General features: G+C 31.3%; 6 protein-coding genes and 1 pseudogene across 8 annotated transcripts in view; 3 read left to right on the forward strand and 4 right to left on the reverse strand.

The window, feature by feature from the left end:
* The first annotated feature begins 5520 nt into the window (after positions 1–5520).
* LOC124926777 lies at positions 5521–6362 on the forward strand (annotated as a pseudogene).
* Positions 6363–11467: 5105 nt separating this feature from the next.
* Positions 11468–12532, reverse strand: LOC124920548 (acyl-coenzyme A thioesterase 13-like). Its single transcript, XM_047461088.1, has 3 exons — positions 12350–12532; positions 12131–12274; positions 11468–11611 (listed from the first exon to the last, which is right to left on the reverse strand). Exons 1-3 carry the CDS (start codon positions 12530–12532, stop codon positions 11468–11470), a joined length of 471 nt encoding a protein of 156 aa, XP_047317044.1.
* Positions 12533–20024: 7492 nt separating this feature from the next.
* On the forward strand, positions 20025–22529 carry LOC124926375. The gene is made up of 3 exons (XM_047466589.1): positions 20025–20166; positions 20338–21717; positions 21833–22529. The coding sequence occupies exons 1-3, from the start codon at positions 20094–20096 to the stop codon at positions 22414–22416; spliced, it is 2037 nt and encodes a 678-aa protein (XP_047322545.1). The 5' UTR covers positions 20025–20093; the 3' UTR covers positions 22417–22529.
* Positions 22530–22545: 16 nt separating this feature from the next.
* LOC124926386 (cysteine proteinase inhibitor B-like) lies at positions 22546–23114 on the reverse strand. Its single transcript, XM_047466602.1, has one exon. It carries the CDS (start codon positions 23080–23082, stop codon positions 22666–22668), a length of 417 nt encoding a protein of 138 aa, XP_047322558.1. The 5' UTR covers positions 23083–23114; the 3' UTR covers positions 22546–22665.
* Positions 23115–46871: 23757 nt separating this feature from the next.
* LOC124921754 (dCTP pyrophosphatase 1-like) lies at positions 46872–47704 on the reverse strand. Its single transcript, XM_047462454.1, has 2 exons — positions 47562–47704; positions 46872–47356 (listed from the first exon to the last, which is right to left on the reverse strand). Exons 1-2 carry the CDS (start codon positions 47688–47690, stop codon positions 47000–47002), a joined length of 486 nt encoding a protein of 161 aa, XP_047318410.1. The 5' UTR covers positions 47691–47704; the 3' UTR covers positions 46872–46999.
* A 14683-nt stretch (positions 47705–62387) lies between these two features.
* Positions 62388–66216, forward strand: LOC124944076 (MACPF domain-containing protein At1g14780-like). Its single transcript, XM_047484737.1, has 7 exons — positions 62388–63142; positions 63367–63605; positions 63680–63881; positions 63971–64048; positions 64353–64536; positions 64613–64779; positions 65271–66216. Exons 1-7 carry the CDS (start codon positions 62894–62896, stop codon positions 65994–65996), a joined length of 1845 nt encoding a protein of 614 aa, XP_047340693.1. The 5' UTR covers positions 62388–62893; the 3' UTR covers positions 65997–66216.
* Positions 66217–67530: 1314 nt separating this feature from the next.
* LOC124945082 (vacuolar protein sorting-associated protein 54, chloroplastic-like) overlaps positions 67531–72089 on the reverse strand; it is a 14610-nt gene continuing 10051 nt past the window's right edge. Inside the window, exons 13-20 of one of the 3 annotated variants that reach the window (XM_047486579.1) lie at positions 71885–71966; positions 71535–71614; positions 69523–69684; positions 69278–69345; positions 68571–68651; positions 68229–68476; positions 67920–68044; positions 67531–67826 (exon numbers count right to left, since the gene is read on the reverse strand). In XM_047486579.1, the coding sequence (XP_047342535.1) occupies positions 68341–68476; positions 68571–68651; positions 69278–69345; positions 69523–69684; positions 71535–71614; positions 71885–71966 (609 nt within the window). In that variant the 3' untranslated portion in view covers positions 67531–67826; positions 67920–68044; positions 68229–68340. Of the gene's footprint in view, positions 68045–68228; positions 68477–68570; positions 68652–69277; positions 69346–69522; positions 69685–71534; positions 71615–71884; positions 71967–72089 lie in introns of those variants that run through there. The other 2 variants (XM_047485826.1, XM_047450407.1) reach the window with 2 other exon arrangements.

The following is a 72089-nucleotide window of genomic DNA, read 5'->3' on the forward strand; positions in this document are numbered from 1 at the left end:
TTGAAGATTGAAAGGTATAAACAACATATAATCCATCAAAAACTGAGAATATTATTCAAATCATATAAATATGACAAATTTTTAAGAAATAAGACATTCTCTGATGCTTATTTTTATGACGAAGAGAATGACTTTTCCAAAAAAAAAAGTTAAAGAAAAATAGAATGATGTAAACTTTGTCCCTCGTTAATATGAAATTTATATATATATATATATATATATATATATATATATATATATATATATATATATATATATATATATATATTCTCTAAAAACAAATTTAAGAGGATCAAAAGTTATTCATATCCTCTAATAATTTTTTTTTTAGATCGTTTTAATTGAATTAGATTAAGAAAATGTATAAACAACATTTATTCATATTCCATAGAATTGTAAAAAAAAACTTAAATTTCAATAAATTGAATACAGAGAAAAGCTTTGAATCACTTATTATCATATTTAATCTAGATATTTATTTTATCATATTTAATCTAGATATTTATTTTTTAAATCTCTACTTTTAATAATTTATGTCAATAAATTAAGATAAATTAAAGTTACAGAAACATATTTGAATCTATGGCGAAGAAGAAATTATTAAATCGTTTTTCGTTTCTTCTCTTGGATCTATGAGTGATCACTTTCAATCATTTTATTAATAATTCGTGTTTTTAAAATTGAACAAATTTTTACCCTTAGTATGATAAATTTAACATAATAGGTAGGTTATTTATATAAGTTAGAGACATGATTCTAATATAGTCATTTATTATTTAACTCATTAACGAAATAATAATTGATATTTATTTTTCTAAACAAATATATCTCCATATTTATTATACATATCTAAATAAACACATTACTTTTATATTTTAATAAATCATTTTAATTGCAATCTTTTAACAGTAATATGTTTATCTATATCTTTGTTCCATCAAATCCATCAAAATATATAATATGATCTCTACCGCAGCTAATACATGTATACCAAATAAAAATATATGTAAAGAAATTGACAGATTAGTGGGACTTAGCAATAAACAACAAACTTATTAGAAACATTGTTTAGAAATAGACTCAATACAAGTAGAAGAACTATCACTATTAGGCTTATTACTACTAATGGATACAACAACAACAACATCTAATGATCTTGGTTAAGAAAGACTCAAGTTCAAATTGTTTAATAAAATAGGGTTAGAATCTTAGCTCTGATTGGAACTTCTTGAGAACATATCTGAAATAGAATCACCATCAATGGTTAAGGATTCTGCAAATATACTTGCTTTATGTTGTTGAGGAATCATTTCTTCACCATTAATTACACCAAAGCCAAAAGATTCATTACCATCTTTCTCATCATCTGATAAATATCTGCAGGAGTTTGGTTCCTCCACAATTTCATTAATTCCATCCTTCAATGATAAACTCAACATAGATCCAAATAACTCTTTCATAGAAGAACAATCAATGCTGCATTGATTACCAATGGAATCTTCAGGAGATAAGTTTACCCTCAAAGGAACCTCAAATGATTGAATTTCTGGATAATGATAATCTCCTTTACAATAATAATGATTAAAGATTGAATCTGAATCCGGAGTTTTAATCACATTATCACTACACAACGAGTCAATTGAAAATGGGGACCAATTATTTCCCTTATCAAGATCATCATATGGGTTCTTCATTTTCTCTTGAAGAGTAATTACTTCACAAGAAGAAGGTGAAGAGATAGAAAACATACTAGGGATATGATTTTGGTCACCATTGTTACATAGCCATCGCATTGAAGCTTCAAGAGGCCGCATAAACAAAGAAGAAGTGGAGAATTCACGAAGATCTGCGTTGTTTTCGCCATTGATGCAACCTGACTTACTTCCAACAGCAAGAATTCCTCTAGGTCTACATTTTCTCCTGTCAGTAACACCAGAAAGTAAATGGCCAGCACCATAGCAAGAAGGCGTAGCTGCTGCATCAACTGAAATTGATAAACCGCATTGGATCTCCGGCGAAACCGATATTTGAATAGGAGGTGTATTTTTAGTTTTTGAGGTCGAATCATCTTCTTCATCGATCCTTACTACTTTATTATTACCTGCAGGAGTGCAAGTATGTTCTACAGTTGTCTTTACCTCTCTCAAAGTCTTCTTCTGCTTTGAGGCGATTCTTGGATTGAGCTTGTTCTTGAGAGGATTCGTGTTTAGTCGATTCACCTTCACGGATTTATTAGATCTAAAACAGGAAGGAGCAGCTCTCGCAGTCTTCGAGTTATGAACTGATTTTGAGGCTATTGTGAAGAGCATTTGGGGCTTTCGAACAGTTCCGGAAGAAGAAGAAGATGAACTGGAAATGAAGCCATCTTTGGAGCTACTTGTACTTCCGCTGATGCTTCCAGCGGCTCCATTAAGATGTTGCAAGGGACTGCGAGGACTCAGAATCGTCTTCTTCTTATTCACCGCATTCTTCTTCTGATCCTTGAAAAGCTTAGGCTTTCGATTCATTAGCTTCTTCTTTGTCTTAAGAAATGAATCGAGTGGCTTAGTAAGGTAACAGTCGCAGAAAGGATTTCAATTTGAACTTTATCATGGGGAAATTGGACTAAATGACCCTAAAGATAAGGGTTTTTGCGTCCGTGGTCACTGATAATTAAATTTGATCTGGTGACCACTTTATTTTTTTTTGGACGAAATTACCCTTTTCGCGTAACGCGAAGTGGCTTCGCGAAACGCGAAGTGAATTAGGTTAATATAAATACTTAAAATTTTCATTTCCTTCATTTCTCTTCTCTCTCTTTCTCTCTCTTCTCTCTCTCTGTTCTTGTTCGTCGGCCGACGACGGCGAAAACTTTGGCGACGAGGACTACGATTATGCCCCATGAATCTACAAAGATAAGAAAACTTTAACCTGAATCAATGTTTATAATACAGATTTATGTTCTTATTTCAATACCTTCATTTCAAACCTTAACTCTAACCCAAATCGATTTATGTTCATGTTTCCAGCATCTCCATCTGAAAACCTTAAATCAATTAAATCTGTTCATATTGGTTCATACTGGTTCATATTGATTCATATTGATTCATTTTTTTGTTCATCTTATTGTTCTTATGTCGATGATGATATTTGCAGATCATATGGGTTCTGTTTCGCGAAGTGCTTCTCGTTACGCGAAGTACTTCTCGTTACGCGAAGGGCTTCTCGTTACGCGAAGGGCTTCTCGTTACGCGAAGGGCTTCTCGTTACGCGAAGGGCTTCTCGTTTCGCGAAGGGCTTTATGTTTCGTAATATGGGTCTGGATTCAGTGAAAAGTACTTACAGCAAGACGGAAACCGGCTAAGTGTCGACGTTATAGATGAAGGATTTTCTCAATAGTCAATACAATTGAGTTGTTTTCATTTAGGTGTTCTATAATTATATGTTAAAGGGTTTATTTATAGAATTGCATTTTGAAAATGGGGAGACATAGAGAAATTGAGATTGAACTTGGATAAACTTCCCTTTCATATTAAGAGACTTTAATCCAATTTGCATTATTAAACTTAATCCTAATGGACATTAAAATAAGCTTCATTTACTCAAATTCTCTAATTAAAATGAGGCTTCATTTCTTTTGTCTGTTTTATTTTTTTAATCAGATATATATAAAGTTTTTCTAATTATTAATGTAATATTGTACTTTCATCCTGTCACTTAAAAAAATCAAATGATAAACATATTTTTGTTATTTACATTTGGGATAGAAATTTAAGACAAAACTCACCAAAATGTAAATTTTTTATCATTCATACTCACCAAGAAGTTTCAAACTAGACTAGAGAGTTATCATATATAAAGCTATAAAAAACAAAAAATGGAGGACCAGTCTAGTTATTATTTGAACAAATAAGATATATCTTTTCTTTGGATATTGGTGGTAGTCTATTATGGAAATGAAAAATTGTTCTCATTCACCTAATCATTCACCTAATATTTTCTTTGTCCTCGTCAATTTGTTCTAGTTGTTAATATTGCGCACCACCACGCCCATTATTATGATTGTTTGATTTTCTTTGTCCTCGTCGACGACATTCATGTTCATACAATCCTTCCACTTCATCCTCCGGTTCCTCACGATCCTTTGGCTTCTCATAAGATTGCTCACGAGATTTCTCCCTATCACCCTCTCTATTTCTTCCCTTTTCACGGGATTTTTCCCTACACATGATGGGGGTGAACATTAGAAGCATTCATATCAAAATGCACAAACTGAAATTCAGATTAAAAAACACTAACTGTGTTTGGGAGAGGTACAATTCCAATTCTTTTGTTTGTTTAACAATTTAAAACTAAGAATTCAAATGAAAGATCCAAGGGTGTATGTAGTATTACCGGTTTGCATGACGATCAGCCCTTTAGTATTCGTAGTGCTTATGTAGTATGCCCTTCGCGAAACGAGAAGCCCTTCGCGTAACGAGAAGCCCTTCGCGTAACGAGAAGCCCTTCGCGTAACGAGAAGCCCTTCGCGTAACGAGAAGCCCTTCGCGTAACGAGAAGCACTTCGCGAAACAGAACCCATATGATCTGCAAATATCATCATCGACATAAGAACAATAAGATTAACAAAAAAATGAATCAATATGAATCAATATGAACCAGTATGAACCAATATGAACAGATTTAATTGATTTAAGGTTTTCAGATGGAGATGCTGGAAACATGAACATAAATCGATTTGGGTTAGAGTTAGGGTTTGAAATGAAGGTATTGAAATAAGAACATAAATTTGTATTATAAACATCGATTCAGGTTAAGGTTTTCTTATCTTTGTAGATTCATGGGGCATAATCGTAGTCCTCGTCGCCAAAGTTTTCGCCGTCGCCGGCCGACGAACAAGAACAGAGAGAGAGAGAAGAGAGAGAAGAGAGAGAAAGAGAGAGAAGAGAAATGAAGGAAATGAAAATTTTAAGTATTTATATTAACCTAATTTACTTCGCGTTTCGCGAAGCTACTTCGCGTTACGCGAAAAGGGTAATTTCGTCCAAAAAAAATAAAGTGGTCACCAGATCAAATTTAATTATCAGTGACCACGGACGCAAATACCCTTATCTTTAGGGTCATTTAGTCCAATTTCCCTTATCATGTGGGAGAAGTTTTTTTTTTTTTTTTTTTTTTCAGAATATTGTTTTTTTTTTTTAATTTGACAAAAATAACGGGAAATTTGAGGAAATGACCTCAAAGATGCCCTTATTTGAGCTGGTGGTAAATTATAATTTTAATTGCTTTCGTGGTCGTTTATTTTTTTTTGACAAAATTGCCCTTTTCGCGAAACGTTAAGGGACTTAGCGTTTCGCGAAGTGGATTAGGTTTAATATAAGTACCGTAATTTTTTCGTTTCCTTCATTTTCTTTCTCTTTCTTCTCTTCTCTTCTCTTCTCTTCTCTTCTCTTCTCTTCTATTTGGTTCATATTGGTTCATATTTGTTATTTGATTCATATTTGTTCATATTTGTGGGTTCATATTTGTTATTTGGTTCATATTGGTTCATATTTGAGCATTTCGTTAGGTTCATTAATGGCTTTTGCAGAAAATCTCGGATCATATGGGTTTTCGTTTCAGGGAAGATTCGCTAAGTGCTTAGCGTTTTGCTAAGTGTTTAGCGTTTCGCTAAGTGCTTAGCGTTTCGCTAAGTGCGTTTCGCTAAGTGCATTTCGCTAAGTGTATTTCGTTAAGTGCATTTCGCTAAGTGCATCTCACTAAGTGCATTTCGCTAAGTGCATTTCGCTAAGTACATTTCGCTAAGTACATTTCGCTAAGTGTTTATTTATTTTGATTAATAAATAAGTAATGTAATGCTTATTTATTTTGCTAATGATGTTTGAAGGATGAATATTGTGCTAATTTAAAATATATTTTAAATAATTTGGTGCAAAAATTTAGAAGAGATAAATCTAGGAAGTTATCGTCAAATATTCAAAGAAATTAGTGTAAATGGGGAATACTTATAAAGCATGTCAATGTTCACGATAGAACAAATACTTAAGTTTATAAGACGATGTCACATGAAATGGGGTGACTTTATAACCCTTTGCAAGGAATTGAGGCGAATTAAAGGTTGGTCGATTTCTTGTCCTTCCTTTACTCTCTTCCAAAACTATAATCTTATTAGCTTTAGTTTGTTGATAATAAAAAAATGAACTTTTTTTCAGTGGCTTGTTTGAAAGGAGAACAAAGAGTACGAAGGCCATGGTGGGAACCTCCTTGTTTGGCGGTTGTTTTCGTCAAGTCTGCGAAGAGTAATCGGCAAGCCAGAGTTGTGTCGCTGAAGCTTGAACCTTAATAGATTTTGTTCTTTTCTATGTATGTAATAATATGTATGTATGTGTGTAATTCTCACTTATTTCATGGCTTTAATCATCTAAAATTCATCTTTTGATTCTTCAATGGAGAACTTATGTGAATTTCTTTCTTATTTTTATTAACTTTTTTTGTTTTATGTTTGATTTTATCAGTGTTTTTCTGTTTTAAATGCATGTATACAACTTTGTAATGAAAGGAGTGCATTATAATCAGGATATATATGATATATCTAACCAATAATAGTCTACTTTCTTTATATGAATCTTTATTGGACTCTTTTTTATGGATTATTATTTTCATCTTGATTATAATAAATGGGTAAATTTTTAAAAGAAAATTATGTTTGTCAAAAATTAAAGTATAAATTAAATTACACTTTAAAGTAATTTTTGCACCAAATTATTTAAAATATATTTTAAATTAGCACAATATTCATCCTTCAAACATCATTAGCAAAATAAATAAGCATTACATTACTTATTTATTAATCAAAATAAATAAGCACTTAGCGAAATACACTTAGCGAAATGCACTTAGCGAAATGCACTTAGCGAAATACACTTAGGGTGTGTTTGATGATGGGGAATTGGAATTGAAATTGGCATTGGAATTCTAATTCCAATTCCATGAGAATTGGCATTGAATTACAATTCAATTCCTATGTTTGGAAAATGATAGAATTGTAATTCAATTCCAATTCCTATGTTTGGGAAAATGATAGAATTGTAATTCAATTCTAATTCCAATATTTGTAAAATAAATTATCGGTTCAAAATGTTAACTTTTAAAATATGTTTTGACGTTTTGGCACGTTTAATACGTTTTTGACATTTTTTCACATTTCCACACGTTTTTCACACGTTTTAACACGTTTTTCACGTTTTTCAAACGTTTTTCACGTTTTCACATGTTTTTCACGTTTTTCACACGTTTTTCACGTTTTCACGTTTTTCACGTTTTCACGTTTTTCACACGTTTTAACACGTTTTTCACGTTTTTCACGTTTTTCACGTTTTCACACGTTTTTACACGTTTTCACGTTTTTTACACGTTTTAATACGTTTTCACGTTTTTCACATTTTTCACACGTTTTTAACGTTTTTCACGTTTTCACGTTTTTCACGTTTTTCACACGTTTTTCACGTTTTCACGTTTTTACACGTTTTAATACGTTTTCACGTTTTTCACACATTACAACACGTTTTTCACGTTTTTCACACGTTTTTCATGTTTTCACGTTTTTCACACGTTTTAACACGTTTTACACGTTTTCACGTTTTTCACACGTTTTAACACGTTTTTCACGTTTTCAAACGTTTTCACGTTTTTTACATGTTTTAACACGTTTTTCACACATTTTCACACGTTTTTCACGTTTTCACGTTTTTCACACATTTTAACACGTTTTTCATGTTTTTCACGTTTTTCACATTTTTCACGTTATTCACGTGTTAAACGTGTTAAAACATGTTAAACGTGTTAAAACGTGTGAAAAACGTGAAAACGTGAAAAAACATGTAAAACGTGTCAACAACGTGTTAAAAACATGAAAACGTGTCAAAAACGTGTTAAACGTTCCAAACATGTGAAAAATGTGTTAAACATGTCAAAACGTGAAAAACGTGTTAAACGTGTCAAAAATGTGGTAAATGTGTCAAAAACGTAAAAAAAAGTGTTAAATGTGTTAAAAACGTGAAAACATGTTAAACATGTCAATAACGTAAAAAAAATGTGTTTAATGTGTCAAAAACGTGAAAACGTGTTAAACGTGTCAAAAATGTGTTAAACATGTGAAAATCTTGTTAAACGTGTCAAAACGTGTTAAACGTGTCAAAAATGTGGTAAACGTGTCAAAAACGTAAAAAAATGTGTTAAATGTGTCAAAAACGTGAAAACGTGTTAAACGTGTCAAAAACGTGTTAAATATGTGAAAAACTTGTTAAACGTGCCAAAACGTGAAAAACGTGTAAAATGTGTCAAAAATGTGGTAAACGTGTCAAAAACGTAAAAAAAAACGTGTTAAATGTGTCAAAAACGTGAAAACGCGTTAAACATGTCAAAAACGTAAAAAAATGTGTTACATGTGTCAAAAACGTGAAAACGTGTTAAACGCGTCAAAAACGTGTTAAATATGTGAAAAACTTGTTAAACGTGCCAAAACGTGCAAAATGTGCCAAGACGTAAAAAACGTGTCAAACGTGTCAAAAACGTGTTAAACGTGTTAAAAACGTGTTAAACGTGTTAAAAACGTGAAAATCATGTTAAACGTGTCAAAAACGTGTTAAACGTGTCAAAGACGTGAAAAACGTGTTAAATATGTCAAAAACGTGTTAAACATGTCAATGACGTGAAAAACGTGTTAAATGTGTCAAAACGTGTTAAATGTGACAAAAACGTGTTAAACGTGCCAAAAACGTGTTAAACGTGTTAAAAACGTGAAAATCATGTTAAACATGTCAAAAACGTGTTAGACGTGTCAAGAACGTGAAAAACGTGTTAAATGTGCCAAAAACGTGTTAAACGTACCAAAAACGTATTAAACATGCCAAAAACGTGTTAAACGTGCCAAAATATGAAAATATGTTAAACATGTAAAAAACGTGTTAAAAATGTGTAAAACGTGTTTAATGTGTGAAAAACGTGTTAAATATGTCAAAAACATGAAAAACGTGTTAATTTGGAATTACAATTCCGACCTAAAGAGATAGGAATTGAGAACTATCAAATTACACTACATTGAATTCCATTGGAATTCTAATTCCAATTCCAATTCTTAATATTAAAGTGTCTAACAAACATAAGAATTGGAATTGGACCCTCCAATTCCAATTCCAATGCCAATTCCAGGGCTATCAAACACACCCTTAGCGAAATGTACTTAGCGAAATGCACTTAGCGAAATGCACTTAGCGAAATGCACTTAGCGAAATGCACTTAGCGAAATACACTTAACGAAATGCACTTAGCGAAACGCTAAACACTTAGCGAATCTTCCCTGAAACGAAAACCCATATGATCCGAGATTTTCTGTAAAATTCATTAATGAATCTAACGAAATGCTCAAATATGAACCAATATAAACCCACAAATATGAACAAATATGAACCAAATAACAAATATGAACCAATATGAACCAATATGAATCAAATAAGAACAGGTTAAATCGAAGGGTTTGAAATGAAGAAAATAGAAACATTAACATAACTCAAATTAGGTTTAGGTTTGAAATGAACATCTTATTCGACCTTCAAATCCTTAGAATCGGAGACCTGCATGCAAAATAGGTTTAGGGTTAGGATTAGGGTTAGGGTTTATGAAAATCGTGTAAATAAAAATATAAATCGATTTAGGTTAGGGTTAGAAATAAAGATTTTGTAAATCTGTATGAATTGAACCGCCGCCCCGCAGCCTCCGTCGCCATAGCCGCCGTCGTCGCCGCAGCCGTGAAAGAGAGAACAAGAGAAGAGAAGAGAAGAGAAGAAAGAGAAAGAAAATGAAGGAAATGAAAAATTACAGTATTTATACTAAACCTAATCCACTTCGCGAAACGCTAAGCCCCTTAGCGTTTCGCGAAAAGGGCAATTTCGTCAAAAAAAATAAATAAACGACCACGAAAGCAATTAAAATTATAATTTACCATCAGCTAAAATAAGGGCATCTTTGAGGTCATTTCCTCAAATTTCCCAAAATAACTATGATAACATGATAACAGGGTTATTTAAAAAATAATAGGAGAAAGTAATCTTTGTAAAATTAACTTTTTACTCCTGAACGAAGACCAATATATCCCTGGCAAAAATTTCTTCTTTTCCTCTGATTTCTCTCCCACCCGATTATTTCATTTCTCTTCTTTCTCTCTCGACTGTTGGTATCCTTATTTCTCTTTTCTTCTCTCACAACGAACCAAGCCGATCAACGAAGCAACTCCTAGAGACCAGTCGCTAATATCAAGGTAATAACGATTGGAATTATAACTAATCGATGTTACATTAATAATAGTGATTAGTTTTTACACCAATCACTATTATTGTTAGTTATTACCCATATTTTTACTAATAATAGTTTAAAGACATCGAGTCTACTAATTAGTTAGTAAATTTGTATATTTTCATAAGGGAAGGTTAAAATAGTTACCCTTACCTATCATACGTAGAATTCAATTGTTAAACATTTCACCGGATTAATCTATCAATTTTCATTAATATGGGGATTGTTTGAATTTTTAAACTAATTTTATAAATTCCATAATAAATGGAAATTATAACGTGGTTAATCAAATCAAATTCACATTAAATTCAAACTTGAATTAAATGGTGAAATTTGATTCAAATGTATAATTTTAATTAATTAATTTAAACAGGAGACGATAAAAGTATTTTAAGGGAAATGTGTTTAACACATGTCTCGAATCAAAATTTCAATTTAGGAATTTCGTTTTTCGTATATATTTTTTTTAATTATACATATTTCTATATATATATATATATATATATATATATATATATATATATATATATTCATTTAGTGTTATTTTAGTGGTTAAAAAATATATAAGAAACAAATGAACTAAGAAATTTTGATAACTTTATTATAATAAAACAAGCAAATACATAATATAGTGTTTTCATTTATTTATTAAGATGTTTCCATCAATCAAGCTTTGTTTACAGTCATGGTTATTTGGATTCATATATGTTTTCTAAGGTTATAGACTTATAGCGGAGAGCCTGTCTGAAGAAGAAATTGGTCATGATCAAATACATTGATCAAAATAACGTGAGTTTTCTTAGGATGGGATTGTTTTTGTTTAAGCAATGTGTAATGTTTGGTTGGCGATTACAGGATAGGTAAATTTTCTATGGAGTGTTTGCAGCAATGAAGAGGAAAGGCAATAGAGGAGGTGGAGTTGGTAGAAGAACTATGAGAGGAAACATCAACATGGGAGAAGCTCTCGAAGTAGTAAAAATTGGAATGAAAGAAAGTGATGAGTCTATTTTAAAATGAACAATAAAAATATGCATTTAGTATAAGGCGACAAACAAATCATAACGAGGACAAACGAAATTAAATCGTTGAGACAATAAGAGATATTATTAAAAGAATTCATATAACATTGTTGTAATTTTCAAATTTTACTAGTCACGGCAAGGAAGTTATTTAGACGGCCCTGAGCAATAATCTTTCCACTTTGTTTTTTTCTGAACTCAACAGTAACGACAGCAATGGCCTTTCCAACCCGTAATGCCTTCGCTTCTATCTCAATCTCTTCCTGAATAAAATGTGAAGGAAAGTGGTGAAAGAAAATCTTGTAATTTTATCAACAAAACCAATTGAACAAACAAATAGGTTCACATTATATAATAAAAGCTTAACAGTCTAGATAGTAGGATATTGCTATTATCATCCTAATGACTATAACCTTTCTTAGAATCAATGAAATGAAAGCAAATGACATTTTTAAGTTCTTCTAAGAGTCGGTTTAAGATACCAAAATGTCACGGTTCGATTTCATCGTTTAAACGGGGTCTTGGATGTAGGAATCATGTTAGATCTCTTTTAATTTTTTTTTTTAAATTTGATACGAAATAAAGATTAGGGTTTTGATGGGTCGATCATGAGTAGTAGTAGTTAGGATAATTATGTTAGTTTTATTAGCTTATTTTCCTTTCAAAATGCAATTCTACAAACTCTTTAACATTAAAGAACACCTAAATGAAAATAAACAGAAACCCTATGATCACAGTTATCTGCAAAATAAAATGAAAGATGAGAAAAAGCAACTACTCACACCAACATAAGCAGAATCCAAGTATGAAACGCTGAGCTCAACAGAAACTCCGGTGTAAGATTTACCAACGGTGTATATAACAGCCGAACCAACCAGATCAACCAGAGTAGCCGTAGCTCCTCCGTGCAAGAAATTCTCGGTGTTCTTCATTAATAATAAATGATCAATCAATCGAAACGGAGATAAAAAACACCTAATTAGATAATTAAGAAGGCGTACCAACAAACGAGAGGGTACTTTCATGGAGCAGACGATTCGTCCGACCTCTACAAGATCGAGATGAAGACCTTGCATAATCAATGGCTGAATGAATTTTGGTGGCATACCATCTATTACGTCGGTGCTTAGTCGGTTTCCTTCTTCTTCTTGCTGTAAGTAATTCTTCACTGAATCCAGACCCATTTCTTTCTCTATCGAATCAATGGCGAATTGGCATTGTCTGTGATTGGTCAAACTTGGGGAGATCTGATGTATTGAAACAGTGAGACAGACATAAGCTATACACCACTTTACAAATAGAAAAAAAAAAAAAAAAAAAAAAAAAAAAAAAAAAAAAACTAACACAAAATATGAAATATAAATGTGGACCCTACACAAAATTTTAAAATGAACACATTTTGAGAAGTTATATTTTTTAAGAAAGAAACAGAACAATTATATGAACAATAAAATTAAATAATAGTTACAAAATTTACTATCTACAATAAAAGCAAAATTCAAATCTTATCAGGTATAAATTTTAAAAAATTATAAAATTAAAAATTTATATGATGTATATATGTGAAAAAATAACTGAGGATGTGAATATTTCTCTTCAATAATTTGTTATAGATCATTTTTTATTTAACTTTATAATTATAGTATGTATAATATTAATATAACTTCAATTTCTACTTAATTATGACATGCATAAAACACAAAAGAAAATGACTTCCAAATTCAATGGTAAATTTAACTTTTTAAAAGGATGTTGTCTCCAACAAACAATTTATCAATACACCCATTTCTATTGTCTCAAATTATGGTATTTTGATCCAAAGTTTATTTAAACAAGTATATTATCCGTATCATAATAAATATATTACGTCAAAATAAAATAAAAGAGAATTCATTTAATATAAATAACAACTAATTAGTTATTTAAATGTTTAATTTTAAATTACTTTTAATCTTTACTATTACTTTTCTCAAAACTCTAAAACAAACAAGACTTTTAGTTGCTCATTGCTTAGAAGTTGGTGAAAAGGTCATTGATTTGGTTAGGTTAGGTACAAAGATTTTCATTGGATACCGCACTAGTGTTAGTGGGGTTAATTCGATTGACTAGACTTAAGAGTATTTTCTAAGCTATTTATTTTTCATAATATATTTAGGATACTTTTTTACTAAATTTAAAAACTTATTAGGAGGCTTTTTGGGTTCAGGTTATTTAAATAACACGTAGAAAAAAGAAAAAAAATAATTATTGATAATGATTTTAAAGAGATAATAATATTTTTTTTAATAAAAATACTAAAAAAGTATTAGTATATATATAAAAAAATAATAATAATAATTTAAAACAAAAAATATTCTAGTAGTATTTTGATTAATGAATAGATTAATTTGATGAATAAGAAGGAGAGTGAAGTAAAATTTGATTTGGTTGAGTTATTTAGAAAATTTAAATTCAAACAAGGCCTAAGTATTTAAATATATTTAGAATTATTTTAAAAAGTTTTAAGCCTGCATGGATTTGAATTATTAAAATAATCCTAACCAAATCAAATATCATTTCATTTAATATTATATTAAAAATAATAATTTATTTTAACATTATATATTAATAATTTTATGTCTTAAAAAAAACTTTGTCAAAATTACTCCACTCAATATTTTTTATATACATTTCTAGCTAAAACAAAATAAAAAAACTTAATAATTAGTATTTTATTTGTTTTAAGATAAAGGATATATTTTACCAATAAGATCTATCCTATAAGTTTTTTTATTTTATTTTATCTTACATTAAATTCAAATTTATTCTAAACTTTTTTTTACATCATATTTAAGTGTTATGATTTCATCCCTAAATGAATGTAAGTACTTTTTTTTTCTTTTAAAGATTATATCAGTTGCCTCATTTTGTATAATCAATGATGTTACTAGTAAAGACGTTTTAGCAATGATATTGAATTGATAATAAATAGTAACTTATAATTATCCATGTTTTCAATAGGTACTATGAGTATGATTAATAATGTAATAAGATAATTGGAAATTGTCATTTTTTATAATTTTTAAGAAGATTGAATTGAACACATCACATTCAAAGTTTCAAAATATTTAGCACAAATATTTAATTTATTATTTTATTAAATTGATTTTTGTGTTAAATATTTTAAAGCTAAATTCATTTTAAGTTAAAATTTGTATTAATAAAATGGTTGTGTAAATTGTGATACATATTGTAATACCAACAAGCATTCAAATAATAAAAATAAAAATAAAGAAATTGTAAAGCCTTGATAGTATGCTAAATGGGCTTGATCAGTGAGGGTAATTGTCATACCAATAATGTCATACCCTAATTAACCTACAAAACAATAACAATTATAAAGGCAGACCAAAATAAAAAAAAAAAAATGTGTAAATGTAAAAAATGAGTTGATAGAAATAAAAAAAAAAATGTGTAAATGTAAAAAAACGAGTTGATATAAATTAAAAAAAAAAAAAAATGTGTAAATGTCAACCATGAGTTAATAGAAATAAAAAAAAGTTTCTAGAAGTTTGAAGAATATTAATAAAAATAATTAAAAATATGTAACACCAATTGACAAGAAGTTATCATAAAAATATTAGTTTAATCAAATTTCATTTATAAATATAAGAACAAAAGGCTAAATATTTGTTTTCTAACTATCATTCCACAACATTAGAATCATCAATGTTTTCAATGGTTAATTATTAGTGATTAATAATGTAATAAGATTATGTGATTTTAAATGTTGTGAACTTTGTATAGATAATCGGAAATTGTCAACTTAATGTTTTTAATGGTTAATTATGAGTGATTAATAATATAACAAGATTATGTGATTTTAAATGTTGTGAACTTTGTATAGATAATCGAAAATTGTCAACTTTTATTATTTTTTTAAAACATTGCATAGAACTCGTCACATCCAAAGTTTCAAAATATTTAACATAAAAAAATAATTTGTATTAATAAAATGGACCATGAGTTGATAGAAATAAAAAATAAAAACAAAAAGTTGTAAATGTCAATATTGAAGTTGATAGAAATGAAAAAACAAAAACAAAATAAAATGTGTAAATGTCAACAATGAGTTGATAGAAATGAAAAAATTTCTAGAAATTTGAAGAACATTAATAAAAATAACTAAAAACATGTAGACACCAAGTATGACAAGAAGTTGCCATCAAAATACTAATTTAATCAAATCTCATTTATAAATATGAGAACAAAAGGATAATATCTGTTTTCTAAATATTACTTTTAAAGACATTTTTTTTTAAGACATTTTTTTTTAGGTGAATGCATATATTTTCTTAAAAACATTTTTTCTTTTATTAAATATATTATTATAATGTTGATTTAAATTAGATATTATTGTGAAATATATAAATTAATTAAATTTATATATATATATATATTGATCTTTGATATTTTGAGAATTTGAACTACTTTATTTAGTAAATTATAATTTAATTAAATATATATTCTTAAATTTTGATGTATTTTTTAAAATGAGGTAAAAATCCAAACACAATCCATACATGCTCAAGTAGGGATGGCAATGGGGCGGTTCGGGGCGGGGAATGCAATTATCATCCCCGCCCCGTTTTAATTTCGGGGATTTTTTTAATACCATCCCCGCCCCGTTCGGGTTTTTTCGGTTTCGGGGAATCCCACGGGGCACCGTTAATAATTTTTATTTTAAAAAATAAATAAATATTATACAATAAAATTATATAAACTAATTTTTTAATATAATATATATTGTAATATATTAAAATTTTATATTATTATAAAGAAAAAATTTTAATACTCTTATAAAATATAGTAAATAAATAAATAAATAAATATATTAATGATTTAATATATTTAATTATATTTATGGTATTCGGGGCAGAATCGGGGTGAAAACGGGTTGAAATCGGGGCGGGTCGGGGCGAGGGACACAAATACCATCCCCGCCCCATCCTCGTTCGGTTTCGGGGAAAAACCGTCCCAAACGGGGCAATTCGATTCGGTTTTCGCGGGACGGTTTCAAATTGTCATCCTTATGCTCAAGTCATAATTGTATTCAAACCCTAAACCAATTTTCAAATTCAAAATCTAATAAATATCATGTTAATTTATCTACAACTCAAAAACTCATTCTTAAACTCAAAAAAATATTCTCATAATATTTATTTTTTACACCAACTTTTTAACTTTTTCAATAATATTTATATATTTATCTAACATTACAAATTAAACCCGTAATTTAACAATAACTTATTAACTTTTTAAATTCTCATTTCATTATAGAAAATTTTGATAAAATTAATTATAAATCAATAATTTATACACATAAAAAAAATATATTATTAAATAAACACAAATTACACTACACTATAAACAAAATTATATCAAAACAAAATTAATAAAAAAGTACTTTGACAAATAATTTATCAATTTTAAGAATTAGTGTACTCCTCCCACTCATAATCAATTAATCATTACGAAGTTTAATGCGAGCTTCTTTATTTCTTATATTTTCTCACCGAGATATGAAATCGTAAATTTATCAGATTATTATTTATAATTTTTATTATTTATCTTGTATTTTAAATTATTGTGAAAAATGCCATATATATTTTTGTGTATTGATTTAGTAATCGTAATTTCTTTTTAATTTCTTAGTCAGAATATTTTTTTTTGTTTTTTCTATTTATATGTTTTTTCTATCAATGTTGTTTATTATTATAAATTTATGATACGTAAAAAAATATTAATATAAAATATAGAATAAAAACAAAAATTAAAATATAATATAATTTAAAATATAAATAAATTAAAATATAAATAAATTATATAAATAAAATAAAATAATAAATTATATAAATAAATTTAATATATAAAATATAACTGACTTAAATATATAGACTAATTTACCTAATTAAAAAACTTTTAAGTATCATGAACAGTATCAACTCAAATTTGAGTTATGGAATACGGTTAAAAATAGAGATATAAAGGCTTGTTTTATTTATTTTGAAATTATTTTTTTAATTTTTTCTTATCAATGTTTATTATTATTATAAATTTATGATAGGTAAAAAATATTAATATAAAATATAGAATAAAAACAAAATTTAAAATATATTATAAATTAAAATATAAATAGATTATATAAATAAAATAAAATAATAAATTATATAAATAAATTTAATATATAAAATATAACTAACTTAAATATAGAGACTAATTTACCTAATTAAAAAACTTTTAAGTATTATGAGCAGTATCAACTCAAATTTGAGTTATGGAATACTCAAAATAGGTTAAAAATATAGATATAAAGGCTTGTTTGATTTTAGTTATTGAGATAAAATAAATTTTTATTTTAAAATTCAACCCATCATATCAATTATTTAATTAATCATTTTATTTATTTAAATATTAAAATGATTCTTTATTTTTTATATAAATTAATTATTAAAAAATGTTAAAGACTAGTTTGCATGTCCTAAATAAGTTTATTTGATTTGCTTTTGTTTAAATTGAAAAAAAAAACTTATATAAAATATAAATAAGTTTATTTGGATAGAATGAGTTTTGATACATTTAAGTCTTTGCTGTTTAAAAATCATGGATATGTTATTGGGTAATATAGTTTAATAATTTAAAATTCAGAAAAATTAGTAGAGTACAATGGTATTTTAAATAAAATAATGAAATAATTAAAAAGATTGAAGTGATGGAAAAGAAGAGAGAGAAAAAACAATTGAATAAAAATTTGTTTTAATCAAACAAGAATTGAGAAAAAAAAATCCAAACAAAAACTCACTCTCTTATAAAAAAGGTTCAAAGGGATATAAAAGTTCTTTACTTTTTAATATTTTAATTCTTAACAATTATTTATTATTTGTATATGATATCTACTTAGATCTTGTTGATCTTTATTTAAATAATATCAATTTTTTTTATTAAATATATTTTTTTAAATGTAATACTAATAAATTAATTAATTTATCGGAGGACGAGTTGAGTACGGATTGGGTTCTGGTTATTCAATATTCAGATATTAGTTATTTGTATCTACTTAGAACCAGTCCTCTAGTCATTATTTAAACAAAAATAAAAAACCATATTAAAAAAAAGTCAAACCAACCAAATCTGCACCTGATTCTATTAATAATAGATTAAATATTATAAATAGAAATAAATTTAAACAAATTTGGTAATAACATTATAAGCAATAAATTAATTTCTTAACTCATCAAAATAGAATCAAAATAAATATTACTAATATTTAAATATAATTAACTTACTAAAAATACTTGGGCCGTGTTAGGATTGAGTTTTTTTTTTAAAATCTAGAAAAATAAAAAAAGAATGATTAATAATGATTTAAAAAAAATAATGAATATTTTTTTTAAAAAAATTAAAGAATATTGATATATAAAAATAAAATAATAAATAATAATTTAAAATAAATAATATTTTAGTATTTTATTAATGATTTAAGTGATAAAATTGTTGAGAGATGATTAATTAGAAAATTAATTTTGATTGAGTTTTTTTAAAACCCAAAGAGAACAACACCTTATGTTCTTGTTTTTTTTTAGGTTTTAAAAAAAATTAACCAAGATCAAATTTTTCAATTAATCATTTTTAATAATTATATCACTTATTTCATTAACCAAAATACTAAAATACTCTGTATTTTAATTTATTATTTATTATTTTATTTTTATATATCAACACTGATTTTTTTATAAAAAATAATAATTAACTATTCAAAATCAATCGCAATCATTAATTTTTTCACCTTTTAAATTTAAAATAAAAACAAATCAAAGGAAAGCCTGACAACATTTTTAATCCCTTAATCATGGAAAAGAAGTAAATCATTCATACAAATAATTTCAACAGCACTAAATCTTAGCTTAGAAAAGAAGTCCTTAACAAATAATGAGAGGTACCAAACAAGGCCTTAACACATGGGTTGAAAGAAAGAAGAGAGAGAGAGAAAACTGTTATGAAGGTTACGACTCAACCTTTGTCTTTTCTATCGTTCATACTCTCACTCTCTCTCTCTCCTCGCAGCAGCAGAAGCTGTACGTCTGGTGCGTAAAGACTTGTTCCATTTTCCTTGCTCCATTGAGACTCTCTTCTTACTGTATAACCTAATACACGTTCGGATCTTTTCCTACCAATCGGCATTGTTCTCCTCTGTTGGCGACCTGCTTGATTTTCTTTGATTCGGACTCCTAACACTAATGGATAATCACAAGAAGTCTAATCCTTCTTTGGGTTTGTTACTCTTTTTGTTTTTGTTTTAGGGTTTCGATTTCTTACATACGGAGAATCATTTTAAGATATTCTTCTTCTTCTTCTTCTTGTTATGGCCTCTCTGTTTTATTTCTTACGTGTTTTTGTGCAGGTGTTGAGAACCATGGGAATCAATATTTGTGTCATAAATGTGGTTGGAACTTTCATAATCCACACCCAAGTGCGAAACACAGACGTGCTCATAAGAGGGTTTGTGGAATGATTGATGGACCTTCCCAGTTGATTGTTGTTTCAGATGATGACCGTGTTTTATACGAAGATCTATTGACTCCAAGTGAGAAATACTTTACTTTTATTCTTCTTTGTTTTACTATTGTTTGTTTGTTTGTTGACTGTTTAATTTAAGGTCCAAAACTTGAGAATGGATCAGAAGACAATGTGATTGTTGATACTGTGATGATGGAGATTTCTGAGAGTGGAATGAACCCATCAGGCAAATCTGAGCAGTTGAAGGTGGATACAGATGAGGGTAAAAACATTTGTAGACTTTATATGATTATAGATTTTCTTCATGGACCTTACATTTAGATTTGCTATATTATCACTCTATTTGGGATTTTCCAGATAACGATAATATAATTGAATCTTTTTCCTTCTATCCATCAGTGGGTGTAAGTATTGTGCTTCTATCCTGTTGCAGATTGTATTGAAAACCTAAACATTGAAAAAGAAGGCAGCCTAAAACATAATCTTGATGTTCTTGAAGCTTTAGAAAACCATCTCGGAAGAACTACACCTGCAGCCTCCGAAGAAATTGCATCAGTTGCAACTCCATCTCTTGAGAAAACTAGTATGGAAATAACTGCCTTGAATGTTGCACCTTCCAATTTCGGGGAGGGAGACACAATAGTTGATGAAGATCGTAATCTGGGATCCATTGAAGTGCAAGTTTTCTCCACTGAAGTTGAGTCTCGCCAGGAAGAAGACAACAGTCCTGATGAATCGGTTCAAGTTTTTCACACAAAGGAAGCAAATGAGGTTAATCTTGAAGAAGATGCAAAGGACCGTGAAACAATTGAGTTAGATAAATCACCTCAAAATTTGTCTTCTTTCGAAGATACCCTTAATGGGAAAGATGAAAATAATGGGGGGCTTATAATGGCTGTTGACAAAATAAAGATCCTCCCTCCCCATGGCAGCAATGGTGATGCAGAGTTCAGTTCCACAGCTGATGATGATGTTGCCATTGCCATCTTGACTGTCTCCGACATTGAAAAAGAAGGCAGACATAATCTTGATGAAACTCCAATTCCCGAGCTCGGGAATACTACAGTCTCTGAAGAAATTGCATTTGCTGATAGTACAAGTGCTAATGAACATAGGAATCGGGAGTTTGACATCGAAAGAGACATAAAAGGAGTTGAATATGGTACAACAATTACTCATAATCTGGGGTTTGTGGCAGAACAAAGTACTAAACCAGTTGTGGAAGTGCCATTGCAAGATCATCTCTCAACTGAAATCGGTATGTCTCACCAGGAAGAACACAACAGTCCTGCTGATTATTCTGTTCAAGTTGTGCACACAAAGGGTAATGACAGCGGACTTACAATGGCTAAGGTTCGTCCTAATGAGAACAACACTGCAGACAACTTGAAGATGATTCCTCAATCTGATTCTATGAACCAGATTGAGAAAGTTGTTTATAAGAAGCAGGATGATATATTACTTGGTGGAAAGCATGATGAAATGGAGATGATATCACAAATCCCTGTAGAAATTGTGGTGGATAAGCATTTGTCTGAAGAACCAAAGCTACCCAGAGATGATGATGATGAAGAAACAGAGATGATTTCACAGATTCATTCAGAAGTGGTGGTGGATAAGCGAATGTCTGAAGATTCAATATCGAATAATAATGGAAATAGTGTTGTTAATGGTGCTTCTAGCGCCATCAACGAGTTCTTGAGCAACGTGGAAAGCCAAAACAACCACCTTCTTCTTGCTAAACAACAACAATTTGATGGGTCAAGTAGCCAAGGAGAAGACAGCGTGGAAGGAATTTGGGGTTCCATTTCAGGTATAGAAATCTTAACACACAGAATAAATAAATTAATCTTTGCTTAATAATATTAATATTGATTATTGTTTATTGTTTATGATTCACTTTCTTTCATGGAATGGTGGGAAATCAGTGCTTTCAACTCAGTCAGACCCACATCAGTGTCTCAATACAACAGTGCCATTACAACCAGATACAACAGCCAAGTCGGTTAATCCATTCGACGAACCCCCTTCGTTTATGACACTAGTTGAAGACCACCCTCTGAAGGACAAACAACAACAGATAGTGCAGAAAACTGAAGAGCCAAAGTCCCAATTAGTTTTACAAGCTGCTGCATTTCCTTCTATAACCAATACTAACATCACCAAAGAATCGGCTGGAAGAAAGAAGAACGAAGAGATCATCACAAAAATAGCAAACTGGGGTATGGACAAACAACACACTCCACTCAAAAGCCTTCTTCTTTCAGAAACCAATCTGAACTCTTCACCAAACTGGATGAAACAACAACAACAAACTGAAGAGGAAAACTCTTCCTCCTTGAAGAAGAAGAGTGACAATCCTCCTCCTCCTCCTCCGGCTGGAAAAGGGTGGAATTCTCCAGCAAGATATCCCAACACAGATGCTGATGAAGAAACTAAGAAAGAGAAGAGAAAAAAAGGAAAAGGAAGACCAAACTGGATACAGTGTGTTTGCTGTTCATCTGTTCATTAGCCTTTATTAGTAGTAGTACTGGAAGAACACCTCTCACTCATCTGCATATTACTTGTGTGTAATTAGAGTTATGATCTTTGATTGAATTGAACTGAACAAGTTGCAGGTCTTTAGAATTCATTAGTAAACAACTCATTCATATCTCTCTTTATTATTATGATTATTATTATTACTACTACTACTACTACATCAGAGGGAGGGCAAAATCTTGATTAGACAGACAGACAGACATAATTTGAGTTTCTAGTTCTACTTTGTAACAGCAGGGGAATGAGAAGGAGTGAATCGGAGAAGCTGTTTGGAGTTTTTCCATGGTGTCACCATCAACACGGCATTGAAGGTGTTTGTGGTTCCGGACTTGGTTACTGCAGTGATCTTGAGGTAGTATTTGATACCGGAAACAACTTGCTTCTCAGCTTCCACCACCTCCTGGAACTTTAGATGATCCTCGGTGGACGTGGATCCGTTCTTTATGTAGATACCCTTCTGGGTGTTGTAACGTTCGACGGCGTATCGTCCTAGATCCTGGATTTCCTTGTCGGTCTTCAAGTTTTTGAGCTTTGTCCGACCTCCGAGAAGGCCACCAAATGCTTCTGAGTAGTGTGAGAGGAGGCAGATGGCGAGGAGGAAGGCTAATGTAATCTTAACTGAGGAAAGAGTCGCCATTAGAGATGAAACTGATGGAGGAATGAAGAAGAAGAAGAGGTAGGATGGAGTGTTGAGTTTTGCTTATGGTATAAATAGAGAGATAGGGATGGCATTATAAGGACAAAACACGTAAACCAATGTGGATGGGTGGGGTGTTGCTACGTGATCGGTGCGCCGCGTCTTGAAGAATGGAATTGGCTAAACGACGGGAGTTGAGACGAAATTTTGCAGAATTCTGAATTCATCTTATCTTTTTTTGACTCTCTTTTACATTTTTCATCCATGTCTACAAACAAGCAAATTACATTTTATAAATAAGCTAATAATAATAATAATGGTTAGTTAGGATTACTAATTAGAAGAATAAAACCTCAAGTTTAGGCGGGAACAAGTATATAAACCAAGTAAAAATCTAAATAACCATGTTTTTATCAACTAATATTTTTTTTGAAAAACAAACAAACAAAAACCAAAGTCAAACATGCTCTCTAAGCATGACCTTCTATCTTATCATCTAGAGAGTTGGGTTATGTAAAATTCCTTTATTTTATTGTTTTTAAAGATAAGTTACTAAAATATTATTTAAAATATATATTTTATAAATAATTTGAAGACTCAAACATTCTACTCTTTGCTATTCTTTGCAATGAGTCTTCACTTAAAATATAAATTTAATAAAAGTAAATTAAAATTATTAATATTTTAATTAATTAATTAAGTGATTTGATAGTTAAAATAAGTTATAAAATGATAAAAATTAAAATTATAATTATTCTCAATCAAACAAGTTCATAATTTCGTTGAGATTTAAAATAAAATAATTGAACCCACAAAAAAAAAAGGCTAGGTTTAAAACTCATCCCAATTTTACTTCTTTTTTATTCTTTCTAATTATCAAAATCTATTAACCATGTTAATTTTCACTTATATCATATACCCTATAACTTATAGATATACCATATACACTATGTCGTATACCTTAAACCTTATACTTTACACCTTATACACTATATTTAGGACATAATGTGACTATGTGATTGTTTAGCTAATGAACCTTCACATTTTTTTTTTATGGTGAATGACAATTTCTTTAAAACAATTAATATTGTTGGTTTCTTTGCCTAGAATATTCTTTTTGGGGGATTGTTTCACATAGGAAGTGAGTAAGAAAAATGTCTTGACCTGACCCTATAAATAAAGGGCTTGGTGTTAGTTTTCTCTTGAACTATTTTGAGTATCTGTAATCCGTGTTAACGATTATAGTGGAATATTTTTCAGTGGCTCTGCCAGTGGATTAGTCAGCAGATTAGTCAGCACTTTTGCTGGATACCACGTTAAATCGGGTGTCGCTTTCATTCTGTCTTTTATTATTATTATTATTATTATCATTGTTCTCGCATCCGTTATAACAAATTGGTATCAAAGCAGGGTTGTTCAGACCTGCTCAGGCAAGAACGATGGTTGGAGGTAAAAGTTTGAAAGCCGACAAGTTTACTGGGAGGAATAGTTTCAGTCTGTGGCAGATCAAGGTTCGGGCATTGTTGAAACAACACGACCTATGGGCTCCCTTGATGAAGCCTGCACATGTCCCACCACCTGCTGATATGGAGTCTTTGGAAGAAAAGACACACTCAACATTGCTCTTGGCTCTGGCAGGCGATATCATTACTGAGGTGGCTGAGGAGGAAACCGCTGCTGGTTTGTGGTCTAAGCTGGAGACTTTATACATGAAGAAGAGCTTAACCAACAAGTTACTTTTGAAGCAACGTCTGTTCAGTCTGCGTATGCAGGAAGGTACACCTCTTAGAGACCATCTAGATCAACTAAATGCAATATTATTAGATCTGCGTAATATTGATATTAAGATAGATGATGAGGATGCTGCCTTGATTTTGTTAGTTCTTTACCAATATCATATGAAAACTTTAGGGAGTCTTTCATTAGTGGTAAAGATTCATTGGCTCTAGAAGAAGTTAGATCTGCCCTTCACAGTAGAGAATTGCGACATAGCTGTAGTGACACTGTTTCGGATAGTTAGGCTGTTGGGCTAGTTGCAAACAACCATCAGGGATATGGTAAACAAGGGAAAAAGAAGTTCCCCAAGAAACAGTCAGTAGGGGTTCGAAACCAACAAATGTGTGCAATTATTGTAAGGAAAATTGACATTGGAAAAATGAATATCCAAAGAAGAGACAAAGTCAACATGAGAAGGCACCAGATACTGTTGCAGTTGCTGAAGATGGTACAAACTCTGAAGAAGATATTGCCTTAGTTGCTGATGGTCACACACATTACACTGATGTGTGGGTTCTGGATTCTGGAGCATCTTACCATATTTGATTAGGAGGGAATGGTTTTCAACCTATGAGCAGGTGAATGGTGGAAATATTTCTATGGCCAATAGCTCTACCTGCAAGGTGGTTGGGATGGGCTCGATCAATATTAGGACTTATGATGGAAAATTTCGTACACTGAACGAAGTTAGACATGTTCCACACATGACGAAGAATCTGATATCTATAAGTCTTTTGGACAAGAAGGGGTTTAGTTTCAAAGGTGAAAGTGGAGCCTTACATGTTTACAAGGGTTCAGGTGTGATTCTGAAAGGTGTAAAGTGAGGGACTTTGTATTTTCTACAAGGTACTACGATATCTGATTCTGCTGCTGCTGCTTCCTCCGAGATTGACCAAGGAGACATGACGAAGTTGTGGCACATGAGACCTATGCATATGAGTGAGAGGAGGATGCAAATTCTGTCTAAAGATGATCTTCTGTGTGGGCATAAGATAAAGGATCTTGAGTTTTGTGAACATTGTGTTTTTGGGAAACTACATCGCAACAAGTTCCCAAAAGCGATTCATAGAACAAAAGGCACACTTGATTATATCCCTCTGATTGTTGGGGGCCGTCACGTGTAGAGTCTTTGGGGGGTCACATGTATTTTCTGTCGTTGATTGATGATTATTCAAGGATGACCTGGATATTCATAATGAAGCATAAGAGTGGTGATTTCAAGAACTTCAAGTAGTGGAAGGCATTAGTGGAGAATCAAACTAGGAAGAAGGTCAAGAGGTTACGAACTGATAATGGTTTAGAATTCTGTTGGTCTGAGTTTAATGAGTTTTGCAAGACTGAGGGGATTGTCAGACATCATACGGTTAGGAATACACCTCAGCAGAATGGTGTAGCAGAACGTATGAATCAGACACTACTGGATAGAACTCAGTGTATGCTCTCAAATGCTGGGTTAACAAGAATGTTTTGGGCTGAAGCAGTTAACACAGCATGCTATTTGATTAATCGTGGACCTCACACAAGTATAAATCTGAAAACTCCTTATGAACTGTGGTTTGGGAAGCTTGCTGATTACTCTATTTTGAGAACTTTTGGTTGCACGGTCTACTATCATGTCAATGAGGGGAAGTTTGAGCCAAGAGCAAAGAAGGGAGTATTTGTAGGCTATGGGAATGGTGTGAAAGGATATAGGATCTGGTCCCCTTCTGAGAGGAGGGTTATTCTGAGTAGGAATGTTGTCTTTGATGAAAATTCCATGCTTAACCCAACTGTGAAGTTCACCATTCCGGTAGATTGTGGTGTCGAGAAACAGGTGGAGCAGGAAAAGACTAAGGCTAGTTGTGAAGTAGAGGAGAGTGTTTCTCAACCACTTTCAGCGGCAGATTTTTCAGTTGCTCCGTCATCATTTGTAGAACATCAAAATCTAGCTCTTAATCGCCCTAGAAGAGCTAATTTTGGTGTACCTCCTATAATGTATGGCTATGAGGACATGGTTTCCTATGCTTTAAAGGTTGCAGAGGAAGTGGATCCTCATGAGCCATCCACCTACAAGGAAGCTGTTACGGGTACTAAGTCTGTCCAATGGCTTGCTGCCATGGGAGATGAGATGACGTCACTTCAAAAGAATCAGACTTGGGAATTAGCTAGAAGACCACCAGGGAGAAAGGTTGTCACTTGTAAATGACTGTTCAAGAAGAAGGAAGGGTTGTCACTAGTTGAGGGGGTCAAGTATAAAGCCAGGTTAGTTGCTAGAAGGTTCAGTCAGAAAGAGGGAGTGAACTATAATGAGATATTCTCACCAGTAGTCAGACATACTTCCATCAGGGTGTTACTTGCTATAGTTGCACATTAGGACCTGGAACTCGAACAGCTAGACGTGAAGACAACTTTCTTATATGGAGAGTTGGAAGAAGAGATATACATGACTCAGCCAGATGGTTTTCAGGAACCTGAAAAAGAGGAATATGTTTGCAAGTTGAAGAAGTCCTTATATGGACTGAAACAGTCTCCGAGGCAGTGGTATAAGCAGTTCGATAGCTACATGTTTAAGATTGACTATTCAAGGAGTCCGTATGACAATTGTGTCTACTACAACAAGCTCAAAGATGGTTCCTTCATCTATTTGGTATTGTATGTAGATGATATGTTGCTAGCTGCTGAGAAGAAGTTTGACATTCAAAAGTTGAAGGGACTACTCAGTATAGAATTCGAAATTAAGGATTTAGGTGCTGCTAAGAAAATTCTGGGAATGGAGATCTACAGAGATAGAAGTCATAAGAAGCTATTCTTGTCACAGAAGGGATATATTCAGAAAGTTCTATCGAGGTTTGGAATGGCTACTGCTAAGCCCATTGATACTCCTAGTGCTTCAAATGCACATTTGTCTGTAGTATTTGCACCTAAATTATCTCAGGAGAAGGAATAGATGTCACATGTTCCTTATGCTAGTGCAGTGGGAAGCTTGATGTATGCTATGGTCTGCACTAGACTGGATCTTACACATGCTGTTAGTGTTGTCAGTAGGTTCATGGGAGACCCTGGTAAGGAACACTGGCAAGCAGTGAAGAGGATTTTCCACTACCTCAGGGGTACATCTGATATTGGTCTCAGTTATGGTGGTGATAGTCAATGTCTAGTATCTGGTTACTCAGATTCTGTACATCAGTAGAAGATCGATGACCGGTTATGTATTCACGCTTGGTGGTTCTGTTGTGAGTTGGAAGGCTACTCTGCAGCCAACAATAACTTTGTCTACTACAGAGGAAGAATATATGGCTTTGACAGAAGCTGCTAAGGAGGGAATCTGGTTGAAATGATTGGTTAGTGATTTGGGTCTACACCACGATCAGGCTTCAGTGTACTGCGATAGTTTGAGTGCAATATGCTTAACCAAGGATCAAGTTCACCATGAAAGAATAAAACACATTGATGTGAGGTACCATTTTCTGAGAAGTGAGAAGATGATCAAGGTAAACAAAGTGGGGACTGCAGACAATCCAGCTGATATGTTTACTAAGCTGGTTCCGCAGAGCAAGTTTCAACACTGTTTGAACTTGATTAATGTTAGAAGTTGTTGATTGCCCTTGAAGGGGCAAGGCCTGAGGCAGAGCAGGTCACATCTGGGCATTCAGTGTAATGCATCTGTTTTGTTAATCTGGGCATTCAGTATAATGCATTTGGCACATCTGGTATTTAAAGTACATCTGGTGCATCTGGTGCATCTGGCTATCTGGGAAAATATTCAAGTCAAGGTGGAGATTTGCTGGTTTCTTTGCCTAGAATATTCTTTTTGGGTGATTGTCCCACATAGGAAGTGAGCAAGAAAAATGTCTTGACCTGGCCCTATAAATAAAAGGGCTTGGGTATTAGTTTTCTCTTGAACTATTTTGAGTATCTGTAATCCGTGTTAACGATTATAGTGAAATATTTTTCAGTGGCTCTGCCCGTGGATTAGTCAGCACTTTTGCTGGATACCACGTTAAATCGAGTGTCGCTTTCATTATGTCTTTTACTATTATTATTATCATTGTTCTCGCATCCGTTATAACAAATATATTCACTACGAAAAAGGACAATATTGACATGTTGTTCAATCTTTCTTTTAAATTGGAAGAAATTTCATGATTAACCTATTCATCCCCTCCAAATATTTTGTTAATGGCATTGAATTTTTGTTTTGATAGATTACAATGGTATGGTGTTTTGAATGTATTTTGAATTTTGTAAGATTCAATATGCGAAAATTTAAATAAAGAATAAGAGTGATTTGAGATTGATTTAGGAGAGTGGAAAAATGAGAGAATAATAACAGAGATGATATAAATTGGGATATCAATATTCTTGATCAAGTTAGGGAATTAACTGCCCTTATTATTATTTATGTATACATTTTTCCGCAATTAAATAAATCTATAATATTATTCTTATATTTTATATAACTATTTAAATAGGTAATTAAATTTCAACTATCTTTACTAATTAAATTAAACTTGCTTTAGACACTACAAAATGATATAACATTATTAGTTTAAATAAGTTATTTAATTAAAAATATAAATACTTATCTCAATATCCTCCAGATGAATATCTGCAATTTAATTCTTAGTAGATAAATGAGTTAGTTTTATAAGACTAGTTAGATATAAGTTTCTAACTACATGATAGTTAATATTAATATGATATTATCACATTATAATATTATTGAGTGGAAGTCTTTGAATATGTATGAAATTCATTGGATTTCACAAACAGTGTGGTAGATCTCGAAATGAACTGTTTTATTTTTTTTGTTTTCCATGAAATAATAGAGTTACCTAAGCTCACACAATAGTAAGTGAGTGATTTTCTAGTGGTTGGACAAAATCCTCAATCCTAGTCAATATATGCTTCTAACTTGATTTCATTGTCAAATGGAAAAATAATCCAGTAGAAATAGTACTTTGTAAGTACTTACTATTTGAAGTGTGGTTTCCCAATGACACGTACATGGTTCATTAATTAATTGAGATAGTTGTTGCACAACATATACAATATCAAGTCTAGTGTAAATGAGACTTCTGAACTTGGTTGACTATAAAGTCATTAATCCAAGTTTGAGTATATTTAATTTGAGAATTTTTTTTAAAATTTTGTTCAGAATTATTTTATTCTTTGTAATTTCATATTGTAAAAAATCATAATTTGATTATTTGTCTCAAGAATGTTTTCAAATATAGATGGACTAGATGTATCATTGATCGATGTTTACTCCTCCTCGGATGAAGTTGACATATGATCTTCATCTATGTGGGAGGAATCTAAATTTTTATTCTATTTTTAAAAGGGAGTATATCATCATAAAAAATCACATCTCAAAAAGTAGTGATTTCTTCTAAGTCTAGTTCATAAATTAAATACCTTTTTGGTTTAAAGGATATCCAACAAAGATACATTTTATACCTCTATCTTAAAATTTTGGTTTTATTGGGAATGTATTTACTATGTAATAAAAAATCTCAAATACTTTAAAGTTATTATAATCAAAACCAATTTGGTACAACATACAAAAAAATGGAGTTTTTCACTCTAAAACGAAAGTCAACATTCTATTTATTAAGTATGTAGCAACTAATAATGTTAACAACCAAAATATTATAGGAATTCCAAACTAGTTCATTAACGATCTCACCACTTCTTCTAGATATTTATGTTTGCGTTTGACAATATCATTTTGTTGTGGTGTGTAAGCACAAATTCTTCGGTGAATGATTATCATATTGTCAGAAAGTTGAAAACATTTTTAGTTGACAAATTATGTGTCATTGTCCGTTCTAATCATTTTAGCATTCTTTTGAAATTAGATTTGGATTAGAATGAGAAATTTTATTTTATTTTATAAAAAACGAGTGATTTATCTTTTAGGATAAATGTCAAAGAACATTTTGAAAAATTATTTACAATTGTTAGCATGTATACATGTGTATTTGTTAAAGACATTTCTTTGTAAGGGTCCTACAAATTAACTCATATGAAATCATTTTTTTCTTTGGAAATAAAGAGACTATTTCGGAAAGGCATTCTATAAAATTTTGCTATTGGACAAGTAGAGCAATGAGATACTTTATTTACGATAATAAAAATTATTTCTAAGTACCTTGTTAGAAGAATGCCCACATCTATATGGTGCATCCTTCCAATATCAGAAACATTATAAGAGTTTTCATCAATTATATTCAATCGCTCTCTACAAAAATCATTTGATATTAAGAAAAAAATAGGTTTACGAATCTCTTCCCGATTTCAAAAAAGTCCTTTTTTAAAATTTGGTGCAATAAGAACATCCTTTAGATTGAGTTTTTCATTTAATTTTATATTTACAACTTCACTAATGGACTTTGAAGATCCATCTTTAAAGTATAAGTCTTAATTTATGTATCTCTATACATAACACTCTATTTTTATATATGTGCCTACTATAACCTAAATCTATTAGCCACATATATTTTCCTTCTTCTAGAGATTTAAACTCATACTTAATTCAGATGCGGTAAAAGTATAAAGTTAGCAAATGTACCTGATTCGAAGTCGATGTTCTTGCCTTTAGAATTTTCTGTTCTAAATGAGTTTCCTCTTGATGTCCCGACTCCATTTGAATTTCCAAAAGCTTTGTCAGTTTGTTCCATCATTCCTTTGAGTAGTTTTTGCATCATCTTGTATTTTTCTCTGGTTACCTTCATTGTTGCATCTTCATCTTCCATAAAAGGAGTATTTACTACATAAGTTGATGCATTTCTCTTCTTTAGGTTCTTCCATCATTTTGGGTAACCCACAATTTTGAAACATTATTCTTTATTGTGCCCTTTCCACTAGTAAAATTAACATAATTACCGAGGATAATAACTGAGAGCTATCAAAAGCTTTCGGAAATAAAAAAATCGCTGAGGGCTTAACATGGTTCTCCCTAAAATTTGAATAAACACCGAGGACTTTACATAGTCCTCGCTAATAAAAGATATTTCCGAGAACTTTTAAATTCAGCTCTCGCTGATAAGAATATTTCCGAGGGATCCCGTAAGACCCTCGTTAATAAATTTAATTTAGCCCTAAATCATCTCTTTCTTTCTTCTTTCTTGTTTCTTCTTTCTTCTTTCTAACGAATCTCCAGTACGTTCCATTGCCCTTTGACGGTTAGATTTTGTGTAAAGAATTCTAAGAAAGGAGAAAGAAAGAGAAGCCTTGTGCTATTTTGTTGCTTCACAGAAGAAATCGATACCTCGAGATCTCTAATCTTTCTAGATTTAATTATCAGTTTGAACTCTAGCCAGTCGATCTCCCAAATTCCAATTCGTATCAGATGATTCCGGCTCTGCTTCCATCTTCAAAACCGATTTCTCATCAATGTAAGTTCCTGATTTTGTTGAAATATTGAAGGAAGCGAAAAACTGAGATGTGTAAAGACAGTTGTTGTTAGTCATTGTATGCTCTGTTTCAATTTTGATTTTGTAATTTGATATGAATGTTAATTGATTTTGAGCATGTTTAGAAACTTTGTGATTGATTTGCTATTTCTTTTGAGATAGTGGTAGTATCTTCTATTTTATTTTCGATGAAAATGTATATTTTGATTGTGAAATGTGATTGGAAATTAACTTGTATTTCAATTTTGAAAAATCAGAATCATGAACCGTTTATCTTAGCAAGTCAAGCGAAACAAGTGTTCTACGTTCCAGATATGGCATTAAGGCCTGGTTGGAAAATTGTGACAACAATAAACCCACGTTATTCGAACATCTAATTAAGGTTTCATTGTATTTTATTTGAATTTAATTAGTTAAAATTATGTAACATCTTTTTTTAACAGATCGAGATGGCACTAAAGCAGAAACATAAAGGGGGCATGTCTGGGCATCTCGACGATCTCTAGAGGAGAGTCGATCTTTATAGGAGCACCGATCTCCTCGAGGCGGGTGGTTCTAATGAGCTAGATGACACACCCAACCATGTAGATCCGACGTTACCGGAGGTTGAGATGATGACGACATCATCCTCCCAGCCTGAAAGTATAAGTTATAATCTTTGAATACATAAAAATTCATTTTACTAATGTTGTATAATTTTTTGTAGGTTCTACATCAAAGATAAAGGGTCGGGGCAAAAATAGGAACACGACTCTCTCGAAGTTGAGCGCGGGTGAGAAAATAACAATAGAACTCTCGCCAAATGGGAGAGTGTGTTGCGACAACGACACTACATGGTCCAGACATATTGGGATCGTGGTTCGGGATCCGACTGTGATATCACATCGTCTCCTACATTGGTCAGACTTGAGCTCCACCGACATAGAGCATCTTTGGAAGTCGGTAACGGTAAGTGTTAATATTTTATTGTATTAATTTCATTCTCTAATACATAATAATAATAATTAATCTCTTGTCTTTGTAGAATCGATTTAAGGCAGTTCCAAAACATATTGAGTATTATCGGAAATATATAATGGAATATGTTAAGGTGGTTTGGGATAGGTATCGATGTGATATCAATCGGAATCACGTTAAAGCTCATAATGGGGATATAACAGCTATCAAAGCACACAAACCAAATGAATATACGGAAGATGATTGAAATTACATCTTGGATCGTCACTTTCTCCGAGACGATTTTTGGGTGAATTTTTAAATTTTAAACTTTATACATCATTTTTTATAACTTAATTAATTAAGTATTAATTGATATTTTCAAAAATAGGTAAGAAGTGAGCGGAATTCCCAATATCGGAAGAATCTTCGAATGGCACATCATGCGGGGAGTGTGTCATTCTCTCAGGTGGCAACAAAAATGGTAAATATATTTATTCAAGAGTCATTATAATATGTTATAGTATTTTGATAATTAACAATACTAACATTTAATCTTAATAGGAGAGGAGTACGGGTATTGCGCCATCACACATTGAACTTTTTTACGAGACACACAGTGAAAAGGGAATATGTGACAACCCTACTCGTGTGGTGGATCCCCATATACAAGAGAAAATTTTAAGTGTATACTTTATATTTCACTTATTTATTTATTTATAATTAATTAATCAACTACTGTTTCTTTTTGTAGGATGTGATGCGTCAGACGCTCGAAAGAAATCCCGAAATGTCTGATTATGAGCTGACCGAGAATGTCTTTGGACGATAAGGGCACGGGAGAGTCATTGGAATGGGAACCGGTGTGAGGCCCACCTAGTTTAGAGGAGATTTGCGTGGTAGAAGCAAATCTCAGCGGAGTGATCAAGAGGTTGAGAAGCTGCGTACCGAATTACAAGAGGAGGCTTTGAAAAGAGAACAACTGGAGACTTTAGTTCTTGAGTCACAAAAAGAAGCACATGAAGCTAAAAGAGAAGCACAAGAGGCACAAAGAGAAGCACAAGAGGCACAAAGACAAATGCAAATTGAAATTGAAAGACAAGCTCTTGAGTCACAAAGACAAAGAGAAGAATTTCAGAACTAGTTGGCGGCGTTTATGGCGAGATATTCTCCACTTCCACCACCGGATCAATCGGGTATATGATGTTTTTTATATTTTTAAATACTCTGACTATGGGTTAAATGGTATTTTGGTTTATTAGATATTGTAATGTTGAATGAATTGAAGATTGAAGTTTATTGGATAATTGTATTTTTGGATTATTGGGATTTTGGTATATCAAATTCGATATTTCTAATTGTGTATGTAGGTCTGAAATTGTTTGGTTTAAAATAGGTAGAATTCAGTTTATAAACGTTTTATTTTAAAAAAAAAGTATAGCCGATGGCATTAGAACTGCCCTCACAAATGCTTTTTTATTATTTCCGAGGGCATTAAAACTACCCTCACAAATGCTCTTTTATTATTTCCGAGGGCATTAAAACTGCCCTCACAAATGCTCTTTTATTATTTCCGAGGGCATTTAAACTCCCCTCACAAATACTTTGTTATTATTTCCGAGGACTTTCACTGCCCTCGCAAATGTACTTTTATTCTCTCTGACAGTGGTTTCACTGAGACGCGCCGATGGCGATAATCACCCTCGGTGAGTGTTTTCACCGAAGGCAAAGAGCTTTTCTCCGAGAGATTTTGCCTTCCATAATAATTATTTTTTACTAGTGTTCATCTTGTAGTGACTACATATAATATGCTTGTTGTTGTTATTCAGTCTTCCATCATCTGAGTTCCTAACCCTTTTAAAATTTTCTCTAGTTGAGTTTTCCACAAACATAGTTGAGTGTTATTCTTGATTTTGAATGTTGATTTGTCTTTTTTTAACATTCAAAAATATTGTAAATTCTTTATACACTCTTAGTAAGGGATCCATCACTAATATTGAGTCATTTATATTCTCAAAAGAATCATCGAGCCCTAACAAAAAGAGGTACACATTTTTTTCTCATAGTCTATCACCACTCCCTTTTCAAGTCTACATCCTGCACAATTATTTGTATTGCTTCTATCACAATCACACCTTCTATGTGGTTGTAGATTGATTAATTCATCCCAATAAAATTTAATCCTAGAATAGTACTCTTCTAAATCAAGATTTCCTTGTTGCATTGTATATATGTTCTTTCTTAGTTGATTTTGTGCTGACCCGTTATTCTCTTCATAACGAGTATTAATTTCATCCCATAATTCTTGTGGAGTGACGGTGCTATGAAAGTGTACCTTATTTTTCACGTCGATTGTATTCATTATTTAGGTTCTCACAGTAACATCAATCATTTTCTAGAGTGTTGCCTCTTTTGGATCTTTTAACATCATACAAGAACCGTCAATAAAGGCAGTTTTCATCTTAGACATATGTCCAAGCCGTATGCTCGTGCTCTGCTTGAAATAGTTGATTCTTGTAAGGGTTGTCGATGTGATAATGATCGACTCTCCTCCATGTAGGTAGAGATGATAGTTGCGATCACGTTTTTTTCTGCCATCTTAAAGTTGAAAGTTGATCGCCAAAAAGTCGGTTGTAATTTCTCTCGAACTAAATTAGGATTCTATTCTTGTTGTCTGATAGATCCTTTAATTTGGAAATGAATGATGAATCTTGAACCTAGTTGAAAATTTTAGAGAATAATAGCACAGAGATAGAAATTATATCCACTATCATCTTCTTGACCTTGACCCTAACTATATATATATATATATATATATATATATTATTTTGGTAATTAAATAAAACTATAATATTATTCTTATATTTTATATAACTGTTTAAAAATAATCAAATTTCAACTCTTTTGCTAATTAAATTAAACATGCTTTAAACCCTACAAAATAGTGCATGACCCTTACCATATATATACTTATTTTGGTAATTAAATAAAACTATAATATTATCCTTATATTTTATATAATTGTTTAAATAGATAATCAAACTTCAACTATCTTTGCTAATTAGATTAAACATATTTAAACACTACAATGATAGTATATTGTCAGTGCAGATAAGATATTTAATTAGAAATATAAATACTTATCTCAATAAATTGGATACTACTATGTATTTTGTGATCCGAAATTGGAAAAATATTAGGTTAAATATTTATTCAAAATACCATAAAATACTTTTGGTGTCAAAATGTATAAAAATTATATAGAATTGTCATATTTATTTTATATGAATTTGATATTTATTACATTTATATTCTCAAATATATATTTATAATTATATATAATTTCAACTTATCAACCAAAATATAATATTGATAAAACCAAATATATCTAGCAAAAACCAAATATCAATATTGATAATTATATATAATTTCAACTTATCAACCAAACTATAATATTTGAATGAATAACTCATTCTCAAATTAGTCAATTATTAAACTAATTCTAATTCTAATATCCAAAATCGAGAGTGCGTATAATCGTTAGTCAGTTATAAAGTTGTAAACTCGTAAAACCTAGAATTTACGTAAAATCGTAAAAGTTTAATTTGAAAAAATAATAGTTATATATTATTATTATTATTATTATTTATATATATAATTAAGTAGTTTATACTTGGCCAATTTTAATAAAATTAATTAAAAAAATAATAATAAGTAAATAACACTAATATTTACAAAATTAATTATATTAATTAATTAATTTAAATAAATAATAACTTAAAATTTTAATTTAATTAATATAAATTTGTTTTTTTTTAAAGTAAATCGTATAGAATCGTAGAATCAAAATTATATATAATCTCGTAAAATCGTAAAATATTATTATCGTAAATTTAAAATCGTAAAAGTTTACCTGTTTAAGAGTTTACTTAAAATCAGACTCGTTAACCACATGTGAAATCATAAAATCTTAAGATTTTAAGAGTTAACTCGAGATTTTAACTGTCTTTATCCAAACCAATCAACCTTGATCTCACATATATTATTTTAGTTCAATGCTAATAAAAATACATAACTTTGTATATTTAATAATGTAACTTCTTAATTTACAAATGATTTGTTAAGTAGATAATTTAATTTCAAATAAAATTTAGTGACTAAATGTATTTTTTTTCAATAGACTTAAATCTTTTATTTATTTTAATCGGATTCAATGTTTTTAAACATGACTTTGTCAAGAGTCATGTGAGTCAGACCATTATATGTATTATTTTTATTTAATTTAGATGATATCTTGTTTTATAACTTTTTAAAGTTATATAGTATTGAATGGGAGGTAACCAGTTTTGTTGGATTGATTTGTATACATGAAATTACAATTAAATCATTAAAGTCTATTTGAGAAAATCTTAGACTATGCATTTCGGTTTATTGGTGAGCTCCATTTGATTCGATTTGATTCGTTCACCAAAAACTATGATTAAATAATACTATTATACTTTAAATTTGTTTTGAAAACAAACTGTTTTAAAAACAAATATGAATTATGTATATTTGTTTTAAAAACAAATATCAATTATGTAGATTATAATTAAATAGTTGAAAATATAATTATCAATAAAAATATTAAGGTATCAAGATCTTTATATAGTTAAATACAAAATTATCTATCTTTGAAACAATAAAAAAAATAATAAATCTTTTAGCTTGATATCACTGCTAGTGAAAAAAAAATAAATTATTTAATATATATATATATATATTTAAAATTTAACCATTTTGGTTTAGTGATTTTATAAATAGCTAGATTCAATTTGATCAGTTTAGTTTAAATTTATTTGATTCTTATCTAACAAAAACACATATTTTACCATGATTCACTAAAATAAAATTTGGTTACGTTTACATAGAAGAGAAATTATTATTGAAAAGATTGTTATAGAGATGATAACATAATAAACTAGGATTACAACAAAAGTTTATATAACATTCGGTACCCTGCAATCATAATACAAAAATTCTAACAAATAGAGAATTTGAGTCGGCCCATTAAGAAAGCCCAATTATTCAAGTCTATTCAACAAATCTCCAACTTGACTTGAATTCTCATATGCATTTGTCAATGTCAGATGACTCAGATGCATTCGTCGATGTCGGATGACCCAGATGCACTCATCGGTGTCAGATGATCCATATTCACTCGTTAGTGTCGGATGACCCAGATGCACACACCAATGCCGGATGACTCAGGTGCACTTGTTAGTGTTGATGGCACAGATGCACTCGCCGGTGTCGAAGATGCACATGCTAGTGACGAATGGCCCAAATGCGCATGCCGGTGTCAGATGGCTCAGATGCACTTGTCGGTGTCTGATTGCCTAAATATACTCACTGGTGCCAGATGGCCCATATGTCGTCGGTGTCGGATGGACTAGATGCATTCGTAAATGTTAGATGGCCTAGATGCATTAATCAATACTTAGATGGCCCAATGTTCCATATTTTTTCTCTCTTCTAAAGTTGCCCATATGGCAACTTAACCGTTTATGATGTTAAGCAAGTCCAAACAATGTTAGAACTTGCTATGATGAACCAACTTGGTGAACATATCAGTAGGATTGTCATCAATTCCTACATTTTTCATATTTATCCTTTTCTTAGCAGCCTGTAGTTCATAATCAATCATATCATCATAACCATATCTCTGATGTGGTCTAACTCTAATCCTCCTTAACTGACTTATAGTTACACTCTCATTAAAAACTTTAGACAATTGAGAATCTAATTGTTCAGGCTTTGATAGCTAACCCTCAACGTGAGGTTCTATCTCCTTTTGTAGAGTAATTTGTAACTCCACCTGTTTGTCAATACTGCTACTTTCTACTACATACTTCTCAATAGAGTTAAGTATATATAGAATTCTCATAAAAGATGATGTTACTGTCGGGAAAAACCCTTGACAGAAACACAAAAGAAGAAAACAAACTGAAAGAACACAAACAAAATTTGATAACGGAGTTCGGCCAAAATGTTGCCTACGTCTCCGAGCACTAAGACCATCAATTAATAAGGAAGAAGAGATACAAATTTGGGTGCAATAAACCAAAGAGGGGAGAGTTTTTTTATACACTAAGAAACTTCCCCAACTCCCATCATCTTCTGATGTAGGATTTATGCTAATTGTGAATATAGTTTCTTTTATATACTAAGAAATTTCTTTCACTCCCATTATCTTCCGATGTGGGATTCTAATTGTGCCAAAAAACAACAAATCTCCACCTTGACACAATATCCAAATACTAATCTTCAATATTAAAAAATAAACCTTCAGTGCTACCAATTTGCGCTCTTCAGCGCCGACTCAAACGCGGAAGATGTTTACCAAATCTAAACAATTAGATTTGGTTTTCCCCATGTCTTTCATCTCGAACTCTTTACCCAATTGAGCCTTCAATTTGTCAACTTCATATTGGCTCTTTGATGCTATCAACATATTATCAACGTACAAGAGTAGATAGATGTAAGACTCATCTTGCAATTTGCGCAAATACACACATAAACTGAATTTGCTTCTTGTGTATTTGTGCTCCATCATAAACTTGTCAAGTCGCTTGTACCATTGTCTTGACGATTGCTTCAACCTATACAGTGATCTGTTCAACTTGCAAACCCAATTTTCTTTATCAGCAACTTTGAATCCATCTGGTTTATAAATGTAGATTTCCTCGTTCAAATGACCGTGTATGTCTGCGGTCTTCACATCTGGTTGAGCTAGCTCCAAATTCATCTACGCTACCAAGGCCAATAAAATTCTAATGGAAGAGTGTTTAACACAGGAGAAAGTACCTCATTATAATCACCTCCTTCCTTCTGAGCGTAGTCTTTAACTACTAATTTTTCCTTGTAGCGAACATCAAATTTTTCAGGAAATCCTTCTTTCTTAGCAAAAATCCATTTACAACCAATAACCTTCTTCTCTTTTCGTAGATGCCTCAATTTGCATGTCTCATTCTTCTGAATAGATTGCATCTCCTCTTCCATAACACCTCTCCTTTTTCCATTTTCAGTACTTCGACTGACATCTGAAAAAGTGGATGGAACATTATCTACGACTAGAAGTGCATAGGCCGCCATGTCAACAAACCGACCTGGTTTTTAAATAACTCGTCTTGGCCTATTCACAGCAATTGATTCACTTTGTTCTGAAGGTTCTTGGGTCAGAACCTCTTCCACATTTAACTATTCGTCTGTCGTCGGAGAGTCACTTCTAGTTGGGCTTATCTTTATCTGCTCAAACTCCACCTTTTGCAGAGTACAATCAATCTTGTCTGGTGTTACCTTATTCAACATTGAATAATCATCAAAAGTAACATCTTTTCTAATAATGGTTTTCTTTGCATCCAAACACCAGAGGCGATATTCATTAACTCCCGTATTAAATCCCATAAAAAGAGTCTTCTTTCCTCGTGGATCCAACTTTGATTCAAATACATGATAATATGTAGTAGAACAAAAAATATGCAAAGAATCATTATCAGTTGCAGGTTTTCCAGACCATACCTCTAATGGAGTCTTGCCACCAAGTACAGGTGATGGTAGGCGATTTACCAAATATTGAGCGTATGACACAGCTTCTACCCAAAATTTCCTGTCTAACCCAGCATTAGACAACATACATCGAACTTTCTCCACCAATGTCTTGTTCATACGTTCCGATACTCCATTCTGTTGTGGTGTTTTTCTAACTGTGAAGTGTCGAACTATGCCACACTTTTGGCATAACTTCTGGAATGAATCATTCTTGTATTCTCCACCGTTATTAGTCCAGAGAACTTTGATCTTTCTTCCTGTCTCATCTTCAACTTGAGTTTTCCATTTAAGAAAAATCTCAAACACTTCACCTTTGTTCTTCATCGTAAACACCCATACTCTTCTAGAAAAATCGTCAACAAAAGTAACAAAGTAATGTCTACCTTCAAGAGAAGGAGTCTTGGCAGGTCCCCAGATATCTGAGTGCACATAATTCAAAATACCCTTGGTGTTATGGATATTAGTGCCAAATTTTACTCGCCTTTGTTTTTCTAGAATACAATGTTCACAAAAATCTAACTTACAAACTTTTGTACCTTTCAACAATCCTTGCTTGACAAGAATTTGCTTAGATTTCTCACCAGCATGCCCCAATCGCATATGCCATATCTTTGTTGCCTCTAACTTCTTACTGCTCCCGAAATTTGATACATCTATTGTCCCATTAACTGTACTACCTTGATAATAATATAAATTATTACTTTTCCTGATAGCTTTCAACATCACTAGCGCTCCAGAGATTACCTTAAGAATTCCCTTTTCCAATTTCACCTGTAGGCCTTTTGACTCCAAGACCCCCAAAGAAATGAGATTCTTTTTCATATTCGGTATGTACCGAACATCTCTAATAATTCTGGTGGATTCGTCATCATTCCTCAGCTTGATTGAACCTATCCCCTTTATTTTACATGTATTAGCATCTCCCATGTAAACAACTCCACCATCTAGCTCCTTAAAGTCAAAAAACCACTTTCGAACTGGTGTCATATGATAAGTGCAAGCTGAGTCCAATATCCATGCATCAGGATGTGATGTTCTGTGTGACATCGATAAAGAGTATTCTGAATCTGCATCACCTTTGTTTTCTGCAACATTCGCATCTTCAGAATCTTTCTCTTTCTTCTTCAACTTTGGGCAGTTAATCTTCCAATGTCCTTTCTCACGACAGAAAGCACATTCATCTTTGGCAACTCTACTGACGGCCCCTGACCATCAATGCTTCATCTGACGGCCCCTGACCATCAATGTTTCATCTGATGTACCTACTTTGCTTTTCTTTTTATCCTTCTTTCTCAATTCATGACTATATAAAGCAGAACTTACAGCATCAAGAGAAACATTTCCCTTCCCATGAAGTAACGATGTTTCTAAGTGTTCAAATTCATCAGGAAGGGACGATAGCAACATCAACGCAAGATCTTCATCCTCAAACCTAACGTCAATGTTTAACAGATCTGCTACTAATTCATTAAACTTAGTTATATGCTCATTCATAGTAGTACCTGATTGGTAATCAAACCGAAACAGTCCCTTCTTCATAAGGAGCTTATTCTGACCACTCTTCTTCAGAAATTTATCTTCCAATGCTTGCCACAGTTTCTGTGCAGAAGTTTCATTCTTCACAACATACTTCTGCTCTCTGGACAGGCACGATCGAATTGTTCCGCACGCCAACCGATTCATGATACTCCACTCTTTTTCTTCTAACCCATTTGACTTCCCAACCTCAATAGCAACATCTAGACCCTGCTGAAAAGACAATCTAGAACCTCACCTTGCCACATGCCGAAATGCCCAGTTCCATCAAAGATCTTCACCGCAAACTTCAAATTCGATATCGGTGCCCTCGTCCAAGATGACGAAGGAGTTGACGCCCCTTTTGAAGACTCCACCATGTCAAGGACGAACCTTCGGCTCTGATACCACTTGTTGGGGAAAACCCCTGACAGAACTACAAAACAAGAAAACAAACTGAAAAAACACAAACAGAATTTGATAACGGAGTTCGGACAAAATGTTGCCTACGTCTCCGATCACTAAGGCTATCAATTAATAAGGAAGAAGAGATACAAATTTGGGTGCAATAAACCAAAGAGGGGAGAGTTTCTTTTATACACTAAGAAACTTCCCCAACTTCCATCATCTTCCGATGTGGGATTTATGCTAATTGTGAATATAGTTTCTTTTATATACTAAGAAACTTCTTTCACTCCCATTATCTTCCAATATGGGATTCTAATTGTGCCAAAAAACAACAGTTACTACTTAGAATAACTCTTCTCTCGGATGGAGACCATACTCTATATCATTTGACACCATCTCCATAGCCCACAAATACTCCTTTCCCCGCTCTTGGATCTAGTTTACCCTCACTGACATGATAATAAATTGTGCAACCAAAAACTTTTAGACTTAAGTAATCAACATATTTTCCAGACCATATCTCGTAAGGTATTTTGCAGTTAATCCCGGTGTGAGGCCCATGATTTATAAAATAGCATGCTATAGTCACTACGGCTGCCCAAAAACTTTTATCAAGTTTTGCATTAGAGAGCATGCACCTTGCTCTCTCCATTAATGTATGATTCATTCTTTTAGCTATATCACTCTGCTGTGCATATTCCTTACCGTGTGATGTCGAACAATTTCTACATCCTTGCAGAATTGATCGAAATCTCACGAACAAAACTTCAGACCATTGTTAGTTCGCAACCTCTTGATCTTCTTCCCAGTTTGATTTTCCACCAATGTTTTCCACTCTTTTGAATATTTGAAGGCTTCTCCTTTATTTTTTATGACAAATAACCAAGTTATCCTTGAAAAATCATCAATGATTGTCAAGAAATATCTTTGACTTCCAAGAGATTTAACTCTAGCCGGACCCCAAAAATTCGAATGGATATAATCAAGTGTGTCTTTTATTCTGTGAATAACATTTGGAAACTTGTTGTGATATAGTTTCCCAAAAATACAATGCTCACAAAAGGACTCGTGATCTTGTGATCACCAAGAAGATTCTCCTTTGCTAGAATCTACATCCCTTTCACTCATATGACCAAACCTCATATGCCAAAGTTTAGTCATATCATCCTTGTGAATCTCTGAGGATGCAACAAAAACAAAACCTGAGACAATAGAACTCTGTAAGAAATACAGAGTACCATTCTTGATACCTTTCAGAATAAAATCAGAACCCTTATAGATATTCAAAACTCCATTTTCACCGTTGATCTAGAATCCCTTACTATCTAGCATACTTAGAGATATCAAATTCTTAGTAATAAGTTAAGCATGTCTAACCTCATTCAGTGTATAAAATCTATCATTGTGTGTCTTGATATTGATTGAGTGAATCCCAACTATCTTACAAACAGAACTATTGTCCATAGAAACACTACCACCATATACATGTTTGTAAGATTCTAATTACTCTCTTTGAGAACAAATATGATACGAAGCTCTAGAATCAAGAACCCATGTATCATCTTGATGAGTGTGTTCATCTACCACTAAAACAATATCATCATCAGATAATGTATTATCTTCTGCAACAGTTACAAAACTAGAACCAAATTTTTGTGGATTTTTCTTAAAGGATATTCATTTTTCCAACGTCCTTTCTCTTTGCATTAATTACAGATATCAGTTGGCTTAGAAACCCTTTGAAGTAAATGACTTGTCGTGTTTCTTTTCTTTCACTCGTCTGTTACCTCCGCTGGTAAACAACTCTGAAGCTTGATTTTTTGTAATTGTACCAACTGCCATATGGCATAGATCCTTTAAATGATTGGCAGACCTGACATCTTCCAGACTTATTGTATCTTTCCCAACAATGGCATATAGAGACTCTCAAACTTCAACCATAACCCATTGGCCTTCTCCTCCTTTGAGACCTCGATGATTACATCATCTGCAAGGCACACCATTATTGTTGAATGTGCATTCTCCTCCAGAATGGCTATCTCAGCGGTTATATATGTTTCTGACGACATTTTCAGCGCCCTATCTTGATCTACCCTAAGCTAAAATTGTTTCTCCCCGTGAACTTGTCGATTTTAAGGCTTAATACTTCCATCTCAATTGAAAAAAAAACAAACGATCAATTTAACCTTACTCTGATACCAATTTGTTGAGACGAAATGTGATAGATGACGTAAGAAATAAAAAAGATAATTTTTTTACTGTGATTCACCAAGATAAAACGTGGTAACGTCCACTCAAAAGAGAAACTATTATTGAGAAAATTGTTACATAGATAATAACATAACAAATTAGGATTATAATACGAGTTTATATAACACTCGATCCCCTAAAATCTTAATACAAAAATCCTAACCAATAGAGAATTTTGGTCGGCCCATTAAAAAAGCCCAATTATTTAATTATTTAAGTCTATTCAACAGATTCGATATATAAGGGTTAATTTTTATTTTTACTTACCCTTCTTTTTTTAATACTCTTTTAGTGTTTTTTTTATCTTATATTTTATAATTGTATTGTATTATTCATTAATCATGAAGATGATTTATGATTGGTTGGATGTTATACTTGCCAAGTATGTCATTTTTGTATAATTTATATAATCTTAATTTTTATAAATTTTGATAATGCTTTTGGTGACCTTTTGTTTTTTTCGATAATTTTGTAAAAGTAAAACTCACTCACTGATTAGTTAATATAGGTTTGATTATGGATAACAACTTAATTTTATATAATTGAATTTGTTTTCTGTTACTTTTTAAATTTATTTTTGTAAAGAGAGAATCTGAGATTTCCTTTTTAATTTTTGGATGTAAATGGATCTTAAGAAATGGGTCAAAACACTTTAAAGCCCATTTTGTTATCAAGGCTCCTTTCAATCATACTGGATCAACAATAAAGAAACATTTGCTATTAGTGGCCTGACCGATAATAGAGGGCCTGACTATTGGAGTTTCTGAAAGGAATAAAAGACATTTTTAGTACCTTATCTTTTTAAAAATAAACAATTTATTCCTGTTTAAAAAAATATTAATTGTTTACCTAAGGTTATTTTTTTTTTTATATGACGTGACAATAGAACGTAATAACTTTCCATAAGAATGCATAATTAATCACAATTAATTTCAAAGCTGTCACCTTATATTACTAATTCAACGCTGATTTTTTAAAATTTGCTCGGATGCAAGGATATGTACCTTTTTAAATATTTTTTAAACACGAGTAAAATGTATATTTTCTAAAATCTAGATACTCAATTGATTTTATCCCAAAAAGAAATTTGTTATTATTATTTTAATTCAATAATTATATATTATATTTTATTAAATAAATATAATAATTTTATATTATTTTTAAAAATAACATAATTTAATTGATTAAATACTTTATTAATATATAGGTGACATTTGGCTGATTTTGATTGCCCTGTGGAGGCCCGCCTATAGGAGCTCTTACACTATGACCGGTCAATTTCAAGGATTATAGCTGAAATTATGGCTGGGCCATATTTGATACTTTGATGTAAATTTGAGTTTCATAACGTTTATTGAATGTGAATAAAACATTTTGATTTAAGTTTTGAATTAAAAAAATAGTGGATGTCTTTAATAAATTAAGAAAATGGTTGTTGATATTCATTTTCTAGATACATTTTTATTTTTGTTACAAGAGATGGTAATCAACTTGTTCATGTTGATATCAATCTTACTAAAATTATTGACTTGAGCCTTCTTAATTAGTATTGTAAACGGAAGATATTTGATGGTTATAATATTAATAATATATAATGTTTATTAAAAAATATTTATATTAAAAATGTCTTCTAAATATAAAATTGAAATAAGTACATATCAATATTATCACCTTGAAAGCTTGATTTAAATCATGTGTCACAAATTTATGTAAAATATGTTACAAATTCACTTCATGTTCTCTTTTCTTTTCCATTCTATTTTTCTTTCTTTAATCTCTTCTTATAGTTTGTAAAAGATACAAACTTTGACTTAAAAAATAAAACCCATCATCCTATAGAGAGCAAAGGTCAAAGAAGATAAAGAAACAGAGTAAAGAAGAGGAGTAGACTGAATAGTAAAAAAAGTGACATAAACAAACACCCATAAAGGGATTACACAGCATAACACCATCACCATCATCAACAACAATGAAGTCTTCAATTCAAGTACAAAAGAGAAAAAAGTGCAAAACCAACAACAACCACAAAGAAGTGCACAGAAAGATCAAACATCAGCAGATTCGTTCACCCCATTACTAATCAGTGGCTGAGATGGAGAAGAAGACCCACCACCATTATCAGCACCATCATCCTTCATCATCATCTTCTGCTTCTTCTTCACCTTCTTTGATGAGCCTTTACATAAATCAACTGGGTATTTGATAGCATTCAATTCCATCTTACGCAGAGCAGCCTTTCCAAGATCTACACCACAAATGTCAGAAAGCCTAACAAGGTAAAGCAATACATCTGAAAGCTCTTCTCCTAAATGTATCTTATCTTCTTCCTTCCAATCGTTAAGCCCTCTTTCCACCTCTCCTTTCCATTGAAATATCTCTGACAACTCACCCACTTCTCCTACCTGTTGTTATTATACACACAATCGATCAATCTCATTTACCCTAAACATATATGTTGTATGTAATCGATCAAATAGACCATGCAATGTCCAAATAATCAACATTCTTAACTTCATAACATGCAAATCAGTTAGCATTTGCGAAAGGAAGATTATGTAAAACTTGTACTACAGAACATAAGACGGGAGGTTGAATGAAAAATCGTACCAGGGCAAGGAGGAGATTTCTAGGGCTATGGAACTGATCCCAGTCCCTTTCCCTAGCAAAATCCGCCATTTTCTTCTTCAAATCGTCTAGAGTAACACTCGAGGTTTCTCTCACTAAACCCTCTGCCATGTCCAGACACGATGAGAACGAAATGACTGCACAAAGCCACAAACCCCATGGTTTATCACTGGACCTCAAAAACCAATTTACTTTTTTATTTTTTTTTATTATTATTTTTTTTTATTATCTTAAAAACTCCATTTTTTTTATACTCATAGTATCGACCGGACACAAATTGGACGAAATGACCCTAAAGATGGAGCATTTGTTTCCGTGGTCACTAATAATTAAAATTGATTTGATGACCACTTTATTTTTCTTAGACAAAATTACTTTTTTCGCGTGAAGTGAATTAGGTTTAATATAAATACTCAAATTTTTTCATTTCGTTTCTCTCTCTTCTCTCTCTGTTCTTGTTCGTAGGCGGCGGCAAAAACTTCGGCGACGACGACTACGACTTTGCCCCCTGAATCTACAAAGGTAAGAAAACCTTAACCTGAATCGAAGTTTATAATATAGATTTATGTTCTTATTTCCATATCTTCATTTTAAACCCTAACCCAAATCGATTTATGTTCATGTTTCCAATATCTCCATCTGAAAACCCTAAATCAATTTATGTTCTTATTGTCTATTATCTTCATTTCAAACGATTTATGTTGCTCTTAATCAAACTCTAACTCTAAATCAATTAAATCTGTTCATATTGGTTCATATTTGTTCATTTTTTTTGTTCATCTTATTGTTCTTATGTCGATGATGATATTTACAGATCATATGAGTTCTGTTTCGCGAAGGGCTTCTCGTTTCGCGAAGGGCTTCTCGTTACGCTAAAGGCTTCTCGTTTCGCGAAGGGCTTCACGTTTGAAAACTATGAAGATAGTACGTTTATATACTAAAAAATACTAAATACTAGTGGGTTGTTACCATTGTCTAGTTTAGTTTGACTATTTTCACCGATATTGTATTGTTTTTCTGGTTAATTACTATATTTATGAACAGTTTTACTGATTTTCCTATTTCTCACAATATTAGAGAGCAACAACTGCAATCTGGAGGGCCGCCAAGATCAGAGGAGCCACCAAGGGCACGCAATGACCGTCATGCAGACCGGTAATACTATATACACCCTTGGTGCTTTCATTTGAATTCTTAGTTTTAAATTGTTAAACAAACAAAAGAATTGGAATTGTACCTCTCGGTCCTCTCCCAAACACAATTAGTGTTTTTTGAATCTGAATTTTAGTTTGTGCATTTTGATATGAATGATTCTGATGTTCACCCCATCATGTGTAGGAAAAAATCCCATGAAAAGGGAATAGATAGAGAGGGTGATTGGAAGAAATCTCGTGAGCGATCTTATGAGAAGCCAAAGGATCGTGATGAACTGGAGGATTAAGTGGAGGGATTGTATGAACATAAATGTCGTCGACGACACCATAGGCACTACGAAGACGACTATGAAAAAACAGACAATCATAATAATGGGCGTGGTGGTGCGCGATATGAACAACTAGAACAAATTGACGAGGACAAAGAAAAGATTAGGTGAATGATTAGGTGAATGAGAACAATTCTTCATTTCCATAATAGACTACCACCAATATCCAAAGAAAAGATATATCTTATTTGTTCAAATAATAACTAGACTGGTCCTCCATTTTTTGTTTTTTTATAGCTATATATATGATAATTCTCTAGTCTAGTTTGAAACTTCTTGGTGAGTATGAATGATAAAAAAATTCCATTTTGGTGAGTTTTGTCTTAAATTTCTATCCCAAATTGTAAATAACAAAAATATGTTTATCATTTGATTTCTTTAGGTGACAGGATGATAGTACTAGGGGTGTTCAATATTTGGTCTGAACCGAATATCCGACCGAATTTGAATTCACCAAATTCGAATAAACCGAATTCGAATTTTATTTTCGGTTTTCGAATCGAATTTCAAACTAATTCGAATTCAAATACGGTTTTCGAATTGGTTTTCGAGTTTGGGTTTTAACTCGAAAACCAAACCGAAAACCGAATTCATTTTTTATTATTTATTTTTCCAAACTTAACTTAAGAATAAGTTCAAAATAATCAAACTAGAATATGTTGAATTAAGATTTATAATAAAAAAAACAAAAACACTAGTGGTCTAGTGGTAGAATAGTACTTTACCATGGTACAGACCTTGGGTTCAATTCTTGGTTTGTACATTTTATTTTGAGTTTAAAATAAAAGAAAATTGAATTCGGTTTGAATAAAATTCGGTTCGGTTTAATTAGAATTTATTCGAATTCGGTTCGGTTTTCGAATTGACGAAAAAAAATAAAAAATTTGAAGAAACCGAATTGAGGAACTCGAATAACCCGAAACCGTACCGATGAACACCCCTACATAGTACAATATTACATTAATAATTAGAAAAACTTTATATATATCTGATTAAAAAAATAAAACAGACAAAAGAAATGAAACTTCCTTTTAATTAGAGAATCTGAGGAAATGAAGCTTATTTTAATTTTCATTAGGATTAGTTTAATAATGCAAATTGGATTAAAGTCCCTTAATATGAAGGGAAGTTTATCCAAGTCCAATCTCAATTTCTCTATGTCTCCCCCCTTTCAAAATGTAATTCTACAAATAAACCCTTTAACATATAATTATAGAACACCTAAATGAAAACAACTCAATTGTATTGACTATTAAGAAAATCCTTCATCTATAACGTCGACACTTAGCCGGTTTCCATCTTGCTGTAAGTACTTCTTCACTGAATCCAGACCCATATGACGAAACGTGAAGCCCCTTCGCGAAACGTGAAGCCCTTCGCGAAACGAGAAGCCCTTCGCAAAACGAGAAGCCCTTCGCGTAACGAGAAGCCCTTCGCGAAACGAGAAGCCTTTCGCGAAACGGAACCCATATGATCTGCAAATATCATCATCGACATAAGAACAATAAGATGAATAGAAAAATGAACCAAATGAACCAGTATGAACCAGTATGAACAAATATGAACCAATATGAACCAATATGAACAAATGTGAACAGATTTAATTGATTTAGGGTTAGAGTTTGATTAAGAATAACATAAATCGTTTGAAATGAAGATAATAGACAATAAGAACATAAATTGATTTAGGGTTTTCAGATGGAAATACTGGAAACATGAACATAAATCGATTTGAGTTAGGGTTAGGGTTTGAAATGGAGATATGGAAATAAGAACATAAATCTGTATTATAAACATCGATTCAGGTTAAGGTTTTCTTACCTTTGTAGATTCAGGGGGCATAGTCGTAGTCGTCGTCGCCGAAGTTTTCGCCGCTGCCGACGAACAAGACCAGAGAGAGAAGAGAGAGAAACGAAATGAAAAAAATGAAAAAAATTGAGTATTTATATTAAACCTAATTCACTTCGCGTTTCGCGAAGTCCCTTCGCGTTACGCGAAGTCCCTTCGCGTTACGCGAAGTCCCTTCGCGTTACGCGAAAAAAGTAATTTCGTCTAAAAAAATAAAGTGGTCACCAAATCAATTTTAATTATAGGGTGACCACGGAGGCAAATGCCCCCATCTTTAGGGTCATTTCGTCCAATTTCCCTAAAATCCGCCATTTTTTTTATACTTAAAAATTTGAAAAATAACCCAAGGTTAATAATGTTTGCAAACATGATATTTTGAGCTTGTGAAATATTCATATTGTCATGTATATCACGCGAATATGTATAGTGTGTGATGCAAATATGTATACGATTCGCGTCACAGACTCATAGGATAATATGAACATTTCACATGCTCAAAATATCATTTTTGCAAACATTATTAACCTTTAGTTATTTTTCAAATTTCACCTCTTACTGGAATAATTTCGTCAAATTTTCCCTTTAATTTCGGGGTTATGATCAGGGCCGTCTCGTTCCTTTTTGGGGTCCTGAGCGATCTAAGATTTGAGGCCTAAATTTTGAATTCAAAAGCAATATTTAAATTCATAAAACATAAAACATAAAACCTAATAGCCGAGTAGAAAGATTTGAGAGAATAATTTGAGAGAGAGTGAGCCGAGTAAAAAGAAACATAAAATATAATTTTTTTTTATAGTATTGCATAAATTTTTTTTTGGGCCTTCTTAATTTTGGGGTCCTGAGCGGTGGCCCATCTTGCTCACCCTAATAGCCGGCCCTGGTTATGATATTTTATTTCATTCATCTTCTTCACTTCATCAAATCTTGTCCTTATTTATGTACTTTTCAATGTTAAAACCTCCGGCTTCCCTAATTTACTCTTTGGACTCCAATCTTCTTCTTCTCCAGCTGATATTTTTTCCCGTATTTCTACCACCGGACCGAGCACAACACAAATCTCTTTGTAACATAGCTGGTAAATTTCTCCTACTTTTAGTTTGTGAAGTTATGATGCATATGTTTCTTTGTTTTTACTTTTCATGTATATGATGGATCTGGTTACTCTGTTTTATTAATTGTGGATTTTTCTAGAAAAAAGTTCATCTAGCCATATGTATTTGTACAACTAACTCAATTAGACGTATGAACTAATAAAAATTCATTTAGATGTATGTACTATTAAAATTTGGCTAATTTAACCTCTTTTAGTAAACTTTGTTATTTTTTTTAATTGTTTTTTAAAATTTATTAATTAAATATTCATTCTTTCTCTCCCTTTTTTTTATTAATTAATTAATTTATTTATCTACTTTTACTATTTTATTTTTTTTAAATTTGACTTATTAATTAATTAATCAATTTATCTCTTTTTATTATTTATTTATTTATTTTTAATTTTTCTACTATTTTGCTTCTTTTTATATAACATAATATTATGTATAGAATAGTTCAATATTTACTGTAATATTTTATTTTATTGAAAATTATAAATCATAAATCAAAGATTAAACGTAATGACTATTAATTTTATTTTAGTTTACATTAAGAAAAAAAAAATCATAAACAAATTGTTAATTTTTTTTCATAAAATTAAAAGATCTATTACAATTAAACAACCCTTCTCAAAACATTATAGTAGAACAAAATTAACAAAAATGTTGTTAAATCTTTTTCACAAAAGTAGAAGGCCTATTACAATAGAACAAACTCTTCACAAAACCTCAAAAAATAATTTCTCAAATACATCTAAAAGATCTCAAATACAAACACATTGCCAAATCTAAATTCTCACACACTATCAAATAACACTATTGTGCTGTCAAATCTCAATTATCTCACAATATCAACTAACACTCTTGTGTTGATAAGGATTACGATGTTTGACCGTCAATTGTAGTAATCATTCGTCTTCTTTGTCTTCCGGGCTATAAAATAGAGTACACATTTGTAAATTACAATAAGAATATAATAATTTAAATTGAACTTACATTTTCAATTTTGACCCTATCATTGGTTTGATAAACTCTCATGCCTTCAAATTCTATAGTTCTCCTCAAATTCTTAACAACACAAAACTTATTTCAAATACATATATGTTAACTTATGTAAACTATGTTAACCAACCAAAAATGTTGAATTTAACTTACAATATTATTTGTCGATGATATTTGACCTTGTTGTTTGCACCCCTTTTTATTGTGAGTACTTGAACCACAAACACTACAATGCATGATTCTCCCCTTTCTTGACATCTTTCCAACGTTCTTTGGAGATTCATCCCTATCTTTCCTTCTATTCTTTTTTGGCCGACCTGCCATTCTCTTAAAGATAGGTGGATGAATAATTGGAAGATTCGACGAAGATCACATTCTCTCCCAATGAATTGGTTCCATGGTGTTAGCATATGATTTCAAATACATGTTTTTCTTATACCAATAAGATACAAAATTTTCAATTCTCTTCCCAGAGTCATCAATTGCTCCAAGGCATGTTTACATGGAATACCAGAAATGTTCCATTCTCTACAAGAACAAGATTTATTTCGAAGATTTACAACATGCCTCTCATCATTATCAGATATCTCATATCCTACATCACCATTCTATTCAATCCCACAACAATATGCATATTTTCTAGTTTCTTCAATTATTTGCATTACATTAGGGGAAACATCATACTTTCAACTAGATAAATGACTTCGATTATCATGCAGTCTATGCATTACCATTATTCTAATGCGATTCAACATACTCACAATAGATATTACCCGAGCATCTAAAATCCATGCATTGAAGCTCTCACACATGTTGTTGTCTATGACATCACATTGACTTGTTGTTAGCATGCACGTCTTGCTCCATTTCTCCGGTTTGTATTTCATTAAATCAGACTTTGCTTGTAATGAATAAATTCCATTTCAGCTAGGCTACCCTCGAATTATTCATGATAAGTGTTCTTTTCTAGTTTATAGAACAACATATTCATTTGTCCTCCCTTGTAATTTTTACTCCAATTTGCATAAATATGACGAGTACATAATTTATGTTCAGCTTGTGAAAGAAAAGTTTGCACAGCATATAAAATTCTTTGAAAAAAGATTATACAAGTAAATATTTAATAAAGACTTTTGAGCAAAATATGAAAATATTAGAGTATCAAAACTTACAAGATGCATGTCTGACATTATAGTTAGACCTTCTCCATTTTCGAATCCAATATCTCGCACCAAGTTTTCAAAAAACCATGTCTAACTATCTTTACTTTCTGTTTCAATGACTGCCCAAGCTAATGGAAAATTTTGATTATTTCTATCTCTAGCAATTGCAGAAGCTAATAGGCCTTCACATGCATGTTTTATAAAACAAGAATCAATTCCTATAAATGGTCGACATCCATCTATAAATCCCCGTTTACAAGCTTCAAAACATATGTAAATCCTTTTGAAATGAGTAACATCTTTCTCTTCATCTCTTGTAACTTTTATTTTTACTGACGTCCCTGAATTAGTTTTCATTAACTCTGCTGCATAACTCCATAAACTAGCATATTCTGTCTTGAAACCCCCATTCACCATGTCTCTCACATGTTTTTTTTGCTCTTTTCACTTTAGTTTTACTCACACTTGCATTTAGTTGAACTCTACATAGCTCAACGAGCTCTTTGATCTTTATGTTAGGCTGTGATATCACTCTTGTCTTAAAATGTTGAGAAATATAATATAAGATGCAGTGACTCCTTTATTTTTATTATCCGCAAAACAAGTGTGTTCTTGGTGAAGAGACTTAACCAAAAATGCACCACTTGTACCTTTTTGTCTAGCATATATCATCCATTTATAATTTTTTGCTTTGCACACATATTTTACCTTTGCCGACTCATTAGGTCTAGCATATAGACATACCCCTTTTTCACATGAATACTTTGTCACAGAAGATTTTAATTCATTGTGATCTTTAAATGACATATCAATAAAGAATACACCACTTGATTACTTTGACAAAATGTGAGTACTGATATCTTCACACATATACGGATCATCATCATCTTCGTCTTCGTCTTCGCTATCGTCATCATGACTATTGTCACTATCACTATCAGTTCACCACTGCCATTAGACTTTGTCAAAACTCATGTCTAAAATCCTTCGCTATCCTTATCCCAATCCATTATAGACATTTCTGATTGAGGCACTTCTGCTTCACATCCTAATTGTAAAGGCGATTCATCATGTTCTATCATTTTTAACCTTAATTTTTTGTCATAATTATCAACAAAACAATTATTAATATTTCAACATAAACACAAACTAGTCATACACGTTTTACTAAAATATTTATAAATCAATGAACTCTAAAGTAGGAGAATGATAACTAACCTTTGAAGCCGCAAATAAAGGATTGAGTCGAGCTTTTTTGGTTGAACAAACTTCTTTGGTTGAGCAAACTTCTTTGAATATGGAGAAAACTTACAAAGATAGAAGATGAAAAGAGGGAAAAGAAAGAAGAGGAAGTGAAAGAAGATGAAAAAGAAAGAAGATAAAAAGACAGAAGAAAATATAATTGATAAAAAAAAGAAAAAGATTAAATAAATATTTAATTAATAAAAAAAAGGAAAGGAAGAAAATAAATAATTAATTAATAATTTTTAAAAAAAGTTAACAGAGTTACTAACAAGGCTAAATGAGCCAATTTTTAATAGTACGTTCATCTAAATGGACTTTTATTAGTTTATACGTTTAATTGAACTAGTTGTACAAATACATACGGCTAGATGAACTTTTTTCCTTTTTTCTATTGTTTACTTTTAGATCTATCGTTCATTTCTGAACTGTATTGGAAGAGTTTTTTCAGTATTTTTATTCTACAAATTTTGTATATATTACTGATGATATCTTCGACCAAGAAAAGATATTTAAAAGAATACTTTTTTTATTTACATTTGCATTTTGTTGGGATTATAGTTTTTTGACCATTCGTTTATCAGAATACCATTCTTTTCAGCCTTGTTCAAGTTCTCTGATGTTGTAGGCAATTACGTTTTAGAAAAAAATTGTTCAGCTCATACGACTTAAGCAGTGAGATCATCTTAGTCTTAAAGCTGACTAACCTCTTCACCTTTAATCTACAATCTTGTAGCCGATAACATTTTTATATCTTTTTACGATTTTTCATCATAAAATTTATCTTCTTCCTAGTATTAAAGAAAAGTCATCTTTGTTAAATTTAGTTTTAATTCTCTTTTCAATGTCTATTTTTTTATATTAGAAAAACTTTTTTTAGTTTATATCTTCAATGTTAATAAATATGACTGGTTTGGTTAGTTTGTAACGTTGTCATTTAATAAAGTCTCATGATTTCAATGAATTGATTGTAACTTAGGTTTAAGAATTAATTATTTGGTTAATTTTTTAATGTAGATAAAATTGTTCCCCTCTTGTCACCCAACAACGACGAAAACTAAAGAAATTATTATTACTTCAACAAACAACGTGTTGGTCTTTTTATTTGCTCAATATTATGTAGAAATTTATTTCTACATTCGAGAAAGGTTTCATGATATCAAAACAAAAGAAAAAAATAATCTCTCGAACTAGATAGATAGCTAGATTGACAGTAGAATGTAATTCAACTTGCATTAATGAACTTCGAATGAATATGTCAACCTTTAAAGTTTTGTGTGATATGGTAAGAGATATTGGAGGTTGATGCCCAAAAGGAAAACATCAATAGAGAAGGTTGTAATAGTGTTAGTATATACTTACCCATTACAAAAAAAGTAGGACAATTTCTCTATTTTTTTATCGTAGTACAGAAACTGTGAGTCGACAATTTCATGGGCTTCTTGATTCAATTTAAAATGACATCAAATTTTATTGAAGAAACAAATACCCATCTATTAGGATTATCACGATAAAAAATGAAAATATTTTCAGTTACACTAAACATTATACTTTTATTATTATAATACATAATTTTTTAATGAATAATTAGTTTTCTATAATTTTACATAGTTTTTAATTATAAACTCCTTTAATTTGTAGGGTTGTTCATGAACATGAAATAAAACATTAATTAAAGTTACACCACCTACAAATTAAAACATACTTCTTTAATGGGATTTTAATATAAAATATTTAATTATTTAAATTCACCAATTTATTACACCTCTTATTTATATATATATATATATATATATATATATATATATATATATATTATTTTTAAATTAATTTTTTATCCAAAATAAATGCATAATTATAAAATTGAACAAATTTGAAAATTCGATGACAAATAAAAATAACTTAAAATGCAAGCAAAAATTATAAAAACAAGCACTATTTTAATTAGAGCTTATGCATTTATTTTGAATAAAAATTTAATTTAAAAATAATAATTTAAAATGCAAGCAAAAATTATAAAAACAAGCACTATTTTAATTAGTGCTCTTCCATTGTATCAAATATGTTGAATGGTGAAATTTGGGCTATTGGTTTTTTTTTTTTTTTTTTTTTTTTAATTAGATAGTAAAAAACTCAGAATTATAAAATTTTGAAAAGTGATCTGAAAAATTAATTTGTTCTAAATAAATAATCCAAATTTGACAATTCAAACATATTAATAATGACCCGACCCAAACCATGAGGTCACAAGAATGCAATTATTTAATACTTTAAATTGACTATTTATATATTAAAATGTCTTTTTACACTAAATGAATGAAGGTTATATTTTAAAAATTAAATAAATTTTGAAAACAACTTACTTTTTTTTTTATTCTCGAATGATAAATGATATCTAACTACTATTACTCACATTTAAATTGTAAACGTTTTGAGCCTAATAAAATCTCACAACTATGACTCACATTTTTTTAAATGGTCTATTTAATTAAAAAATCGATTAATCATAACATGAAAAAAGTCATTTACAAATTGAATACGATATTAGAATAATTAATTGACTCGAAGATCTTCAAGAAGCGCAATAAGATCTCCACATGAATCCACAGGTTTTTCGGATCTAATCTCTGACATCGTCATGATAATGGCATTGTGAATAATTCTTAACGACCTACTTTCATTGTTAAAACTTCTTCGATTTCTTTACAACTAGATAGTTCACCAGAAAATAATAGGGATAGAGATCCATCTTCTAAGTCTCGCATTTTTAGTCGCCCCAATCTATACCTCTCAATAGCCACTAACAGTTTTTGGCATAACCCATTGTATTTCCAGTCAAATTCCATAAAAAACTCCATATACTTGCAACAACGTGACAATGTAAAAGTAGATGAGAAGCTGTCTCAACCTCTTTATAACACATACGACAACGACTCACAATAATCATACTTTTTCATACATCTATCGTTAGTGAGAATTTTGCCGTGAATAACACTCCAATAAAAAAAATAAGATCTTGGTAGGCATCTTAGACTCCCATAATTTTCCCAACAAAGATCAATCGGGCTAACTTTATTGAACAAAGTGTAACAATGTTCAACATTAAAGTTATTTAGATTACGCCAACGCATAGAAAGACGAGTTTAACCCCTTATTTCTAATCATGAACAAAAGTCTATCATTGGACATGTTTTCTTCACTGTTAAATCTTCTTCTATACCTGATACGGTTAGCAAAACCACTAGACCGAATGTCAAACATATCTTTGACCGATGCATCTCTACAAATAGAAATAGAAGCAAGCTCGGGAAAAATCTTTGCCAAACATTTACCGCCACTCCAAGTGTTGTCCCCAAAACTAATCGAACTTTCATTACCCACAATAAAAATTGAATACTCCTGATACTCATGATAACTCTTCCATATGCAATAAATACCACCCCAAATGTTGCATCCCACGAGTCTATAAGATTTATGGGTGAATCAACCAGACTTATCATGACCATATTTACATTTAATCAATTTAGTCCCAATACTCTCTTGCTTATATGCAAATCTACCACACTATTTGGATAATAAGGATTTATTAAAAGAAACAAGATCGCGGATTCCCAGTCCCTCCTACTTTTTTATTAATTTAACTTTATCCCAACTCACTAAATGAGAAAATGAGGAATCAGACGACCCCCATAAAAATTTACACATAATTCTCTCCATCTTCACGGCCACACACTTTGGGAGGACAAATAGAGACATCATATAAGTTGACATTGAAGAAAGAGCGCTCTTAATAAGTCCTAAACGACCTCCCTTAGAAATCATCTTACTTTTCCAAATGGAAAGCTTCCTCTCCATTTTACTGATGATCAGATTCCAAGAAGCTTTGGAGCTAGTTTTCTCCCCTAGAGGGAGCCCGAGATACGTAGACGGGAAAATCCCAATTTTAAATCCCAAAATACATGCCAATCTAATCTTTTTCTTAGACGAAACTGAATTAGAGAAGAAGATATCAGACTTACCCAAATTAACACGCAGTCCCGAACACGCTCCAAATAACTAGAGAATATCACGAAGATGCTTAACATTTCTCTTAGTAGCCTGAATCATGCAAAAAGTGTCATCTATAAATAATAAATGAGACATAGAGAACGAATATCATCTCGAACCACATTCCACCCCATAAAACAAACCCACATTTTCGATAAACTACATCATTCTAGAAAGACCTTCCATACCAATAACAAATAAGAAAGGGGAAAGAGGGTCCCCTTGTCTTAAACTCCTTAAACTCTCAAAGAAAGCATACTCCTTATCTTTTATCACTTCACCAATAATTTGGTGAGATGATCTGTGTGAGGAAATAATAATGAGCAGCTAATCTGTGTATTGAGAATTTGTATAATTTTGGTGACTTCGGAAAAAATATATGAGATAAATGTTAATTTTGTGCATAAAATTGGAAAGTGGTTTCAAATTTATTTATTAAGTTGTAAAATTTAATTTATGTATATAAACTTGACAAAATGTGTCAAATTTATTCTATTTAACAAAAAAAAATTAACGGTGTTAATTTTTTTTACAACTATATAATTATTAAACAATATTAATCCACATCAGATATTAAATATATAATATTTTAACTCAACGCATCTTTACTCCCGTTTTGTTTATCGTCATTAAGAAACCCTGTAAATCCATCCATAAAAATAAATCCATATTCCCTTTCAAACTCATGATCCCCAATTTTGCCAATTCCTTTGTGAACATGAACCATTTTGGCTTCTTTCAAGGAATTCATTCATGAATTCATCGTCGACAAGTATGGTGGCGACCGATTGTTGAGTCTGACTCTGAGTCGAGACCAGTCCGAAATTAGACATTTTTATAGCGCAATTCACCACTTCATCGTTGTACGAATAAATAAATCTAATGCTGAATCTGGGGAATTCTAGATCCTTCGAGTAACCGTAGATAATATGAATTAGATTACGATTTGTATGTTTTTTTCTTCGATAATTTCCGATATGTTTATGAAATCCGGGAAACCCAAAACTCTTTTTGCGTAGATCAGATCGCAAATGAGATAAATGTTGTTGATTGAACAAAATGGAAGATGGATTTTAGATTTTCTCTTTCAAGATTATTTTTAATGGGCTAGTTCTGTTAGAATCAAACACCTACTGAAATCTATTCTATAGTTTGTCTATAGATGAGTCGAGATTGAGGTTAGAAGTGGAGATACGAATGATGTCATCGTCGCTGAAATTAATTATTATTATTATACCGTCGTCAAATTTTAAATGAATAAATTTGACACATTTTTGAATTATATAGAATTTTATAACTTAATATACTAGTTTTTAATATACTAGTTTGACACATCTCTTCAACTTTGTTCATAAAATTTGATATTTCTCAACCAAATATATTATCTTAACAAACCACAATAACTTTAATATTACTTAATAATAAAATACATTAAAATAAAGTAAATATTAAAATAGTAATTAAAAATAATTTTGTATAAATAAAAGAGTGAACTTTTTCTTTCTCTCATACTTTATATATAAAATCTATATGATTTATCAACTTTATACTTTGACTCAATAACTAATGATTTATATAACTTATAACTTTTATTTACATAATTTTACCAAAGATTGATATACATATATATAAAGTAGCTTTTAGTACACACCTATGATGATTCTTCTTATAAATTATATAAATGTTTACTATATATTATTGAAAATGATTTGCACCATTTTTTTGTGTGTCTTTCTTGGGTCAAATTTGAAATGATATATAGAGAGAAAATAAAAAGTTAATTTTTATTAATATAAATAAAGAGTAATATATAAAAATAATAATTTATAAATAGTATAAAATAAAACAACTAAATTAAAATTTAGATATTAAATATTATGATAAATTCATAAATTTTTTAATCTTAATTAAAAAGTTTAGTGATTAAAAAAAACTAATTTAAACTTTATATAAAAATAGAAACAAGTTTGAATAAACTAAGTGATTAAAAAAAACTAATTTAAACTTTATATAAAAATAGAAACAAGTTTGAATAAACTAATCAAAGGAGTGTCAAAATGCATGTTTTTGTCTGTGTTTACGTTTGTGGTAGGGGTGAGAAAAATTATCGATTTTAAAGGTATATCAAAAATACCGGACCGTAATATATCGAAAATATCGATATTTAAGGTATACCGAAAAAAGGTAAGGTATGATACCATACCGAAATTATTGGTACGATAAAAGTATTAAATTTTTAAAATTTTGGTATATCGAAATATAAGGAAATAATATTTATAAGTTAAAAAATATATAAATATATATATAATACTTATAAGGAAATAATTAAATATATTTATATTAATTTAATTATAAAAATATAATTTTTGAATAATATCAAAATATAATTATACTGAAATATTATTTAATATATGCAATCTCTACATTATCGATGAGATTGATATTTTTTAAGATAATATATTTTTTAGGTATGCAATGTATAATATCGATATTGTACCGAAATTAAGGTATACTGAAATCAAGGTAAGATAAATGTATGAATTTTTTATATATTGAAATTAAGGTATCAAAATCAAGTATACTGAAATCAAGATAAAGATATGCATTTTTTGCCAACCGAAATTTTAGATAAGGTATAAGGTATTGATAAAACACTAAGTATACGTATTGACCCACTCTTAATTTGTCATCCTTAATTTAACTTGTGGTCCCATGTTTTTATTTATTTATAAATAATCAAGATAAAATCCCCTTAAAAATAGGATAAATCTAAGTAAAAAAAAACAATTCCTTATTCAAAATCATCAATTATAAAATATAAGAAATAAAACCCAATTAATTTATTTTTCTACTAATGTTACACTTTTCAACAATAAATAAGGAATCAAGTGGGGGAAGAGTCAAAGTTTGAAGTTGAGAAATGAGATGAAAATGGCCATTATCCCTTTATTCCCTTAGTAGTTGACCAGTGTTTGAGGAGCTGGTTAAGTGTTAGGTAAGGTCAGCAGGAGGAGGAGGAGATCCAATCGATTATTCACAGGCGTCTCTTTCTCTCTCTCTATTTCAATCCAATAGATTATCACAGCACCGTGAAAAAGCTCGCTCGTGCATGAATTCCGCACGACATACATCAACAACAGATGCAGGCAATCGGTAAATGTAATATACGATTCATCCCATGAAAAAGTTCAATTACTAAATAGAAGAAAAGTAGCTCAACGAAGCAACTATGGAAACTTCTGGTCAAAGTTAGCCATTTGAAGAATATAAAAAATTCTAAAGCGTCAGCGTGTTGAATTTCGTATTTTTTCTCCATTTTACAATCTAACCCTAGATAGATAGCCTTTAAGCATTTCTTCTCTTGGTATCGATATGGATTCTCTATCAGCTTCTTCCTTTTGCTAAACCGACTGGACTTCTATCTGGGTATACGATCGGATGGGAAACCCAATTGAGGTTTTAGCTGTAGAGGCCCTGGGATTAGGGTTTGATCTCACCTCTGATTTCCGGCTGAAATTCGCCAAGAGTTGCCCTGACGGCGGGAGTTTGGTGGAGTTAGACCAAACAAACAAACGGGACATTGTCATTCCAGGCATTGGTGTCACCATTCCTGATGTATCGGAGGATATAGGTTGCGATAAAGGGGATCGAGTCCGGCTTAAATCGGATGTTCTTGACTTTAATCAGGTGAAATATTTTCCGTTTGTCTTTTTTTTGTTTTGTTTTTATCACACTGTTGAAAAAGGAAGTAGTTTGAGTGGAAGTGGAACAAACAGTGGATAACAAAGTGAGAGCTTCCTTATATGGTCTCCCTCCATCTTCACTGTATAATAGAAAATTATGGAAATAGTACCTAATTTATCCAAATGAATGAATGAATGAATTGGTTCATGTCTCATTTGCATTTGCAGATGTCTGAGTTGCTGAACCAAAGATCTTCTCTACAAGGGAAAGTTCCATCTGGCTACCTCAATTCTGTGTTTGATCTAACTGGTTCATGGCTGAATGATGGAGAAGACACCAAATATCTTGCTTTTGATGGTTACTTTATATCTTTGTTCTATTTACATCTAAAAGCTTCTCCACTTATACTCCGAGAGAGCGTTAAGAAAGCAGTCCCTTCTCATTGGGATCCAGCATCCTTATCTAGGTCACTATCTTTGTTTTTTATTATCAATTTACTTGAAAGTGTTTGGATTTTAACCTTGTTTTTGTTGTTGGTAGATTCATCAAGACTTATGGAACGCATATAATTGTGGGAATGGCTGTGGGAGGTCAAGATTTACTTTGTGTGAAGCAAAGGCCATCTTCATCTATCCTGCCTGGTGAACTTAGAGGATATTTGGAGGATGTTGGAGATTGTTTATTTTCAGATGGAAAGAGTCCTTCTCTACTAGATATAAGATCAAGAAATGGAAAGCAGAAGGTGTTTGTTTACCTTTTCTACTACTTCAAATCCTTCTATTATTTGTATTTGAATTAAAGCTCATTAACGATGTTTATCGTTCTTCTCAGGTTCCTGAAGTCTTCAAACGAGTATTGCAGCCCCAGCCATTACAGTTCAACAATGTTACCGAAACTTCAAGCAAGGATGTAAGTCTGATTGCTCGAGCAGACTCTTGGCTATGTTTGAATGTGTATAATTGGAATTACCATTCAATTCTTATAGTGGGAGAAATCATGTATTTGCAATTCCAAATGGGAGAGGATGGAATTGAAACAGAAAAAAAATCATAAACATTCAATTCAATTCCATTATAATTATAATTCCTTATTTTAAGCCATAAACAAACAAAGGGTTTATAATTGTACCTCAATTTCAATTATAATTCTAGTTCCGCTTGAATCAAACATAGTATGAAAGTAAATGTTAATCCGTTGAATAAATTTTGAGCAGGGACTGACTATTATATTGTCCAAAAGAGGAGGGAATGTGTTTTCACAGAGCCACTCCATGTGGCTTCAAACGGTGGCTGCAAATCCAGACGCAATTCTCTTCAAATTTGTTCCCGTTACTTCTCTACTCACGGGTGTACCAGGAAGTGGTTATCTTAGTCATGCTATCAACTTATACCTACGCTGTAAGTTTCTATATAAAACTTTTGAAGCAGTTTGAATTCTTTTGTTTGATGGTTGTATTGTCTTCTGTTCTGTCAGATAAACCGACTCCAGAAGATTTGCAGTACTTTTTGGAGTTTCAAGTTCCTCGTCAATGGGCGCCACTTTTCTGTGAGTTACCTTTAAGACACCAACGGAGGAATACATCCCGCCCATCTCTACAGTTTCGGTTCTTGGGTCCGAGGATTCTTGTCAGCTCTAGTCAGGTCCGTACATTTATCATATTGGGCTTATTTAGAAACTGATATTTTGTCACAATCACCAAGTAAATGGTGGGAAAGAATATCATCTTGTTTCTGACCTTGCACTAAATGCGCATTTTGTTTCCTGACTCATTTTTCTTATTGTACTTTTAAAAATAATTAAAAGACTTCACACTGTAATTTCCTGATTAATTTCGTTGAGTTGTTAAATCATCTTTACACAATATTTTCTTTTTAAATTGCATATCATTAACAAAGTTAACCAGTAAATGAATACAAGAAGTAATTTGAGTCATTTTTTAAAAAGTTCATGAGCCTCCCACATGCTAAGGAAGCAAAACGAATTTTTGATGCTAGTTCAGTTAGCAAGGTTTTATCCACTTCTTTTAATTTTATTCTTAATATAAGAGAGTTGGTTAGGACAAATCATTTATTTTTCTTGACTTAGATTGACAAATTCCCTTAACTATAACTGATGAAAATGTTTGTCACAGGTTTCTAGCGAGAAGAAACCGATTTTAGGCTTGCGTTTATACTTAGAAGGGAAGAAAAGCAATGGGTTAGCAATACATGTCCATCATCTCTCAAGCATGCCAAATGTAATGACTTCCAGATTAGTCGATCCATCGAGATGCAAACCATGTCAATGGCGAGGTTCAGATGACTACGAGACCAGCAACCAATTCTTGGAATCCATTAATTGGAAAAGATACTCTAAGGTCTGCTCCACTGCAGTAAAACACGACCCTAACTGGATTCGCCAAGGAGAAACCGCCGGAGTTTTTATTGTGACAGGCTCACAACTTGTCTGTTCAGGGAAGTGGCCGAAATCTGTATTGCACCTAAAACTGCTTTTCACACACATACCAAACTGTACCATTAGGAAAACAGAGTGGGTTAGTGCGCCAGCTGGTTCCCGAAAGGCGAGTATTCTGACCAATTTGAGCACGACTTTCACGTTTACTCAGAAGACTGCTATTAATAATAATGCAGATGGTCCTAAGAATCAAGCTGCTAATCTGAATTCGGGAGTGTACCCATCTGGACCGCCTGTCCCGATTCGTTCTAAGAAGTTTCTAAAGTATGTTGATACATCCGAAGTGGTAAGAGGGGCACATGATAATCCGGGGCATTGGCTCGTGACAGCAGCTAAGTTGGTGGCCGAAAATGGTAAGATCCGATTGAATGTGAAGTTTGCGTTACTGGATTACGACGGTTAGAAGCAACAATGAGTTTTATTTTTATTTTATGTGACTTAAAAATGTTATAATATAAAGAGGGTGAATTTTAGGTTATAGTTTGTAGTAGTACATTTCATTGGTTGGTTTGCCCTAGATATTACCTATATACAAATGGTTTATTAGCAAGGCAGGGGTTTCTTGTGTAAAGACTGAAATTGTTGAGGGAGTAATTACATTACATTCAAATAATTTTATTCTGTTAGTTTAGAAAGAAAAATTAGTTTATTTTTTATTTTTTATTATTATTATATATATATATATATATATATAATTAATATTAAAAAGAATTTAATAAATAGAAATTTTATTGTTAATTTATTAGTTCTTACATAAAAAAAAAAAATTAGTGTTTAAATAGTGAAAATTATATTTGTAGAAAATGAATAATTTAAATAATAAAATCATATAATTGATTTGAAAATTAATCGTAAATCTTCAATCAATTAGCCTAGTTGATTGATTTGTTACTGACTTTTCATTCTCGACCAATTTTATAAATCAATTAGTCTAATTGATTGATTTGCTACTAACTTTTCATGTAGAATTATCTCTCAAATATGGAAAGTTAGTAGCAAATCAATTAGATTAACTAATTTGCTAATTGACCGAGAATGAAAAGTCAGTAACAAATTAATCAATTAGACTAATTAATTGAAAATTTACAATCAATAATACAATTTTATTGTTTAAATCATTCATTTCCTGTAAATGTAATTTCTTTTTGGACAAAAATCTTTCGAGACACGAATACAGACAAATTCGGCCGAGATATAAAGTGAAATTTTGAAATAATGTCCCACTTGTTTAACATTGTGAGTGATAAAATAGGGATAAAAAAATATTTAGGAAGTATAAGAAAATAATAAATATAATCATTTGAGTTTCCTCTAATGGCTATTTCTACCGTGGAGCGGAAAATTGTGAGCCAGTTTCTTCAAGATTTCTTCAAGATGAAAAAATACACTCTAATACCAACTCTAATACCAACTCTAATACCATGTAAAGAAAAATAGAATAGAGAAATTTTATTACTAGTTTATTAATTGTGTTTTCTTATCTAAGAAGTCTAGTACTTAAATAGTGAAAATTACATTTGCAAGAAAGGAAATGGTTTAAACAATAAAATCATATAATTGATTTTATAATAAGCATCAAATCTTCAATCAATTAATCTAATAGATTGATTTGTTACAATTTTTCATTCTCGATCAATTAGCATAAGAAAAAATTAGTCTAATGGATCGATTTGAATTGACTTTTCATATTCTACACAAAGTAACGACTTCATTTATTTATAATAGTATATATTTATAAAATTTTGTAATTATAAAAATTTAACTAGTTTATTTAAATAAGAATGGTTAGCCTTTTTTAAATAGTATAATTTTAAAAATGAACTCAAGATTTTAACTATGTAGAGACTTTGTATACATTAATAAATCAAAGTTTATATAAAAAATAGATACAAATTTATGGAAGTATTTCCTCTAAATGTGATTGAAGTTCGGGATATTGTAGTGTAACGATAAACTTGTTAGCAACCATTAAAGTTGTAAGCAAAGAAAAACTTTGGGAGCTCCAAAGTTAACAACATCTTTTCTCTTCCCTTGTTCTTCTTCAATGGCTTCTTCCACATCAGTAAAAACCCGCAAAAACTATATCAAACTTGACTGTGGAGAGCCGAGCAAACTTATGGCACATATTCTGTCCATACAAATGGGTTATTATATGCATTACTAAAAAATTTGGGTAAGGCTACAACCCAAAAAGAAAAAAAAAAGGTCTCAGGCACAAAACAAACTGCATTCCCTGCAAAAGGAAAACAATGAGATGTCACAACTTAAGGATCTAATCCAAATCATGGAAATATAAATCTCGACTTAAGCTTCTATATGTTCTCACCCCTTGTTCCTTTTTTTTTTCTTTACATAAAGCTTGAAAATAAATGCGTTTAAGGGGGGATTATAATGCCTATTTTGGTCTAAGTCTGAAATACCCCTAAAGTAGATCTCATCTGGTATTGCTTCCTGAAACATGCAAAATAATAGAAAATTAGTCCATCAGTAAATTCAATGACATGTGGCTGCTGACTTGGAATTTTTATTTTTGCAAATTCAGGGAGCAATATCATAAGAAGTTTACTTTAGGGAGCAAAAATAGGCACTATTCTCGATATATAAGGTGTTCCAAAACAGCACCGGTTCATCTTACCTTAACATGAAGTTCACCAATTGGATGTCTCTTAAGGAATTGGATTAGTTCCAAGTGAATCTGATTACTCTTTGGGAAAAAAAATCTCAAGATGCTACATGCAAATGACTTATCAAGCAGCTTCAGAACCAAATCTCTTGGCCAGTAACTCATCAAGTTGCCCATAATTAAGGGTGTTTGATTTGCTCAAATGATCACAAGGCAGTGATCTAATACATCCAAGAATGTGTTGAATGTCGGTATGCAGCCTATTTGAACAGCAATAAAGAACACTATGAGAAAGAAAAGAAAAACCCATAATGTTTCTACTAAAGCGAGTCCAATGAAAGCTAAAGGCTGTACCTTTTGTTGGCTTGTGGAGTGCTGATATCTAAGTTGGAAAATGCTTCTGAAATTTGAGAATGGAAAATCGTAACTACTTGCCTGAAAATAGCAAAAGTAAAATGGTTCCAATATCAGTAACGAAGTATCATCACCCTGCAGAAGAAAATTCATTGTTTACAAATTCTATTCAATAAAGTCTTTGTGCTTTCTTGTTAATTTTCATTTCATTATTTTCTCAGTTTCAACCTTCATATTCCACCATAAATAATGTGAGAGTTGGAATGAACACAAAGTCAATGACAACAATTCCTAAGCATTCATAGTTTTACATTAGAAACAAAATGAAAAATGGGAACCCTGAACATGTCTAATCAAAAGGATTTGATGGTTCTATGATTCACTAAGGAAAAGATCTAAATAGCTAGAGAGATAACTGCCATGATCTGGGGTACTAGCACATACAAAAGCAAGGGACTGATCTTCATAATCATAATCTATTTGGAACCACCCAACGCTGATACTGAATGTTTGTTTATAGGAATGCTTTGATTTGATGTTGAGAAACAATTCTTAAAGTGGAATCTAAAAAAATAAAAGATAAGTATTGGGCGGCAGGTAATTATTATGGATGATGTTAATTTGGAGCTTTAATTTAAAATTAGGAAAATGGAAACCACCTAAAGATATTTCAAGATAAGGTCAATGAAAAATAAACTAGCCTACACCTGAAAATTGCTTGAACGTCTGCTTCATGCAGATACCGGGACAATACTCGCTGAAGAAAGCCAACCTCCTGTGAGTAATCAACGCCAGATCAAATTGTTAATGCTAATAAAACATCAGAGAAGTATCGTATTTTATTTGTAAAATTTCAATAAGCAAGATGCAATTAAGGTAATGTTGTACAAACTACTGCATATGTAAAACCAATATCTCACAAGGTAGAATAATGAATGGTCAAACTTTTCACCTTCGTCAGGGACCGAGCAAATTGACTAGGTTGTGACTCAACATCCTCAGGCCTATTCCAACCTTCAATAATTTGGGGCAAACCACGAAGATGTGCCAACAACCTTTCTCTCATTATTTGTACCAGTTTTGTGTGTATCTCATCTCTGTGAACTTTATAGTCCTAAGAGTCAAAAAGCATATGCAAACTAGGATTAGATCATAGAAGGAAAAAGAACTAAGTAGTTATAACTTATAATAATCAGCTATTACTTTCCCCATATACTATTTGTTCATCGTAAAGTTGTATGAGCCATTCATGATATGACATTCAACCAGATGTGAATGTCCACGTAGCAGGTAGTCTCATATTACAATTATGAATTATGTTCATTATTCATACTAAAATTATTTTGCATATTTCACCAGAAAGAAGACGGCTTTTAGGAAGTTGAGCGTAAGGAAAGCAGGATATAATACTAGCTATTTGACCAATGTTCTATAGACTGAACTATTTGGTAGCTAAAGCTATAGAAAGCACCAAGTATTTAAATTCTCCGCTTTAGAGAGAAGATTTACTGATCTATTTTGCAGTATAAGTATTTATGTTCTCTTTCTCATCTATTGAGGGAGATGCTGAAATCTATCCTACTGATTGCACTTCACAATTAATGTTAATGATCATTTAACATACATGTTTCCTTTGTGGATAAAAAACTTATTTGAGTTTTAGATTGAAAAAAGGGGCAAATTTATATACATGAAACCTTTTCAATTGGAAAACCCGTATATTAATAAATGAGCAAAATTCACATGAGCTTTACTAATAAGGTATTACGGTGCAAAATTAACCATCCGTTAAATTAATGGAAATGAGTTAATAGAGTAAATAGTGGTTCTATAAATTATTGTAACCCAGCTGGTTCCCCTATTCTTCACAGAATTTGGGTAAATAGAACCATGTTTTACATCCATAAATTCCATTTTAAGGGTGCATTTGATAAAAGTATAAATGAAGTGTTGAATGTTGAATACTGAATTTTAACGGTAGAATGAGTTATCTCAGTAAAAAATAAATAATAAATAAACCAAATGAAAATATCTAATATTTTTGGTATTTAGTAAATATATTGATTACACAAAATGTGGACCTTTTAAGTTTTTTTGAAGGTAAACTTTTCATTAAAAAGAAAGAACGTGAGGAACATTCAAGATTACATGGGAGGGGTGGAGAGAAAAATGGAGAACAAAAAAAAAAAGCAGAGCAAGAAAATGTGGAACTAATATTGAGAAAATACTTAAAAAGACTATTTATTACCCTTAAATTGTTTAATTTCCCCTTATTAAATTGTCTTTCGGATGGTTTCACTAAATTACCCCAGATTTTTTTAGCTTAATTTGAGTTGAATCTGAATAATTAAGTGATATTAAATAGCAATTATCAAATCAAGTTAATTCAAATAAACATTAAGTGAAAAGTTATCTTATCAAAACCACCTTAATTTGACAAATAGTTGATTTTAAACCTTTTAAACAGATCATGTGTAGTTTTGCTCCTTTATCATGGATATTTTTGACACCATTGAAAAAGTTCATGCATAAATTCTCCCCATTTATTCTACATGGCTTTATTCTGGCTTTGTATAATGATCAAGTATCTCAATATTTTCTTCTCTTGAACCAGTCAACCTTACAAATCTACTGCCAATAAATTATCAATCATTGGCATGCTGCTTAAGGAAAAAACTAATGAATGTAGTCCAAATCAAATACTTCCAACCTCAATTAGGAAACATCATTATTTCTGTCATATTCCTGTTCACACAAAATATCTAGGTCACTACAATACAAATTAAAGAAAGTTTCACATTAACCTATTAGTCCATTCACATAATTGACTATTATAAGATATATGTTCATAAACTACCCAATTATTTATTTTTAGCTTTCTTTACACATTGAACGTGTAGACTTGTTGAATTCATGCAAGCATATTTATTTAACAGCAATTGAATTAGGTCATACTTAGGTTACCTGTTCTACACGATCAATCTCTGGTAGCAGCAAAGCCTTCCGTGTATCAGGTACTTTGATTAAAAGCACTCTCCTGATTTCTTGGTTACATACAAGCAATTATCGTCATATTGCATGTAGAACAATGCAGTAACAGGAAAAAATGCAAGCGATGCATTTGCCAGAGTATGTCTAGAAGATTGCCTAATAATTTAATATTGATGCAATAGTAAGCTACAGATAAAGACTAATATTTTGGGGTATTATGCCCTATCAGGAAAACACAATCCCTTATACAAGGACATGCATATTACTGGAAGACTGATAACTAACTTATGAAGGTAATGTATTACTTTAGAGGCATCACCTACCAGGAATAACAGCATGTATAAAACTGATGGCCTGACTTGCAAGTGCCAAGTGCTTCGAATTAATTGATTTCAGACCAGACACCTGCAGTTCATATCCAATAGGTGCACACAAGTCACTAAAACATAGAAATAGCATAATGGAAAAGTTGAGCAAAATAAATGATGAACAAGGTTAATTTAAGAAGTTCAATTTCAGGAACAAGAG

Source organism: Impatiens glandulifera, chromosome 1, assembly GCF_907164915.1.
Source record: "Impatiens glandulifera chromosome 1, dImpGla2.1, whole genome shotgun sequence".
NCBI classification, from domain to species: Eukaryota; Viridiplantae; Streptophyta; class Magnoliopsida; order Ericales; family Balsaminaceae; genus Impatiens; species Impatiens glandulifera.

Coding starts and splice junctions, on each gene's coding strand:
- LOC124920548 (XM_047461088.1), bottom strand. CDS start 12,532: ATGGGTCTGGATTCAGTGAAGAATTACTTACAGCAAGAAGAAGAAGGA. Junction 12,275..12,349: donor AAGTACCCTCTCGTTTGTTG/GTACGCCTTCTT, acceptor TTATTAATGAAG/AACACCGAGAATTTCTTGCA. Junction 11,612..12,130: donor TGGATTCTGCTTATGTTGGT/GTGAGTAGTTGC, acceptor CATTTTATTCAG/GAAGAGATTGAGATAGAAGC.
- LOC124926375 (XM_047466589.1), top strand. CDS start 20,094: ATGATGGAGATTTCTGAGAGTGGAATGAACCCATCAGGCAAATCTGAG. Junction 20,167..20,337: donor GAAGGTGGATACAGATGAGG/GTAAAAACATTT, acceptor ATCCTGTTGCAG/ATTGTATTGAAAACCTAAAC. Junction 21,718..21,832: donor AATTTGGGGTTCCATTTCAG/GTATAGAAATCT, acceptor GTGGGAAATCAG/TGCTTTCAACTCAGTCAGAC.
- LOC124926386 (XM_047466602.1), bottom strand. CDS start 23,082: ATGGCGACTCTTTCCTCAGTTAAGATTACATTAGCCTTCCTCCTCGCC.
- LOC124921754 (XM_047462454.1), bottom strand. CDS start 47,690: ATGGCAGAGGGTTTAGTGAGAGAAACCTCGAGTGTTACTCTAGACGAT. Junction 47,357..47,561: donor GAAATCTCCTCCTTGCCCTG/GTACGATTTTTC, acceptor TAATAACAACAG/GTAGGAGAAGTGGGTGAGTT.
- LOC124944076 (XM_047484737.1), top strand. CDS start 62,894: ATGGGAAACCCAATTGAGGTTTTAGCTGTAGAGGCCCTGGGATTAGGG. Junction 63,143..63,366: donor ATGTTCTTGACTTTAATCAG/GTGAAATATTTT, acceptor TTGCATTTGCAG/ATGTCTGAGTTGCTGAACCA. Junction 63,882..63,970: donor CAAGAAATGGAAAGCAGAAG/GTGTTTGTTTAC, acceptor CGTTCTTCTCAG/GTTCCTGAAGTCTTCAAACG.